At 42.8% G+C, this 72,089-nt stretch overlaps 1 protein-coding gene across 1 annotated transcript; it reads right to left on the minus strand.

Moving 5' to 3' along the window:
* Positions 1-5,973: 5,973 nt before the first annotated feature.
* Positions 5,974-53,937, minus strand: GRK7 (G protein-coupled receptor kinase 7). Its single transcript, XM_073672995.1, has 4 exons — positions 53,332-53,937; positions 47,292-47,729; positions 14,867-15,141; positions 5,974-6,438 (listed from the first exon to the last, which is right to left on the minus strand). Exons 1-4 carry the CDS (start codon positions 53,935-53,937, stop codon positions 6,096-6,098), a joined length of 1,662 nt encoding a protein of 553 aa, XP_073529096.1. The 3' UTR covers positions 5,974-6,095.
* Positions 53,938-72,089: the final 18,152 nt, after the last annotated feature.

Raw genomic sequence — 72,089 nt, forward strand, 5'->3', positions numbered from 1 at the left:
ATCTTAATTTCTATCCTTTCAACTATAAATTTGTATCTCAAGTACTTGATTTAGAAATAGTTATTCTATCTGGTGTCCATCAGTGCATTGACATGAAAGACCTTTAATATTAATGTCCCTGTGTTGTTTTTTGTATTATATGATCTGAGCTAAATTTTGCATGGACCTTCTTCATAGCAATTTTAACTTAGAATTGATTTATAAAAATAATAAGAAAAAATAAATAAAATGTTTGGGTAGCTATAATAGCAGTAACATGATGGTTTGAATTGTGAACTTAGGTGCACAGAATTACCCATACATCCCAACAAAAGCCGAAAAGACCATAAAAGTATCCTAAATCAGGTACTGACACTTTGTAGTTCACAATTAATAGCTAATAATATATTTTATTTCATTAAAAAAATAAAAATATGCAACCCAAAAAGTACATGAAAAATACATGTTTTAACTTTTATCCTATGCAATGTGCAAATGAAAGTATAGGCATAAACTGTAAAATTATCATGTCCAGGTAATAAAAATGAATTAATCATAGCATTAATTCTGCTAATATATGTCATACAGTACAAATACCCCATTATTTGACGTTATTATGTTCATCATCATTTTTTTGAAGACTTTTAGTGATTTTTTTTAAAGTTTCCATTAGATTTTCAGTATTAACATTAATATATTAAAAAGTCTTGCAATTTACCATAATAGACGCTATTTGTAGAGATCACTTTTCAGCAGTCATCACCTTATTATCATGGACAGAACTACAATGAAGGGTAACATTTATACATAGCAGAAAAGACCCCATTCACAATAGGAGATGGTCATAGCTCACCTTCTCCCCTTCCTACACAGTGCCCTCTGCACAGGTCACAGAGCATGTAAAGTACAGTGCATTGTGAAAGTATTTGGCCCCCTTGAACTTTTCTACTTTCTGCCACATTTCTGGCTTCAAACATAAAGATATAAAATTCTAATTTTTGGGGGAAGATTTAACAACAAGTGGGATACAATCATGAAGTGGAACAAAATTTATTAGATATTTTAAACTTTTAAAAAAAAATAAAAACTGAAAAGTGGGGCGTGCAATATTATTCGGCCCCTTTACTTTCAGTGTTGCAAACTCACTCCAGAAGTTCAGTGAGGATCTCTGAATGATTCAATGTTGTCCTAAATGACTGGTAATAATAAATAGAATCCACTTGTGTGTAATCAAGTCTACGTATAAATGCACCTGCTCTGTGATAGTCTCAGGGTTCTGTTTCAAGTGCAGAGAGCATCATGAAGACCAAGGAACACACCAGGCAGGTCCGAGATACTGTTGTGGCGAAGTATAAAGCCGGATTTGGATCCAAAAAGATTTCCCAAGTTTTAAACATCTCAAGGAGCAGTGTGCAAGCGATCATATTGAAATGGAAGGAGTACCAGACCACTGCAAATCTACCAAGACCCGGCCGTCCCTCTAAACTTTCATCTCGAACAAGGAGAAGACTGATCAGAGATGCAGCCAAAAGGCCCATGATCACTCTGGATGAACTGCAGAGATCTACAGCTGAGGTGGGAGAGTCTGTCCATAGGACAACAATCAGTCGTACACTGCACAAATCTGGCCTTTATGGAGGAGTGGTAAGAAGAAAGCTATTTCTCAAAGATATCCATAAAAAGTCTCGTTTGAAGTTGCCACAAGCCACCTGGGAGACACACCAAACATGTGGAATTAGGTGCTCTGGTCAGATGAAACCAAAATCGAACTTTTTGGCCACAATGCAAAATGATATGTTTGGCGTAAAAGCAACACAGCTCATCACCCTCAAAACACCATCCCCACTGTCAAGTATGGTGGTGGCAGCATCATAGTTTGGGCCTGCTTTTCTTAAGCAGGGACAGGGAAGATGGTTAAAATTGATGGGAAGATGGACGGAGCTAAATACACGACCATTCTGGAAGAAAACCTGTTGGAGTCTGCAAAAGACCTGAGACTGGGACGGAGATTTATCTTCCAACAAGACAATGATCCCAAACATAAAGCAAAATCTACAATGGAATGGTTCAAAAATAAACGTATCCAGGTGTTAGAATGGCCAAGTCAAAGTCCAGACCTGAATCCAATCGAGAATCTGTGGAAGGAGCTGAAAACTGCTGTTCACAAACGCCCTCCATCCAACCTCAATGAGCTCGAGCTGTTTTGCAAGGAAGAATGGGCAAGAATTTTAGCCTCTCGATGTGCAAAACTGATAGAGACATACCCCAAGCGACTTGCAGCTGTTATTGCAGCAAAAGGTGACACTACAAAGTATTAACTCAAGGGGGCCGAATAATATTGCACGCCCCACTTTTCAGTTTTTAATTTGTTAAAAAAGTTTAAAATATCCAATAAATTTCGTTCCACTTCACGATTGTGTCCCACTTGTTGTTGATTCTTCCCCAAAAAATTAGAATTTTATATCTTTATGTTTGAAGCCAGAAATGTGGCTAAAGGTAGAAAAGTTCAAGGGGGCTTTCACAATGGGGGCTTTCACAATGCACTGTATATCTCCGAATGCTGTTAATAATAATATCTTAGGCAAAAAGGCCTCCCCATAATCATGTACATAAAATAGAATAAAATAAATCTACAATTAGAAAAAAAACATATTAAAAAAAATGAATATGTATCAGTATCTGGTTTTAATTGGTAAATGTACATTCATAAAAAATAAATTAGAAACATTTTTTCTTTAGCTCATATCATTTTTTGGCAGATAGTGTAAAATTTTCTCTTAATGACTGAAAGATGTTACTTTGCCTCCTTCCTCGATGGCAATACTGAAATTCTTCAAATTATATGCCCAGAGGTTCACAAGTAGGTTCATGACCTTTAAGAAGCACTAACCTTAGAAAGGAAATTCGGAGCCCCACAAGGAATTGGTCTGAGAAGCCTGAGAAGGTCAAAACATCACTTGGTTTCTCAAACCAAGTGATGATGTAGCAACAAAGCAGTCATCAGGTGACTCCCAGCTACAAGCTTCGGTAGGATTATATTGTGAAGCACATCTTTGAATAACCAGGTCTATTGACAATATTTGGTCCCATTTATATGTATACTATATATATTTAATACATAGCTGGCAACCTCAGCCATTTGGTGTTCCCAATGCCTGCAACATCATGAAGTCTAGTAACTAGGACTCATGCGAAGTCATGATATTGCCAACTGCAAAAGTCGTGACTTCCAAGATCTGGCTGCCATGGAAGAGCCTAAAGCTTATATGTTTGTGCTTTGTGAAGATAAAACTAATACCCTAATAAGATGGAGAGAAAAAATAGTAAAAGAGAGTTGACTGAGGACAGTTTGTGTGTGGTGCCTGTGCATGGATAAGCTTGCGAACTGTAAGGCAACGCAACTTGTTCATCATGAAACATTGGTGGGGTGGAGAATGGAGCAGACTCCTCACAGGAGAATTTCGTCAGGTTGGAGGCCAGAGTAATTTGTTCATTAGGGGGTCATCATTAGACTGGAGGCCAGAGATACTTGTTCATCAAGGGGGCATCATCAGGCTGGAGGCCAGAGTGGCTTCTTCATTAGGAAGTGTTGGCAAGCTCTAGGCCAGAGTGGCTTATTCATTCGGAAATGTCGCCAGGCTGAAGGCCAGAGTGGCTTGTTAATTAGGGGGTCATCATCAGGCTGGAGGCCAGAGTGGTTTCTTCATCAGAAAGTGTTGGCAAGCTGGAGGCCAGAGTGACTTGTTCATTATGAAGTGTTGCCAGGCTAGAGGCCAGAGTGGCTTGTTCATTAGGTGGACATCATCAGGTTGAAGGCCAGAGTGGCTTGTTTATTATGGGGGCATTGTCAGGCTGGAGGCCAGAGTGGTTTGTTCATTAGGAAGTGTTGCAAAGCTGGAGGCCAAAGTGGCTTGTTCATTAGGAAGTGTCGCCAGGCTGGAGGCCAGAGTCTCTTGTTCATTAAGGGGCACTGTCAGGCTGGTGGCCACAATGGCTTGTTCATACTGAGAAAAAGATGATTGACTGGAGGCCAGATTAATTGACATGAGTTCCTGTGGACACACTGCATAGTGGGATATAGTGCACTTTCAGGAGCCCCACAGATGAGAGGTGCTGGTTTAGTATAACATGTCAGGGCTTAGAGAATGTCACTAGGAAGCCAACGAGTAATCCTCAATCATGATCTTACAATCTGAACATACAATATGGTGGCAGTTTTATGAATACCGTTTTAAAGAAAATCTAACTTTGTTGCTGATATCTAGTGATAGTACAGCTTTCACTTTACAAGAACCGTACACAACATAAACTATAGTGTTATTAAATGTTATGGATACAAACACATTTTCAATTAGACCGTATCATAAATTTCCCCCACTACGTATATGCTTTATATAATGGTATGATTACTCAAACAATATTTAAATACTTAAAGGGGTTGTCCATTTTATCCATATTTTAACAAATGTATTTGAGACATAATTTTGTGACACCTACTAATATATAAGTATTACATGTTTACTAGAAAAAAAACAAAAGGAGCATGTACCCTGTAGTATGTAAATAGTAATAGTACATGTAAATAACTTAGGGTACATAGTTAACACTATTTTGATAAAAAAAAGCGTAAAAGCCATGCTACATTGACAAGGGGTACCCAATCGGGAAGGTCCTATCCTGTCTCTAGTATTAAAATCTTATTTTGTCTCAGCTGACCTCAATGTAGTTAAGGGCAGAGCAGGAGACAGGTCTGACTGTTCAGACACCTGCCCATGGAAAGCTATATAGATGAAATGCCTAGCTCAAAAGGGGGGACCATGCCCCTGTTAGTATAAAGTACAAGAAACTACAGCAAAACCAAAGAAATGAGCCGGAGCATAAGTTGGCATACAATCAATGTATAAGAGCATGTTCACACTGTGGCCATTTCACAGAAAAAACACAAGAAAAAAAATGACCATATACCCTGTAGCAAGTAAATAAGTAATTATATATGTAAACAATATAGGGTACTTAGTTAACAATATTTTAATCAAAAAAGCATAAAAGCAATCCAGCCGTGACAAGGTGCACCCAATTGGGACCATCCTATTCTGTCTCCAGTATTAAAACCTTACCTTGTGTCAGCCGACCTCGTTTGGGTACACCTTGTCGCAGTGGGATGACTTATATGCTTTTTTGATCAAAATAGTGTTAACTAAATATCGTATGTTATTTAGATGTACTATTATGATTTACTTATTTACTCACTACAAAGTATATGCTCATTTTGTTTTGTTTTCTTGGGTTTTGTCTGTGAAATGGCCACAGTGTGAACGTGTTCTTACACATTGCATGTATACCAACTTATGCTTCGGCTCATTTCTTTGGTTTCACCTTCATCACCGTCTACACAGCTCTTCTGTTCTCAAAATGGCCGCAGATGGAGGGACAAGTGACCAGACCTGTCCATCAGCTTCCTCCACTTAAAAACAGCTTTCTCATGCACACTATGGCAAAGGAGATTAATAATTGTCAAAAAATGATGTCCCCAACACATTTTTTAAAATATAGATATAGTGGACAAACCCTATAAATTTAATTGATAAAACAACATTTTATTACACTTCAGAATGTAAGATGAGCCCATTCTGAGGACCACAGTATGTTCCTTTCTGGGAAACAATCTAGTAGAAACTTTGTATGATTTATTTTTGACAAGACAAATAATACACGACAGTCAGAAATCAATATCACATTATACATAATGTACTTAGACAATAAAAGCAATAAAAACACCACAAATACCCTTTGTCCTGAAGCTTCCTTCTTTTAATTAAAAAAAGACAAACAAACTTTTGTGAAGAGTTTATAAATGTGGGGACTGTTGTGTAACAAGTCACAATGAAGCAACACACTGAGACTTAAGAGATCTTTTGGAAAAGATTGCCACAACATACAGAGTCAAGATGATGGTTGATCTTGAAGCTACCTGTGTCAAATGAGCTCATATTTTGTCCAATTTTGAGGGCTTGGATGAAATGTACAGTGGGTTGTTTTAAGCATCAAATGCTCAGTTGTAGGAACCTGCTTAGAGAATATGTCCCATTTTCCTACTAATATACAGTGAGGGCCAACTAGATTAGAGTGCATACTCCTGACTTTCCCTCGCTGCCACTTATGTATCTCCCAGAGCTTTCCCTGTTGGGGTCATTAAGCTCATCAAATAGTCCAGTGTCAATTATCTCCTGCTGCCAGCTAATTGGTATTGCGCCAGTAGAAAATCTCTTGAAGAATTTGGCATCTTTCTCATCAAATTCAATCCCTCTGATCTCAGAGAAATCAGCTATATCTGCAATATCCTTGGCATAGACCACAGATGGGTCTGGTACAAATGGCGGGTCCACCATTCCTGCCTCCAGCCTCTGGAAGTTTATCGATTTAAAGAAGGTATGCTTTCTTGGGTCGTCATCTTTGCTTCTGCAAGAGATTACATAACACATCAGTGTAAAAGAGAGGTTTCAATGGCAGGAAAGCTTGGGAAAAAAATTAGGTCTATGGCATAATCACCCTGTTTGTACAGTATACTCATTCTCCATGAATGTGAATGTTAACCTCGATGTAGGTTAGATTGATATAGATGGTGCTACAGTACAGTTCTCGGAGTTTCCAAATTTCCTTCTATATTACACATATGATACAATGCTATGTTATAGGGGTCTTATGGCTTTTTGAGTATTGACCACAGGTTCTCATTGGGATTGACATCTAGAGAATTTCCTGGCCATTGACCCAAAATTCCAATGTTTCGATCGCTGAGCCACTTAGTTTTCACTTTTTCCTTGTTAATGTTCCTCCATTATGCTGGAAAAGTATTGTTCATCACCAAACTTCTCCCAGATCGTTGGGACAATTTGTTCTTGGAGGATATCTAGATCCCATTCTTTATTCATGACAATGTTCTTAGGCAAAATTGTGAGTGAGCCCACTTCCTAGGATGAAAAGCATGGGAGCCCTCGTCTTTTCTTTCCCAGACAATCATTCTTCTAGAAGGGCAGGCTTACAAGCAAGAAGTACAGGTATTGGACTATGAAGAACTGCAGTAAAGTTATTATCTCTAATGAAGCCGTCTTCATACAGTTTGGGACATCCAGAAGAATGATTGTCCAGAGAAGAAAAGGTCAACGCTATCATATGTTCTGTGTCATGTCAACAGTAAAGTATCTTGAGACTATTCATGAGTGAGGTTGCTATTCATACAAGGTAGTGGACTCACTATTTTTTCTAAAAACAATATTATGACTAAAGATGGTATCTAAACATCCTCCGAAGCAACTTCTGCCAACGATCCAGGAGCAATTTAGTGATGAACGATGCTCTTTTCAGCATTATGGAGACCATGTCACAAAAGGCAAAAGTGATAACTAAGTGGCTTGGTGAACAAAAAATTGATATTTTGGGCTCATGGCTAGGAAAATTCTGAAATCTCCATCATTGAGAACCTGTGGTTAATCTTTAAAAAGTGGTGGGCAAACAAAAACACAGAAATAGTGATAAACTCTAAGCCCTTATTATCAATCAGTACTTGGCCCAGAAGCTGATATCCAGATGCCAGGGCAACTTGCAGAAGTCTTGAAAAACAAGGTTCAACACATGAAATATTGAGTCTTTCCATAAACTTGATGTATTTCTCAGTAAAAGTATAAAAAACATGTGAAATGCTAATAATTGTACTTCAGTAATCATAGAAGCATTGGAGTGAAAGGTGTAAAAACACTGAAGCAACAAACCAAAATTTGTGTCAGTTTCAAAACTTTTGGCCATGACTGTAGCATTGCAGCTTAGACCCATTCAGTACAATTGAGCAGTGCTGCCATACTAGACATAATCTATTTTTTCCAATTCAGAACAAACTCTTTAAAAAAAAAAAAAGCGAACTGACCTTACTTTAGCGTAAATTCTCAAGCTAGCGTTGACATCTCGAATGTTAGCTACAAATTTATTTTCATTTTTCCTGAAAATGTAATATTTTGAATATAACCAAAAACTATACTCACAGCTTTTCCAGCATAAAGGAGAGGCTGCCGGAAGACATTTTACCACTTAAATAGGATCCTATAAATTATGTCTAAAGACTTGTTCACATGGATGCATTCTGGGCATTAGTCCACATTTTGGACTATTGAGCTGCGTCCAGGTGGGTTTGAAATGCTTATTCTCATTACAGCAGCATATACGGATGTTTGGAAAGATTACACTGTTAACTAGACTCATGGTAAGGAGATAAGACTGAAGCAATAAGTCCATTCTGAGCGGAACTTTACTTACAAAGCCATTCAACTAAGACTCTGTTCACACTTGCATTGTGGCATCTCCTTATAATGTAGAACCTGTCTTCTGACAGACGCAAACAACACCAGACAGACCCCGTTGACTTTAAATGGAACCTGTGAGCAGATGTTTAGACCTCAGATTAACCTCATCTATATAAATTCCCTGTAATATTTATTACATCCATACCTTTATTTTATAAGGCCATGCCTCCGTTTACTAGAAGCCCATCATCAAATTCTTATGCAAAGGAGCCGCAAGTGCAGGTTCTTGGCCGTACACTTGCAGCTCTCCGGCCTCTCTCCCTCTTTCTCCACCTATTGCCGGCCTCCTGCCAGTGATTGACAGGTCTCTCTTTTCTGTGACCTACAGCCCCGCCTGAGATCTCAGGTAAGCGCCAACGTTCCTGGTGGCAAGTACAGTAAGGTCCTGATGACATTTGAGAGTTAGAATGTCGATCTGTGTATGCGGCGTCTGGTAATGACAGCGCTTGCGCAAGATCTTGTGCCAGGGAGCAAGTCACCGATAGGAGGAGTCACTGAAAAGAGATTACAGCTGGTGGAAAAAGACGGAGCAAGGCCGGAGAGCTGTAAGTGTAGGAAAAAGCCCCCTATATGTGTGCCTCATTTGCATAAAAATTTGATGATGGATTTCTATTAAACAGAGATTGGATTTATAAAGCAAAGGTATGGATGTTATCAACATTACAGGGAATTTACATAGATGATGTTTGTTTACTGTCTAAAAACCTGCTGACAGGTTCCCTTTAAGGGGTGGTCAAAAACAATCAGTTTCGCAATTTACCTCTTATTAAGATTTCTGACCGTTTTCAAGAAGAGAATGGTTAGGATTATTAATTTCATTCTTTACTGCTTCATTGCCTAGATTACCAGCCACCTCTGCAGTCTATCTGAGGTCCTCTGTCTCCTAGGAAAGGAGTGCAGCACTTGCAAGCTCTTTGCTATACGGCTTGTCAGTGCTGCTCTGAAGCTGGGCTGATTGCTGAATCTGACCATCCTCAGTGCCGCTGTGCTCCAGTAATGTTGCAGAGGAAGAGCTGCCTCTGCTTGCAGCATAGGAGAGCGCACAGGTCCGAATTATCAATCATCCGGAACACACTGCCCACTGGAAAGCCGAAGGTTAGGAGGCTGGGGAGCGGTGCGCTCCCGAAGATAGAACATTCAACAACCTCTTTAAAAGTGTAACCCGGGGTGTCTATCATTTTGATGGGATAAATTGTGCAGCATCGCAGATGTGAAGGTAGATGCAGATAGATTTGATTGGAAGCTGGAGAGTCTGATGGCATTGTCAGCTATGACAGTCCTGCACAGAATATTATTCTCTCAATGAAAAAATATATTTGATGTAAGGCTCTAGTTGAAACAGGATTGATGCATTTTGGGTATAAATAAGTTTGCAGATAAAGTAACTATAAATCAATATTAAAAAGAGCCCATCACTTCTTCAGACTTGTCTGTATTAAATACTTCCATTCCCGGTAAAATAACAATTCTGGATCTTCTTTTCTCAGAACTCTGCATTTAGCTGTTCCTCTGTTATTCCTGGTAGAGATGTAGGAATTAAATCAACATAAGAAAATTATAATTTCTTTTGTTAATGAAATGTGTCCCTAAAGGTAAGGGCTGACAGTGGGGCATCATGTATAATTACAGACTACCAACCCAGTTGTCAATTTATTCATACGTTTCCAGGAGAAATAATATACCAGCCCCACAACGCAGTGTTCTGACAAAAGATGCCCCAGTATTGTTAATTTATAGAGCACAGAGATGTCACTAAAGGTTATGGGTCCGCCTTAAAATTTATTGCTTTGGAGTCCTTGCAGTACTTTAACAAAGATAATACCCAAGACAGCCATAGGAAATATGCCATTTTAGACACTTTTTGGCAAACGCGATCCACCTGAGGGTGTTAACTAGTTAATGCCACTGTCAATCTCTGACAGCAGCATTTAACTCGCGCTTCTGGGAAGCGCGTCACTGGTCACACCCATCGGCGACCCCGTCACATGATCGCGGGTCGCTGATGGGTTGGCATGATAACCTGGGGTCTGCGGCGGCACCCAGCAGTCGGTGCTCATAGCAAGTGAGCAAATCTGCTACACACAGGCGATCTGATCATTGCCTGTGTGTAGTACAGGAGATCAGACAAGTGCTGCATCCAGTCTCCCATGGAGACTATTGAAGCATGCAAAAAGTAAAAAAAATGTTTTTAAAAATATTAAAAAAAATATAAAAGTTTAAATCACCCCCCTTTCGCCCCATTCAAAATAGAACATTAAAAAAAAAACATACATACACATATTTGGTATCGCCGCGTTCAGAATCGCCCGATCTATCAATATAAAAAAATAATTAATCCGATCGGTAAACGGCGTAACGAGAAAAAATTCTAAACGCCAGAATTACGTTTTTTTGGTCGCCGCAACATTGCAATAAAATGCAATAACGGGCGATCAAAACATCGGATCTACCCCAAAATGGTATCAATAAAAACGTCTGCTCGGCACGCAAAAAATAATCCCTCACCCCTCCCTGAACGCGGCGATACCAAATATGTGTATGTGGGTTTTTTTTTTATAGATTTTATTTTGAATGGGGCGAAAGGGGGGTGATTTAAACTTTTATATATATTTTTTTTTTTTTTTATATTTTTAAAAACTTTTTTTTTTTACTTTTTGCATGCTTCTATAATCTCCATAGGAGACTAGAAGCAGCAACTATCCGATCGCCTCTGCTACATACAGGGGACGAGCAGGTCCCCTGCATGCAGCAGAAATGGTCCTGTGCTATGAGCGCCGACCACTAGGTGGCGCTCATAGCGACAAGATCATGACAACCACAGGCGTCTGCTGCAGACCCTGGGTTGTCATGCACGCCCATCGACGACCCGCGATCACGTGACGGGGTCGCCGGTGGGCGGGGCTTATGACGCGCTACCCGGAAGCGCGCGTTAAATGCTGCTGTCGGAGATTGACAGCGGCATTTAACATGTTAACAGCCGCGGGTGGATCGCGATTCCACCCGCGGCTGTTGCGGGCACATGTCAGCTGTAAGAATCAGCTGACATGTGCTCCGTTCAGTGAGGGCTCAGCGCAGCAGCCCTCACTGAACCCGGGGCACGCAAATATGCGTACTAATACGTCCCCGGTAAGTAAGGAGTTAAATAGCATATTTTCCATCTCATTTAGGATCACATTCTTGGCTGCATGGTGCATGGACTTGAAAAGTAACAACCAAATTTTTGAGCCAGATATTCGATCAACCAGTTCTCACTAAACCCACTCTACGACCCACTTGACTGGTCATTATAAGTGTATTACATGAATTTCCACAAAACAAAGGAATTATGTAAAATTTGTAAAATATTTAGATTTGAGAGTCCTCAGTGGTTGATACCTTTTAACTGAAAAGATGGTAACAAACTGCAAGCTTTTGAGACTACTCAAGTCTCTTCATCAGGCATAGTATACCTGATGAAGAGACCTGAGTAGTCTCGAAAGCTTGCAATTTTTTACCATCTTTTCAGTTAAAAGGTATCAACCACTGAGGACTCTCAAATCTAAATATTTTTCTATCTACTGGCTAACACGGTACAAAGAATATATTTTTCCTGTAGTAAAATTTGTAGTGAATTATAATGGGAATAAAATTAATAATTTAAAAACGTATTTAACTTTTTAAAATTTCTAATCATTTCATTTAGAAATGTAGAATAAATTGTACATACAATCCAATTAAGGCTGCGTATTTGAGTTCACAGATCCTCTCTGTCTGATACCTACAGCACCCTCTACTGGGGAAAAATGTAGATTTGGTATACAGGCTGAAAAACAAATTCAAGCAATTAACTTGTGCCATTGACAAATAAAACCTATTTGCCACCAGCTATCCTTCTTGATATGCTCTTCTTTGGGAAAATGTAGGTATGTGTCTAGCATATATACAGCACTGTTCCAAAGTTTTAGGCAGGTGTGGAAAAAATGCTCAAAGTAAGAATGCTTCAAAAATAGATGTGTTAATAGATTATTTTTTAGCAATTAGCAAAATGTGAAGTGAATAATCAAAAGAGAAATCTAAATGAAATCAGTATTTGGTGTCACCACCTTTTAAAACAGCATCAATTCTTCTAGGTACACTTACACACGGTTTTTGAAGGAATTCAGCAGTGAGATTGTTCCATATATCTTGAAGGACTAACCACAGATCTTCTGCGAATGTAGACTTGTGCAAATCCTTCTGTCTCTTCATGTAATCCCACACAGACCCGATGATGTTGAGATCAGGGCTCTGTGGGGACCATATTGTCACTTCCAGGACTCCTTGTTCTTCTTTCCTCTGAAGATAGATCTTAAGAACATTGGCTGTATATTTGGGGTCGTTGTCCTGTTGCAGAATAAATCTGGAGCCAATCAGATGCCTCCCTCATGATATTACATGATGAATGAGTATCTGCCTGTATTTCTCAACAATGAGGAATCCATTAATCCTGACCAAAATCTCAACTCTGCATCCCCAAACTTGCAAGGAACCTCCACCATGCTTCATTTTTGACTGCAGACACTCTCTATTACTGTACTGCTCTCCAGCCCTTGGCAAACAAACTGCTTTCTGTTAGCGAAATATTACACATTTTGACTCATCAGTCCAGAGCACCCGTTACCATTTTTCCTATGCTTCTATGTTTACATGCATAGTTGAGTCCCTTGTTTTCATGTCAAAGGTATGTTTTTTTGGCAGTCCCTCTTCCATGAAGAACACTTCTGGGCAGACGTTTATGAACAGTAGATAAGTGTATCCTGGTTCCATCATTTGATTTTGAAGAGAAGTAAACATAATATGTCTTTCATCTGCAGCACTAAGTTTCCTTAGCCGATTGCAGTATCTACAATCCTCAACATTGCCCATTTCTTGGTGCTTCATAAGAGCTTGGACAGCACATGATGAAACTTCAGTCTGCTTTGAAATCTTTGCCCTAGCTGATGAAATATTGTGTCTTGTTGCTTTGCTCAGTGTCACCATGGTGTATAACCTGTAACATGAAGCTATCTTCCACAACCTCACCTTTACCCAGTTTTAAACCTCACACACAGCTATTTCTGTTTCAGTTAATGATTGTGTTTCAACTTACAAATGAAAATGATGATCATTATCACCTGTTTGGTATAATTGGTTACTCATTCACTTTGACTATAATCCTACATTTTGCAAGTGTACAGTATCTAGAACTGATGCAGTTTTGAAGTCAAAGTGCGGTCACATCAAATATTGATTTGATTTAGATTTCTCTCTTGGTAATTTACTTTGCATTTTGTTAATTGATACAAATAAAATATTAACATTTATATTTTTGAGAGCATTTTTATTTGGCAGCATTTTTTCCCTGCCTGCCTGAAACATTTGCACAGTACTGTATGTGACACATAAGTGTGCAGATAAAAATCCATCCTGTCTGATCTGAGGTCAGTCTGTCCCCACAGACATGGGATTTTCAGCACCTTTTGTCAGAGTTGGAGAGATCCTCATGCTTACTGCCAGGGTCAGACAAGCGCATGAAAAAATTGTCCAATTTTCATCCAGAACACTTGGATGATTTTTATCCATTCTGTCACCCGTTTTCCATCCATGTGTCCGTATTTTGCATCCATGTGGCATTCGTATTTATACATCAACTTTTTAAGCTGTACAGTTTATTAGGTTAATAATGTCAATGTATCCGTAAAACTCGAATACAAAATCGATGTTCCTCATGGGATCTGATTATTTTTGTGCACCCATAGTCTTGTATAGTCGAGTCTCAACCTAGATACAGAAGAGAATAGTGGATGGTGCAATGTTTTTAACATGGACACTCTGTTAGTGTGCTGTCTAATTTTTACTGGAACATCAATTGTTCTTAGGATAAATTTGTTTGAACGAGCTCTAAATCTGATATCTACAAAAGTGAATCTGGCTATACTGTAGAAATCACACAGTACGGCTGAATTCTTACATCCAAAATTCTCGGTCTGAGTTCAGACTGAAACGTACAAACCGGTCTTTGAGGTTGTTGAGTTTGGGTCAGGAAACCTGCGGCCAGTCCATGTATCACGGTCCATACTTGGACCATGAATGTTGGATATGTGAAGCCAGTCTGAAAGTCTTTCTTATTACGATGTGTCATTTCAAAGCAATTTTCAAATATGAGATCTGTGTTTGTGGTGGAAGAATTAGGTTGAGTCTGTAAATGAATGGTCAAATATGGTGCTATCCGAGAACAATAACCACTTCATGATAAGGATTGGTGGGTATCATGGATGTGCGCCCCTCCATCACTGACCGCTTATACTAGCAATAAGCTATCAATATCTTTACTGAGATTCTTTTCGGAGTATACACAGATTTGGGAGCAATTCTAAATGGCACATAAGGGTTAGCTTTTCGGTTCTTTAGTTGGCCTTATCAGAATGCAACATCTCCATATTACAGGAACCTTTGTTGCTCCTGTACAGACCCAAAAGTAACATATTGTAACCTGTTTTATAACTCATATAGTGGTCGTGTATGGTGAATCTCACCTGCTTCCCAGCCGATGCTCAGGCTTCTTGGCGAGCAATAGTCTACATATATCCTTTGATTCATTGGTAAAATTTGCATGGGTGAATATAACATCTTCCTCCAATGTCCTGCGTTTCAGCTCATCCTTAGTTTTATCTTTCTCCTTTGGATCTCTAAATGGAGTGTGGCCTGCGACCATTTCAAATACAGTGCAGCCCACTGAAAACCAGTCAACTGGATATAGATAGCTCTCATCCTTTAGCATCTCAGGTGCCATGTAACCGTTAGTGCCAGCCTACAACACACACAGAGAAAGCACAAGTAAGAACGGATATGCAGCATATGTCATATTACAAAATACACAACTAGATCATACATACATACCATGACATGAATTATGTTATAAATATATTGAGCAAGCCTCAATTCTAGAACTACTTTAGCAGAGGTCAAATTCTCACTATGCCCATCTATTAGTCCAGAGAGGACAAAAAGCAGCAAAAAAAGACATCTCTCACATCAATGGGCACCATGCATTGCTTCATTTTCCACAAAGTAGTGTTGTGACGATGATCTCAGCAGTGGGAATTCTATAAATCAGTTAATTGTCTGGCATACTGTTCTAAAAAAAAGATGGTATCCAAAATGGACAACCTATTTAATAATAAATTGCTAAAAACAAGGGTGTACATTCTTTGAGTTACACCAGTGGTACTCTGTAAAGCCATACAGTCTGAAATTCAAGAAATATTGCTCAAATTGTTAAAACCATTTGATTCCCCCACAGTCTCCACACTGTACTGGAGATGATGAGAACTTCCTGTGCATCTTCTGGTCCTGCTCCCTACTGAAACATCTTCTTAATACTTTTAAGGTATGTTTGCAGGCACGTGGTAAATCCTCAACTCCACCAACTCACAATGACTTGCTAGAGCCATGTTACTCACCTGTCCCAGCTCCAGCACCAGGTCCTGCTCCATATGGCTGGTTCCCTTTGTGCTAGTCCACGCCGGGTTACTGTATTATCCCCGGCAAATACCATTGATGTCATTATCCAAGGCCGGCTCACGCACCCATGTGACCCAAGCATTTAGAAGGCATAGTTTTAACTTCCACTTGTTTGTTAGGAGTTTGTTTTTCCTTCTTTTTGACTATGTGCCAGCCATTATGTCTAATAATCTTTTCTGCTCCCTCAGTGTTTTTTTCAAGCTAAGTCCACACTTATCATTCTGCCATGAAAATTCCAGATTACCAACTTCTTACAAATGTTTACACTTCATTTTCTGCGATCATGGTAACAAATTTCTGTAAGCAAGTTACCAGTTCGCTAAAACATTTCTTTTATTTATGTGTGAACCGCATCTCTACAAGCAAGTTTGCCACTACTTGACTGCTATCATGTGGTTAACCATTTCCGTGTTACAAGTTCCTAAATGCATACATCCCCGCTAAAGGTTTGAGTATCCACACACCTGACCCTGCTGTCCTGCTCCTTGCTGATCCAGTGCCTTTCATCAATACCTGCTCTGCTGCCCCATCACCTCTTTTCTGTGCTGCTCACCCTGACCTGTGGCTTAGAGAATCTACCTCACCAGGTGAGTCCCATAGTAGGCCAATAATACTGTCATGGATATAATAATGGAATACTTGACCTCCTACAAAAAACCTTCCTCTATTGTTGGTAAAACTTAGCTTTACTTTCTACAGTTCACCTACTCAGCCAACCTGCCTTATTGTTGCCCAGGTCTGACCGCTCAGATGCTTCTATTGATAGGTATGCCTTATACCAGAGCCCCTGACTTTTTTCTATTCTCTTATTCCAATATTCTTTCTCTTTCTTTGGTCCTCCCAGCTATGAATGTAGGATTAGGTCCAATACCTTGTGAAGACATAATGAATGCAGTAAGGAAATAATTCAACAACACCTTTTTACACTCTAAGGCTATGTTCCCACGTGTTGTGTTTTTTTATGTCAGAAATCTGCAGCAAAACTGATCTCTGGCAGGAAATCAGCTGCGTCAAAAACGCAGGTTTTGCTGCATTTCTTTATGAGTTTTTTCAGCGTTTTTTTCACTGTCCTTCTGTCTCTATTTAGGCATGTACATAAAGTTCTGTGAAAAAAAAAAGAACCCCATTCTATTTTGCCATCAAAAACGCTGAAAAAACTCTGAAAAAATTTACCTGCATATTTTGGTGGGTTTTTTCAGCGTTTCAGCTGAAAAGAGTGACTTGCTCTATTTTACAAAAACCCAACCAGGGCACAAAATACGCAGCAAAAAAAACCCAGATGTGTGAACAGAGAATTCTGGTTTCTCATAGACTTTGCTGGTTCTGCAAAACGCAGCTGAAAATTTGCATAAAAATCTACAGCAAAATACGCTGAAAAACCCAACGTGTGTGAACATAGCCTAACAGTTGTGCACTACTGTTCTTTATGGACAGTGACAACTTCACTGTAGAGAAAAGGAATGCTTCAAATAGAATCTGATTCAGTCGACAGGGTAGGGGTACTTGGATACCAGGATGGATGGGCTACTTCGGTGGGGATCACGGTTGTTCGGTTCCCGATTCCGTGCCCTGGACCCTCAATGAAGTGATGGGGGTTAGGATGATGGGAGTACTGTGTCGTGACACCTCCTGTGGTAACTGGTAAAATCGGTTACCTGCGCTGTGAATGGTCGCTGAGGTGATCGGCATACGGCTTGTCCGAACGCTATAGGCAATAATCACAAAGTAGGCACACACATTAAGTCTTTGTTTCAGTACCTTTTTTTGTTTTACTGATGTAACAAGTACAGTTCAGGAGGGTAACCAGGTTTTCGGTGCAGGTAGAGTTATTCACCTTGGGGATTTGTGAGGCCTCCTCTAACAATGTGTGCGTTGTTTGGGATCAGTCCTGCCTTAAGCTGAACCTGCCACCTTTTACTTTCTTTGGGGTCCTTCTCCACAACTGACAATGAGGACCTTTCCTTGGGGCTACCAATTCTCTTTTTGAGCCCCTGGTTCTATATTTATTCAAGTTTGGCGACTCTTTCCCTTCTTCTTCAGGCGGAATAGATCCTCCTGATCTGTCCGGGTTTTCTATGCTATTCCTGAATTAATAGCAATCTCAGACTCCGGTGTCCGGGTGAGCTAAAGGGATAATCGTTTTATCTCTTTCTCCTTCTAGCCTCCGTCCCTCTCTCTAGGGTGCTTTCACAACACAGACCGGTTTCCTAGTTCAGGACTTAACTGGTCCCCGGCCAACAGCTCTCTGACTCTCCTCCTTCACCCGTCTCAAGACTAACTGCCCCTTTGCTGTCTCCCTGGAAACTGACTCCTCCCCTCAGACCTGGGGTGGAAGGTGTTGTGTGTGCCCAAGCGTACATCTCCCCCTGTACCTATGGATCCTGTGGTAATTCCCCGCAGGGGTGCCACAAATTTATTGACAGTATGTCATAATCATTGGTTACACCGTGGTAAGTACAATATTACACAACGTTTCAGGTGAAAAATCCTTGATCAGACATATAGGCTATGTTCACTGCATATGGCTCAAGGGGATCCAAGGTGCGAGGTGGGGTTCCCCCAAACAAGGACAACCAGGGTCCAACTATATCAAGGCATATGCCACATGCCTTGATATACAGGTGCTTCTCACAAAATTAGAATATAATCAAAAAGTTAATTTATTTCATTTCTTCAATACAAAAAGTGAAACTCATATATTATATAGAGTCATTACAAACAGAGTGATCTATTTCAAGTGTTTATTTCTGTTAATATTGATGATTATGGCTTACAGCAAATGAAAACACAAAAGTCATTATCTCAGTAAATTAGAATAACTAACAGAAAACACCTGCAAAGGATTCCTACGCGTTTAAAAAGGTCACTTAGTCTGTTTCAGTAGGCTCCACAATCATGGGGAAGACTGCTGACTTGACAGATGTCCAGAAGGCAGTCATTGACACACTCCACAAGGAGGGTAAGCCACAAAAGGTCATTGTTAAAGAAGCTGGCTGTTCATAGTGCTGTATCCAAACATATTAATGGGAAGTTGAGTGGAAGGAAAAAGTGTGGTAGAAAAAGGTGCACAAGCACCGGGATAACCGCAGCCTTAAAAGGATTGTTAAGAAAAGGCCATTCAAAAATTTGGGGGAGATTCACAAGGAGTGGTCTGCTGCTGGAGTTATTGCTTGAAGAGCCACCACACACAGACGTATCCAGGACATGGGCTACAAGTGTCGCATTCCTTGTGTCAAGCCACTCATGACCAATAGACAATGCCAGAAGCGTCTTACCTGGGCCAAGGAGAAAAAGACCTGGACTGTTGCTCAGTGATCCAAGGTGTTGTGTGAAGTTTCCACAATCAGTGATGGTTTGGGGAGCCATGTCATCTGCTGGTGTAGGTCCACTGTGTTTAATCAAAACCAAAGTCAGCGCAGCCGTCTACCAGGAAATTTTAGAACACTTCATGCTTCCCTCTGCCGACAAGCTTTTTGGACCATTCTCCAGCAGGACTTGGCACCTGTCTACACTGCCAACAGTACCAATACCTGGTTTAAAAACAACAGTATCACTGTGCTTGATTGGCCAGCAAACTCGCCTGACCTTAACCCCATAGAAAATCTATGGGGTATTGTCAAGAGGAAGATGAGAGACAAAAGACCCAACAATCCAGACGCGCTGAAGGCTGCTATCAAAGCAACCTGGGCTTCCATAACACCTCAGCAGTGCCATAGGCTGATCGCCTCCATGCCACACCACATTGATGCAGTAATTTATGCAAAAGGAGCCCCGACCAAGTATTGAGTGCATTTACTGAACATACATTTCAGTAGGCTAACATATCGGATTTTAAAATCATTTTTCAAGCTGGTGTTATAAAGTATTCTAATTTACTGAGATAATAACTTTTGTGTTTTCATAGGCTGTAAGCCATAATCATCAACATTAACAGAAATAAACACTTGAAATAGATCACTCTGTTTGTAATGACTCTATATAATATGAGTTTCACTTTTTGCATTGAAGAACTGAAATAAATTAACTTTTTGATGATATTCTAATTTTCTGAGAAGCACCTGTAGTTGGATCCTGGTTGTCCTACCCGTTTGATTACTGTAGAGAAAAGGAAGGGACAACTGTGCAAAAGGTTGTGACTGTTACCCAAAAAGGACTAGTACTGCAGTCTATAAACTGTCCATGTTTATCGTAGTTAGATGCATAGGCGGATTAGAATGAGGGCAATCTGAGCTAGCGCCCGGGGTCCAGCCCTCCAGGGGGCCCATGGCCAGAGTGCCCTCATTATAATATATGCGCCGGCGCCTATGTTATTTTATTTTTTGTCATGTCGTTTTTGTTTGTTTTTTTCTCAAGGAGGATGTATTTTTCGCAGTGTATTTTTTTAGTTCACATGTGTGCCTTGGCTTTTTTCTTTGTCACTGTTGTACCAATACTGCCCTATGGGAGCCCTCTCTTTATCTAGTGGTCATTACTATAACATTACTCTCTGTTCTGCTCTAGCGCATGCGCATTATCTATCTATTTGGCTTTGCCCTTTCACCAGCTACATCTAGTTGGTACAGCGCACGCACATTATCTAACTGTATGGCTTCATAGTATCCGCCTTGTCTCATATGTTTGGCTTCTGCCATGGTGCTTGCGCATTGCATTTTTATTTGGCATCAGCCTTTTGATTGTCTGGCCTTGTTGCGCCGGCGCACTAATACCTTTAGAGCTGCCGGACCTCACGTATAAACGCCGTTTTCATATTTCTGTGTTACGCCATACTTGATTGGTTCCTCTTTACTTAGCAAGCGCCGACCGCGCTCTTTAAGCGCTGTTTGATAGGCTGTTTTTGCGGCGTAGGTGTACTGACATTCTTTGTGATCATCTCCTGGCACGCCGTCCCTTAGCTTCATCTCAGCATGTGTGGTAAATCTTGCCTTAATTATCCTTACATATAAATGATGAACTGTGTAGCTCTTTCTTGTGCTTCCTTCCCCTGATGAAGCCACACTAGAGGTGGCGATACGCGTGGGGTTTCCAACTCCTCCATACGTATTGACCTCATTCATCTTCAGGTACTCTTCCTGGCCACATTTTGTCTATGTTTCCACCATGTTCATGTGACCTGGTTTATGGCTAGCTAAATGAATTTTTTCCTTTATTTATATTATGGGTAGTTTTTACTCTATTTAACTTGCCTTTATTATACCCTGAGGTTTATCATCTTCACTTTATGGTCTGTGGTATTTGGAGGAGGGGTGTTTTTTCCTATTATGGATTCACCTGTTGGATTGAAATCAAGATAGCATGTGTTGCTTTTTAAATGTTTTTAATTGTTTTTCTTCATCTTTCTCTGTTTAATAAAATTATTTGACTGTATTTTGTGGTGATCCCAGCTTCTTTTGCACACCGCTTTGTCTTCCATTGTTCAGTAAACTTTTTTGGTGTGCTTCTGGATGATCCCCATTTATATTTGGGTAGTGCCCTCGGTTTCATTCACATTCGGCGCCAATGTGGCACACACCCGAAGGCAGAGGCGGGAGGGGCCCCCGGACCGCTTCCCCAGCAGCTGCGCAGGGCTGCTTCTTCTTCTTCCCTGTTAACTTCCCTGTGTGCTGACCCGGCCGCGTCACACCTAGGAGACACGGCCCTGTGCACGGCAGTGTCTGCTAGTGTGACGTCATGCAGTGTGCGCCCGGCCTGCACTGCTGCACCGGAGAGGAGCTGGACGACTGGAGCCGAGCCGGGTGATGGTGAGTTAGTGTGTGTGTCACGGTGTGTCTGTGTGTGCAGATATCATTGTGTATGTATTTTTGTGTTTCAAATGTGTTTATGCGTGTATGTATATACAGGAACATGTCTGTATATGTTTGTGTGTGTGCGTGACTGCGTGCGGCCTCCTCCTGCTGTATCTGGGAGGCGCCGTGCGGTCTCCTCCTGCTGTATCTGGGGGGCGCTGTGCGGCCTCCTCCCACCATATCTGGGTGGCGCCGTGCTGCCTCCTCCCGCTGTGTATAGATGGCTATGTGCGGCCTCCCGCTGTGAATAGATGGCTACGTGCGGCCTCCTGCTGTGTATAGATGGCTACGTGCGGCCTCCTGCTGTGCATAGATGGCTACGTGCGGCCTCCTGCTGCGCATAGATGGCTACGTGCAGCCTCCTGCTGTGTATAGGAGGATTATGTGGCAGGTCATATTTTATGTAGGGTCTCATACTGTATCTAGGGGATGTCAGCATACTTAATTGTGCTCAATATTAAGTCATACAATTAATGTAAAAAAATGATTATAATATATTAATATTGTGCCAAATTAATTTCACGTGAAATATCCCATGATCTATCACGTGATACATCAGGTGTGTGTGTGTGGGGGGGGCCCACACCTTTTAAACTGCCTGGGTCCCTTGCTACTCTTAATCCACCCCCGGTTAGATGTAACTGCTTTTGTTCTTATGTCACATTCTCATTACGAAACATAAGCCCTCAATATTGGATTCTCCCTTTTTTGTTAAGTCCTTAACCACTTGATTTTGAATTTGTACCATTTAACAAAATAAGCAGGAATTATATGTATGATGGATCAAAAATACTGTAATTATTGTTGTGCAGTCATTTGGAGCACTAAAACATTCTCATTTTTTACGGTTCCACTTATTTTTAAATTTGATTGATGACTGAATTGTATATTAATCTACCAAACTCTACATCTACAGCATATACAGTATATGGAAAAATATACTCTTAAGATGTGACCAATCCTTCCCCCTCTACAAATATGACAGTATTACTTGCATTGATTCATGTGACATCCATAACTAATTGTGTTGGCAACTGCAAATTAATCAAATCTATGTTGGTTGTGACTGAAGGACATGAATCACCATGCCAGTATGCCAGCTGTGTGTTTCCATGCATAAACCAGATTGTATTCATTTCTCTATGAATTCTTTATTGTGTGGATATGAGCAGGTGCTATGTACTGAGATATGACAGAAATGTACTAGAGCATGGTCAAAAGCATCGATAATAAAATTACATTAGGCGAAACCTATCTGCCTAAATAATGTGAACTATATGTTACAGGACAAATCTTCTCCAACTTCTAACATAGCTTGTCAGGGACTTTCCTTAGGATAGGTCATCAATATATGATTGGTGGAGGTGCGACACCCGGCGCCCCTGCCGATCAGCTCTGTCCTGTGCTGACTGCGCCGGCTGTGCTCAGTTGCGGAATGCAACTGCATACAGTGGTGGCCAAAAGTATTGGCACCCCTGCAATTCTGTCAGATAATACTCAGTTTCTTCCTGAAAATGATTGCAATCACAAATTCTTTGGTATTATTATCTTCATTTAATTTGTCTTCAATGAAAAAACACAAAAAGAATTGTCCTAAAGCCAAATTGGATACAATTCCACACCAAACCTAAAAAAGGGGGTGGACAAAAGTATTGGCACTGTTTGAAAAATCATGTGATGCTTCTCTAATTCGTGTAATTAACAGCACTTGTAACTTACCTGTGGCACCTAACAGGTGTTGGCAATAACTAAATCACACTTGCAGCCAGTTAACATGGATTAAAGTTGACTCAAACTCTGTCCTGTGTCCTTGTGTGTACCACATTGAGCATGGAGAAAAGAAAGAAGACCGAAGAACTGTCTGAGGACTTGAGAAACCAAATTGTGAGGAAGCATGAGCAATCTCAAGGCTACAAGTCCATCTCCAAAGACCTGAATGTTCCTGTGTCTTCCGTGCGCAGTGTCATCAAGACGTTTAAAGCCCATGGCACTGTGGCTAACCTCCCTAGATGTGGACGGAAAAGAAAAATTGACGAGAGATTTCAACGCAAGATTGTGCGGATGGTGGATAAAGAACCTCGACTAACATCCAAACAAGTTCAAGCTGCCCTGCAGTCCGAGGGTACAACAGTGTCAACCCGTACTATCCGTCTGTGTCTGAATGAAAAGGGACTGTATGGTAGGATACCCAGGAAGACCCCACTTCTTAACCCGAGACATAAAAAAGCCAGGCTGGAGTTTGCCAAAACTTACCTAAGAAAGCCTAAAATGTTTTGGAAGAATGTTCTCTGGTCAGATGAGCTAAAAGTAGAGCTTTTTGGGAAAAAGCATCAACATCGAGTGTACAGGAAAAAAAAAGAGGCATTCAAAGAAAAGAACACGGTCCCTACAGTCAAACATGGCGGAGGTTCCCTGATGTTTTGGGGTTGCTTTGCTGCCTCTGGCACTGGACTGCTTGACCGTGTGCATGGCATTATGAAGTCTGAAGACTACCAACAAAGTTTGCAGCATAATGTAGGGCCCAGTGTGAGAAAGCTGGGTCTCCCTCAGACGTCATGGGTCTTCCAGCAGGACAATGACCCAAAACACACTTCCAAAAGCACTATAAAATGGTTTGAGAGAAAGCACTGGAGACTTCTAAGGTGGCCAGCAATGAGTCCAGACCTGAATCCCATAGAACACCTGTGGAGAGATCTCAAAATGGCAGTTTGAAGAAGGCACCATTCAAATATCAGGGACCTGGAGCAGTTTGCCAAAGAAGAATGGTCTACAATTCCAGCAGAGCTTTGTAAGAAACTCATTGATGGTTACCGGAAGCGGTTGATCGCAGTTATTTTGGCTAAAGGTTGTGCAACCAAGTATTAGGCTGAGGGTGACAATACTTTTGTCTGGCCCATTTTTGGAGTTTTGTGTGAAATGATCAATGATTTGATTTTTGCTTCATTCTCTTTTGTGTTTTTTCCTTGCAAGCAAATTAAATGAAGATAATACCAAAGAATTTGTGATTGCAATCATTTTCAGGAAGAAACTGAGTATTATCTGACAGAATTGCAGGGGTGCCAATACTTTTGGCCACCACTGTAGCTCCTTCAACTGCATAGTGGCCGTGGATGGGTACTGCACATCCGTCCCCTATTGATTCAAATAGGGGGCAGATGTGAAGAACCCGGCCGTGGCTACTATACAGTTCAAGGAATTGTGAAGCTCCTCAACTGTGCACATCCGTTCTCCACCAGCACTGAGAGCAGCTGATCAATGGGGCAGCTGGGTGTCGCACCCTCACTAATCAGATGTCAATGACCTACCTTAAGGATAGTCCATCAGCATAAAAGTCCTGGACAACCCTTTTAGTACATGGATACAATCATCGCTCATATACAAACACAGTCTTCAGGTAGAGGATTCTTTTTTTTCCAGGATATGCCATAGATGAGAGTTCCACCTTTGGGTCCATTACCTACAAGGAGACTTGGGGTCCCCTGACATAATCTTGGCTGTAGCTTTCTCTGTTCGAGTGTATAGGATTTACAGCTGGGGGCGCTCTCACCTGGTGTCATGGGTGTGTCAGAGGTGACAGACAGTTGCCCTGCAGTGGGTTGCATGAGATCTCTACGTTTGGCATTGCAGACAGCTTCTTAGATAAGAGGCTGTCTTTAGGACCGAGCAGCTACCTCTCTCTTACTAATTAGCTCTCTGGCCTGGGTGTATATATACATGGTGTGTCTAAGAGGGAGTCGCTGGCTATATCCATTTCTACTTGTGAAGCTTAGCAGGAGCAGTACTTCATCCCCTCAGGAGCTTGATGCTGTGTGCTTATTTGGAGTTCATCTAAAGCTAAGCCATTTCCCCTGTTTTGTCCACCCCTGTTGTCTATAGAGTTTAGTGGAGGATGACTAGTGCTCATCTCCTTCCATCCCTAGCCGTAGCCATACGCCAGGGAGAGTAGGGCGAGGCATGTGTGCGGCGATTGCTCAGGAGGCAATATAGGGACAGTAGTTGAGACAGGGTGCAGCTAGACCAGACTAGGAGGTCTCTACTTTCCCCCTTTCCCTAGTGTCTGGGCTCCCTTTCCCTTTTCCCTCTGTGTTGCACTAAGTCTTTCCCACACCTGGCGTAACATTATGCACGTTTTGAAAAGGAAAAAAAAGGAACCTGACATTTTTTTTTTTTTCTTTCTGTGTTTTTGGGCGTGCACCTTTTTTTTTTTGCCTTTCTCCCTTGGGTATGGATTCAGTTGCAGAGCGGCTGCACAGGCTGTCTCTGGAGGTGAATGACCTCGGTGGGGAGGTACAGCAGCAGCATCAACGGTTACAGGTTGCCAAAATGGGGGACTCTGCACCTAGGCCTGTCCAGCCTGAAACCAACGTTGCCCTTCCGGACAGGTTTTCAGGAGGTAGGGACAAGTTTTTTGTATTTAAGGAGGCAATCAAATTGTATTTTAAACTTCGTCCTACTCCTCTTGTAATGAGGAGCAACGCGTTGCTATTGTGATCTCTCTACTGCAGGGTGATCCTCAGTCGTGGGCGTTTTCTTTACCGCAGGACTCAGTTTGTCTCCAGTCTGTTGAGGGGTTTTTCGGGGCTCTGGCCCTCATCTATGACCGAATCGCCTTGACTGAGTCTAGGCTACGTCGCCTTCAGCAGGGGAATCGGTCAGTGGAGATATACAGTTTGGAATTCCGTAGATGGGCAACAGATTCCAAATAGAATGACTCCGCCCTTAAAAGTCAATTTTGTGAGGGCCTTACTGAAAGGTTGAAGGATGCCTTGGCTGTATATGAAACTCCTCAGTCCTTGGAGGCTGCCATGTCTTTGGCCATACGTCTTGATAGACGCCTTCGGGGTAGACGTGTGCGACCACCTTCTCCGGGGCCTTCTTGCCGGGGTTGTGTACCTGTGCCAGGGGAGCGGTCTGGGGGTGAACCAGTACTGGGGGAGGTGGAGGAACCCATGCAGTTAGGGGGTGTCTCTACATCATACATCTCCCCGGAGATTCGCAAGAAAAAAGGCGTATGTTTTTTTTTGTGGGAAAAAGGGACACTTTGTTGGAACCTGTCCTTCAATTAACTCTCGGTAGTCTAGAGTTGGATAAACAAGAGGTGCATTTGTGGCCAAACTGCAGTTCCCGCTTTGTCCTGACAGCAGAGGTGGTGCAAGAGAGCAAAACCAAAAAAAATAAATCCTGTGTTTATTAACAGTGGAGCCGGAGTCAGCATGGTTCATGCTGAGTTTGTGAAAACTCATGGTCTTGCTTGCTGTGCTTTAGCTGAACTTATTCCCATCTTTGCCATTGACTCGGCGCCACTTGCACAGAAAGAATTTACTCAGATTGTACATATTATAAAACTGAGGGTGGGGTCAGTTCATTGTGAAATCATCCCTTGCTATGTTCTGGACAATCTTCCTACTCCGATTGTCTTGGGTATACCTTGGCTTGTTAAACATAATCCATTGGTGGATTGGCAAGCGGGGGAGATTATTGAATGGGGAGATTACTGCCATGAGAACGGTTTAGATATTTCCATTGCTACTGTCTCTACGGAAATATTACCTGCTATTCTGTTTGGTTTTGAGAACGTTTTTTCTGAGAAGGGGTGTCAGGATTTGCCTCCTCATCGTGCTTATTACTGTCCTATTAACCTGACCCCCGGAGCTAAACTACCGAAGTCCAGACTGTATAATCTTTCTGGCCCTGAGAGACAAGCTATGAAGGATTTCATTGTGGAAAGTCTGGAGAAGGGATATGTAGCGCCCCGAGGGTTCGGTTGCTACAGGGGTATTGCACCTCAACCAGAGGTGTGATATTCCACTCCCAGGTAAGGATGGAGTGTGGACCAGGGCTCAGAAAGCTGCACATACACATACACTCCTCATTTCCGGGGGACAGCTCGACGGTGCTCCCATTTTATTGCAGGCACAACTGACCATGTCCCTGGCTGGAGTGGGGAGGGGGGAGAGAACCCAGTGGTGTAGGAGCAGAAGGGGACGGTTTCTGGAGCATAGGAAGGAGCTCATTGGGTGCAGGTCACCTGAGCTCAGGGACAGAGAAGTAGATAAAAGGTGGGAGCCATCTTAAGTTAGAGAGTAGAGAGAGAGAAGTGGTTCAGCCAGAGAGAGCTGACAGGGAGCTGCGGCTCAGCCTTAGCTCAGCTCCACGAGGCAGGCCAAGAGAGAAGGCCGGGGCCAGAGAGGAGAAGAGGAGAAGGAGAAGGAAAGAAGGAGAAGAGACAGAGGAGTGGAAGGGCTCCAGAAACAAGAAGGCAGAAGGGACCCTAAGAGAGCAGAACGGACAGCAACCGTTGCAAACCCGCGTCATATCGGGTGAAGGGTCAGGCCGTGGCAGGGTACCGGATTCCCAAGTTGGTGGAGGTAAATCATCCCTCAGCCAAGAACCGGAGGTCGTGATCATTTATTGGTGCGACCCCCCACCAAACCTGCTAGGAAGGCTCCATATAGGATAGCAGGAAGCGGAGGCCAACGCTTGCCCGACACGGTCCGCGGTAGCTGGACAGAAGTTTGGTCACTGGTGGGGCACGAGAGGCCAGAGAAAGGACAGAAGGGGTCCTGTGCCATACTCCTGAATTGCCTGGGGGTTGCCCGAGCCCCTCACCTGGTGGACGCAGCACGGCTTGGGCAGTCATTATTGACAAAAGTGACTTGGATATCAACTGTGAGTAAAAGACCCTGGACTGCACCATTGGACTCTGTGTGATTTATGCTGCGCCTGCACCATCACCCCCAGCATCCACTTACATTGCCCTGAGGCTACACTCTTCCCGTGCGGAGTTATCCTACCCCTGTGCTGCACACTAACACCAGCCTCAGCGGTCTGCCTTGCAGCGGCGGTTATCTCTGACCGCAATTCACGGGTGGCGTAGTCGGACATTCAAAACACTGATAAATAGACTGCCACAATTTGGTCTGACCACCCTGAGCCACGGGATCGGGTTGCCACTACTACCCCCATCAGCTCTGTACACAAGAAGGCCCGGTTCCGGGTACCCCATGGCCCAGGGGGCGAGTCAGCTTCTTGGCGTAGTCGGCAGGATTGTGACCAACCCGACACAAATGGGTATTGCGTGCCTGAAAAGAGACTGTTTCACAGTATTGAAAATAGCGCCCGCCCAAGAAGAACAGGCGCCATAATGTGCGCGCCAAAAGATAACAGGAAGCCACCTCCCATCGTGGGCCAGGTCCCAGAATGGCGCCAAAGAAGGAGCCCACCACCAACAGCCATGAGTGCGGCTGTGGAGATGTCCATCAACGTGGGGGGGCTGCCCCTGAGAGTGATTGTCAGCAGGTTGCCCCGGGACCACCCCCAACAGGGGCGGAAAGAGAAGAAAACCGAGGGGCAGGGTGTGGTTTGGATCAGTCTCACCAGACCACACCCGGAGATGGAGAGGAGCGTCAACTCCAGCACCCTGGCAAGCGGCCTGCTGCAGGCCGAGGCGTCCCCGTACAGCCTCACGGAGCTGATGGCTCAGCTCCCCGCAGAAGACCCTGAATTCCTGCGGACAGCGCTGGAGGAGCGCAGAGGGAAGTTATCGATGGATGGAGGGAGGAGATGGCCCGGCGGGGCGCGACCCGGCAGCAAGAGACGCTGCCAGCACCCGGCAGAGCGCCTGCCCCCGAAGACAGAGAGAGGAGACCGGAGGCCGAGAACAGCGCTGCCGCGGAGGCAGGTAAGGCGGGCACCCCTGCCCCGGGTCCTGACGCCGTAGCCTTACCCCTGGATCCTGCCGCGGAGCCAGAAGTCCCGAGAGCCGCTGCAGCTTCCACGCTCCCGCCGCATACACCTGGGCCTCAAACCGCGAGCACCGCCGCTGAACCACGCCACCCGTCGTGCCCCCTGACCTCGGGTGCGGTAGGAAGCGGCCCGCTCCAGGCCCGGTCGCAAGGCCTGACTACCCCAGGCGCCTCCCAACCGCGTGCGCCCCCGGTCCCGAAACTACCACCCCTTGGGACTGACCTGTACAGCCAGCTCGCCGGACTCGATGGAGAGCCGGTCCCCGTACCAGAGGGATGGGTTCACCCCAGTCAGCGGAAAAACCTGTCCGCGGAGGCCGAGGCCCCGCTCGCTCCGCTCTTGCCCCTACCACAGCCAGTCACCATTTCTCAGCTCCCGGAGGAAGAGGTCCAGGTAGCATGGGACCAAACCGGGGAGGATGTGATGGAGTTTGCACAGGAGACGCGGACGGCCGCAGTCCGCAGGCGAGAGATCTGTGAGCAGCTTGCGAAGAAGGAGCGGGCACAGCGCCGGAAGAGGGAGCAGCTGCAGGCCCGGAGCGCGGAGGAGAAGACACGAACCCGCCGAAACCCCCATGCAGCACGCGGTCTTAAAACAGCTGGGACCGTGGTGAAGTTCCACCAGGAGAAAGGGTGAGGGTTTATTCGGGACTCTGCCACCGCCACAGACCTCTATGTCGACAGGAGGGATGTGGAGGGCCACCCGCCAGCGGGTCACCCGAAGCGTTAGTTGTTCCCGGGAGATCGGGTAATATATACCCGACATCGAGGCCTAAAAGAGTGGTCCGCCCTTAACATCCAGAGGGTGGAGGAGGAACAGTACAAGGAGTATTGTTGCCCAGATGACCCGGACGGGTCTGGAGAGTATGATGAGGAGGAAGAAGGTGCGCAAGGAGGACACCGCTACTGAGGAGCGGCAGCGTACCAATGTGTATAGTTACCCGTCAGGGTGAAGAAACTGTTGCATAGAGTTACCCGGTATCGGGTCAGTTAAAACCGGCTGAGGACTGGGAGCAGCCAACTTATTGAACTATCCGGCCGAGGACTGGGAGCGGTCAATCTTGTACATAATTGCACTTTTTAAAGTGCCCCCTACTGGTTTTATAAGAGACTACCACAACAACTGACCTCAGAACAAAAACCCGTTAGAGGTGGCAGAAGACGAGGTCCAGCAGCTGGATCAGCTACGCCCTGCAGCCACCCCAGGGCCTTCATTGAGGGTTTACGAACGGGTCCCTCGTGTTCGTGTTCGTGCGTTTGCACTTAATAGAAAGATGGACACCTGGTTGCAAAGTGCACTGTAACCAGTTAACCAAAGTTTTACATGAAGAATGTTTACAAGAAAAATGTTTTATATGTGACAGATGTGGTTATAAAAGTGAAAAGAGTTTTATAATGTTTTATATATGTGAAGAAAGTCTTATAATAATTGCTGAAAGAGAAAATGTGCCAGTAACGTTAAAAGAGAAAAATTGCCTCCCATAAAGGGATGAGTTATAATGGTTTATAATCTTATATGTGAATGCAGTCTAAAAACTTGCATGTTTTTGAATAGTCTTTTGCTTTGTTCCAGCCCGAGGACGTGCTGTGGTTTACCAGGGGGGAATGTAGCGCCCCGAGGGTTCGGTTGCTACAGGGGTATTGCACCTCAACCAGAGGTGTGATATTCCACTCCCAGGTAAGGATGGAGTGTGGACCAGAGCTCAGTTAGCTGCACATTACACATACACTCCTCATTTCCGGGGGACAGCTCGATGGTGCTCCCATTTTATTGCAGGCACAACTGACCATGTCCCTGGCTGGAGTGGGGAAGGGGGAGAGAACCCAGTGGTGTAGGAGCAGAAGGGGACGGTTCCTGGAGCATAGGAAGGAGCTCATTGGGTGCAGGTCACCTGAGCTCAGGGACAGAGAAGTAGATAAAAGGTGGGAGCCATCTTAAGTTAGAGAGTAGAGCGAGAGAAGTAGTTCAGCCAGAGAGAGCTGACAGGGAGCTGCGGCTCAGCCTGAGCTCAGCTCCACGAGGCAGGCCTAGAGAGAAGGCCGGGGCCAGAGAAGAGGAGAAGGAGAAGGAAAGAAGGATAAGAGACAGAGGAGTGGAAGGGCTCCAGAAACAAGAAGGCAGAAGGGACCCTAAGAGAGCAGAACGGACAGCAACCGTTGCAAACCCGCGTCATATTGGGTGAAGGGTCAGGCCGTGGAAGGGTACCGGATTCCCAAGTTGGTGGAGGTAAATCATCCCTCAGCCAAGAACCGGAGGTTGTGATCATTTATTGGTGCGACCCCCCGCCAAACCTGCTAGGAAGGCTCCATATAGGATAGCAGGAAGCGGAGGTCAACGCTTGCCTGACACGGTCCGCGGTAGCTGGACAGAAGTTTGGTCACTGGTGGGGCACGAGAGGCCAGAGAAAGGACAGAAGGGGGTCCTGTGCCATACTCCTGAATTGCCTGGGGGTTGACCGAGCCCCTCACCTGGTGGACGCAGCACGGCTTGGGCAGTCATTCCTGACAAAAGTGACTTGGATATCAACTGTGAGTAAAAGACCCTGGACTGCACCATTGGACTCTGAGTGATTTATGCTGCGCCTGCAACATCACCCCTAGCATCCACTTACATTGCCCTGAGGCTACACTCTTCCCGTGGGGAGTTATCCTACCCCTGTGCTGCACACTAACACCAGCCTCAGCGGTCTGCCTTGCAGCGGCGGTTATCTCTGACCGCAATCCACGGGTGGCGTAGTCGGACATTCAAAACACTGATAAATAGACTGCCACAATTTGGTCTGACCACCCTGAGCCACGGGATCGGGTTGCCACTACTACCCCCATCAGCTCTGTACACAAGAAGGCCCGGTTCCGGGTACCCCACGGCCCAGGGGGCGAGTCAGATATATCAGACCCTCATCTTCGTCCGTGGCGGCAGGGTTCTTCTTTGTGAAGAAAAAAGATGGCGGTCTACGTCCCTGTTTAGATTTCCGGGAATTAAATCAAATTACCATCCGTGATCCATACCCTCTTCCTCTGATTCCTGATTTGTTCAGCCAGGTTGTGGGAGCTAAGGTATTCTCCAAGTTGGATGTAAGGGGAGCCTACAATCTGGTTAGAATCAGAGAAGGGGATGAATGGAAGACAGCGTTCAATACCCCGGAAGGACATTTCGAGAGTCTGGTTATGCCTTTTGGTTTGACCAATGCACCTGCGGTATTCCAGCATTTCCTAAATGATATTTTCCATCATTTGCTGGGGAGGTTTGTGGTGGTCTATCTGGACGATATTTTGGTTTATTCACTTGATTTTGAGACTCATGGGGGCATGTTAAGCAGGTGCTCCAGATATTAAGGGAAAACAAACTTTAGGCCAAACTAGAAAAATGTGTTTTCACTGTTCAGGAGGTACTGGTTGTCATCTTCAGGTTTTCGGATCCGTTCAGTTCTTGACTGGGAAAGTCCCGAGATCCTGAAGGCTCTACAACGTTTTCTGGGCATCCAGGTGGTAAGGCAACCATGGACCTCCTCTCTCGTCATTTTTGGTGGCCGGGGTTGCATCGGGATGTAATTGAACATGTAGCTGCTTGTAGTATTTGCATGCATTCTAAGGTTTCGCATACCTGTCCGTCTGGGACTCTTCCGCTACCTATCCCTAGTAGGCAGTAGTCCATGGACACATTTGTCCATGGATTTTATTACTGACCTACCAGTTTTTGCAGGCAAAACGGTGGTTTTGGTCTTAGTAGATAGGTTCAGTAAAATGGTTAACTCGTGCATTATCTGCACTTCCCAATGCCAAGACACTTGCTCAGGTGTTCATAAATGAGATTGTGAAGCTTCACGGGGTTCCCTCCGATGTGGTGTCTTATCGGGGGACCCAGTTTGTTTCCAAGTTCTGAAAGGCATTCTGTTCTTGACTGGGGGTGCAGTTGTCCTTTTCCTCTGCCTTCCACCCTCAGTCGAATGGTCAGACCGAGCGTGTCAATCACAACTAGGAGACATACCTCAGGTGTTTTGTCTCCGAAAATCAGGAGGATTGGGCATCCTACTTACCGCTGGCAGAATTTGCCATCAATAATCATCGTCAAGAATCCACTGGCAGGTCACCATTCTTCGGTGCATACGGTTATCATCCACAGTTTGGTACCTTCAGTGGGGGAGGAGCTTCAGGAGTTCCGGAGGAGGAACGGTTTGCTTCGTCTCTCTTCTCGGTACATCAGGGTGTTCTGTGTATTTTAAAGACCATGGGAGACAGGTGTAAACGTATGGCTGACAGAAAATGCTTGTCAGGTCCAGACCTGAATGTGAATAACTGTCTGGTTGACTACCAGGAATATAAGATTGAAAGTTCCTTCTTGAAAGCTGGGACCTAGGTTTATTGGTCCCTATAAAATAACCGCCGTCATTAACCCAGCAGCGTTTCGTCTTGAACTTCCTCTGGTCCTTAAGGTCCACAATGTGTTCCACAGGACCTTACTCAAAAGGTATGTGGAACCTCTTGAGCCCTCACCTCTACCACCGCCCCAAATAACGTTTGATGGTAATCTGGAGTTCCAGATTTTGAGAATTGTAGATTCTCGTCTCCAACGTCATTCTCTACAATACTTGGTGCACTGGAAAGGCTACGGTCCAGAGGAGAGGATATGGGTTGCAGCATCAGAGGTGAACACTCCCAGATCGGTTCGCTCATTCCACACCTCTTTCCTGAGAAACCCGGTCCTGAGTGTCCGGAGGCCACTCGTAGAGGGGGGCGGGGTACTGTCACGAATGTGTCACAGGTGACAGACAATTGCCCTGCAGTGGGTTGCAGGAGATCTCTACGTTTGGCATTGCTGACAGCTTCTTAGATAAGAGGCTGTCTTTAGGACCGAGCGGCTACCTCTCTCTTGCTAATTAGCTCTCTGGCCTGGGTGTATATATACCTAGTGTGTCTGAGAGGGAGTCGCCGGCTATATCCATTTTTACTTGTGAAGCTTAGCAGGAGTAGTACTTCGTCCCCTCTGGAGCTTGAGGCCGTGTGCTTTTTTGGAGTTCATCTAAAGCTAAGCCATTTCCCCTGTTTTGTCCACCCTTGTTGTCTATAGAGTCTAGTGGAGGTTGACTAGTGCTCATCTCCTTCCATCCCTAGCCGTAGCCAGGGAGAGTAGGGCGAGGCAAGCGTGCGGCGATTGTTGAGGAGGCAATATAGGGACGGTAGTTGAGACAGGGTGACGCTAGACCAGACTAGGAGGTCTCCACTTACCCCCTTTCCCTAGTGTCTGGGCTCCCTTTCCCTTTTCCCTCTGTGTTGCACGAAGTCTTTCCCACACCTGGTGTGACACCTGGTTGCCCTGGAAAATTCTATTCTTAGAATATTCCCCCCAAAAAAATATTTTTGTGGGGAAATCTTAGGCATGGTCTCCATAAATCCTTTTGTGTTGCCTTAAAATTTGGGACCAATATGCTTTACAGCAGGGAAGTGTACACAAACTCCCCCAACGTAAGACTCACAATGCATAACATGAATCACTTTACAGTTCGGATTGTGCATTGCGGCGTTCATCATAGGGTGGAACTGATCTTCATGGACGAGTGCCAGCTAACCAGTTGACCTATAACAATTCAATGAGGGCTGGGTAAGGAGTCAAAATTCCTTAAGGCCATTCATGACTTCTCTATAAGAGGCACGATGTTCCAGGCTACCCTTGGGGTTCTGCATAGTCAGTATGCAGAGCACATTAGGGTGATGATTGCAACTTTTCATTGCACTTGGTTTTAATACAAAGGAGCTGCATTGAGGGCACAGATATGAACCAACTCTGCAGCAAATAAGTGCCTTATAGACTTATTAATACTTGGCATTGTAAAACTTTGATGCTGCTCCGCACTAAGAGGATTGTATTTTTTTTTTTGCCAAGAATAATAGAGTCAGACCAATTAGCAAACATTTTGGAGAGAAGAAGAACTAGGCTGTTACTGGAAAAAGAACACTGGGGTATTGAGTACTCCGCATCGAGTTGAAATGAGGGTGAAATCAATTTATATCATTCACAGAAGCACACACCCCCTATAATATCTGTAGGGGACTCAAATATACCTATAAGATAAAAAATGCTGGCTTTATGAATCATAACTAAAAAAAAAAAATCTTGCCTTTCAAGGCATCTTACATAAGATCAATGGTGGATTGCAGCTTCAGGCACATGCTACTAACTATATCACCCATAGACTAAATTCACAATTTGTTGGCAATAAGGTTCTAAGGGGTAAAGTTTCTCATTAAGAGAGTGGTAAACTGGCATAAGGAGATTTATAGGCTATGCAATGTTCCCCTGGGAAGGAATATATGCAAATAAACTCTTTACCAAAGAAGAAAACAAGGTCTCTGGTGCCACCTATTGGAGTTCGCAATCCTACGAGTTAACATTGACCTTCGGAAGAACCTTGCCACATGACTTAGAATATAAAGCCAAATCAGAATATTTGCTAAAACGATCTCCAATTGCAGAGAAATTTGTCAGGGTTCTTGCTGCATTTAGCTCCTTGCAATGTAAGAGACTGGTTGGATGTGTAAGAGGTTTTTAAAGGAGAGTTTTGGGCATGTTCACACTTAGCGTTTTGTTTTGGGTTTTGTTTTCTGAGAAAATGCAGTGTTTTACAGTAACAGCAAAATGAATGAGATTTCCAACTCTCATTCACACGATGCAGTGTTTTTCCTTGAGTTTGTTTTAATATGTAGCAGTCAATTCTTTCAGTTTGTTCACTGCAGTTTTTCCCTAATTAATTAGATCAAAATGGCTTACTATCAAAAAGCATAAAAAATGCACCAAAAACACATATAATTTTTATTGTCATTTTCTTTTTAAAGAGAGCGCCAAACTGGTGAATGAAGAATAACTTTTTCAGGAGGGCATTGTATAGCTTTTAAGTCTCTCTACAGTTTGGTACTTTTCTAAAATTGACCCTTAGGGTGTGTTCACACTGAGTCTTCTTGCTAAGTTTTTGGAGCAAAAACTTAGCAGAATCTCTCCAAAATTCTTGTCAAAAACTCAAAACTCCTCATAAATTTGGATTTTTTCATATCCAAAAACTCAGCAAAAAGACTCAGTGTGAACACACCCTAAGGGGTAGTTTTTACATGAGAAAAGTACAAAACTGGAGTAGAGAGACTTATAGGCCACACAATGCTCTTCTGAAAAAGTTTTTCACCACCAGCCAACCATTCTCCTATATTTTACTGACAAAACACAAGAACCCCGAAACAGCTGTCTGAAACTAGAGTTCTTTTCTTGGAGAAAATTCTGGTTTAGTTTTAGATTCTAAGTTATGTAACAAGGCTCTTTAACCCCTTTACAGCCTGTGCGGAATTTGTACGCACAAGGTTGTAACCCCCGGTTCAGTGAGGGCTCCGGCGCTGAGCCCGCACTGAACCAGGCACATGTCAGCTGATCTATATAGCTGACATGTGCCCGCAACAGCCGCGGGTGGAATCGCGATCCACCCGCGGCTGTTAACATGTTAAATGCTGCTGTCAATCTCTGACAGCGGCATTTAACAGCGCCGTGCCGGAAGCGCATCACTTACCCCGCCCATCGGTGACCCCGTCACGTGATCGCGGGTCACTGATGGGTGGGCATGACAACCCTGGGTCTGCAGCAGACTCCAGTGGTTGTCATGAGATGATCGCTATGAGCGCCACCTAGTGGCCGGCACTCATAGCACAGGACTATTTCTGCTCCACAGAGGTGATCTGCTGATCACCTCTATGTAGCAGAGGCGATCAGACAAGTGCTGCTTCTAGTCTCCTATGGAGACTATAGAAGCAAGCAAAAAGTGAAAAAAAAAAAACGTTTTTAAAAATATTAAAAAAATATAAAAGTTTAAATCACCCCCCTTTCGCCCCATTCAAAATAAAATAATAAAAATAAACCCCACATACACATATTTGGTATCGCCGTGTTCAGAATCGCCCGATCTATCAATATAAAAAAAGAATTAATCTGATTGGTAAACGGCGTAACGAGAAAAAAATTCTAAACGCCAGAATTACGTTTTTTTGGTCGCCGCAACATTGCAATAAAATGCAATAACGGGTGATCAAAACATCGGATCTACCCCAAAATGGTATCAATAAAAACTTCAGCTCGGTGTGCAAAAAATAAACCCTCACCCGGCCCCATGTAATGGAGACGCTACTGTTCTTGGAAAATGGCGCCATTTTTTTTTTTAGCAAACTTTGGAATTTTTTCTTTTCACCACTTAAATAAAAAATAACCTATACATGTTTGGTGTCCATGAACTCGTAATGATCTGGAGAATAAGAATGGCAGGTCAGTTTTAGCATTCAGTGAACGTGGTAAAAAAAAAAACAAAAACATCTGTGGTATTGCACTTTTTTGCAATTTCACCGCATTTGGAATTTTTTTCCCGTTTTCCTCTATGAAGAGGCTGTCTGATTTGAATGACATAAAACAGCAGACTATACAATAAGTCAAAACAACTATACTAACTCTAAACTCTAAAAGGGGCAAGTGAGAATACTGGCAATTACATGAAAGCTGTGTGCCATTTACCGCCACTGCTATCGGATCCTGCCATAGGTAAATATTAATTATGTATGCTCTCAATGCATTGCAAGTGCTTTAATTAAAAACATATACCATAGAAAAAGATATAAAAAATAGCATTATTATCTTACCCAAACAGGGAATTATAAGGTGTCTGTGTGCCTGCAGAGGTAATTAGGTGGCTAATATAGTCCTGTGATCACAGTAGCCTCTGCACTCATGCCAGCAGTTTTTCCAGTGCAAGAGAAAGGTGGAAGCATACAAATATAAAGTGAGCTAAATGACATAAAAATTGTGACTTTTGACCGTGCTGCAGCTTTACTGTATCTTTAACACGGCAGAATTAGGAAGAAAGAGAGGTCTGTATAACAAAACATACGCTTTGAAAGGAAAAACTCCACAAAAACACTGCACACAAAACAATTAAGAAGTCTGTGAAAGTTTAATCATATTCATTCAAGATATGTTTTAATTGTCCTGAAGAACTTCATCTTCAAGGGAATTCTATGCATTCTTCAACCCAACGGTATTTTATAAAATTTTGCCTTGAAAATCATTTAAAACTTTATTCCCAGAATTGCAAGGTTGTACCCTCTCCATATAGTAGGGGATAAGTTATTGGTTGCTAGAGGGCTGACTGCTGGGACCTCAAATGTCCCTAAGAACAAGGGATTGGGGTTCTGCAGAAAAGAATAAAAGAGCACATTCTTGACTTCTGCTCCATTCATCGTCTATGGAAATGCTAGAGAAAGCCAAGTACAGCTCTGGGTATTTTCCTATGGATAGGGGATAATTTGCAATTCTAGGAATAACCCTTTAAATTGAAAATACCTTGAAGTATTTCTTCTACTTGTCTACTTGTCGTTAATCCTCAAAAAAAACTTTAGTAATGTTTACAAATTAAATCAACACCCAAGTGCATCCATTTCAGGACTACTGTATATCAGTGATGTTCGGTCTGTTTAAAAAGAACCTGTCACATTGTATATGCATCGATCCATGGCCATAGAGGAGAGAAGCTGAGCACAATCATATATAGGCTTGTGGGAAAAGATTCAGCATACATTGCATTTTATTCATTGAAATCCCTGGCGTTTGCATGTGTATGAGTCCAGTGGGTTGTTTTCAATGATTGACAGCTATCTCTGCCTGCAGACATACTGGGAAGACTGTCAATCACTGAGTAGGACCGCCCACTGGACTCATATGCCTACAAGCACCAGGGATTTCAATGAACAGAATTAAAGTTTTATTGAAACTTTTCCCACAAAAATGCTCAGCAATCTGATCAGCTCCTCCTGCTCTATAACGTCCTGCCTACAGATCATATACCATTTTCAACATGATTGGTTCCCTTTAAAGTACCTGGTATACTTAATGAGTAATTATCACCTGCTTAGGACTGCTCATTTTATTTAAGAAAACAGTGGGCAGCGTAGACTGATGATTTTACTAACTAACATTAATTAGAAAAAAATGTCCAGGAGTGCCACTAAATCCAATCTAAAGGACACGGTACACGATTTTCTAGCAAAAGTTGGATACAAACTTCCGGGTTGTGAGCTCCCAGCATGCAGAGCTGTAACTGCTGAGCACAAAATGCAGCAGTGCTGATTTAGTTAAAAGCACAATAATTCACGATAACAAAAGAGAACTGGCGCTTTGCCATATAGGGGGCTGCGGAGGGGTTGTGGGATTCTGCTCTCCATGCTCGGATCTCACAACTTGGAAGTTCAGACCTGATATTGCTAGACAGTTCAGACATACATTTTGCTAGAAAGTTGGATACTTTTTGGTGGCATTAGAAACACCTCTGGACAATTTTTCTAATTAATGTTATTTAAAGTGAACCTGACATGTAAAATAACGCTATTAACCTGCAGATATGGGGCTAATCTGTAGCTTAATAGCATTCTGATACCTTGTGACCGCTGCACTGAGAGCCCCGCTGCCGAGAGGAAATGAACTTTATACCCCCTGTAGCCTCGCTGTTTCAATCACGGGGGTGGCGCCGGCATGGTTTCAGTCTGTACATAGTGAGCGGCGGCTGTATCTGCGCCTCCAGCACTGACTGACAGCCAGCTCAGAGCGGTGACTGAAATCAGGCTGACATCACCCCTATAACTGGAAGAGCGAAGCTGCCGAGGGTACAAAGTTAATTTCCTCCTGGCAGCAGGGCTCTCAGTGCAGCAGCCGCACGGTGTCAGAACACTATTAACCCCATATCTGCAGCTTAATAATATTATTTTACATGACAGGTTCCCTTTAAATAACATTAATTAGAAAAATTGTCCAGAAGTGTTTCTGATGCCACCAAAAAGTACCCAACTTTCTAGCAAATTCCATGTCCGAACTTTCAAGCAATATCAGGTCGGAACATCCGAATTGTGAGATCCTTGCATGTAGAATTGGATCCCAGAAACCTCAACAGCGCCTCTCACCTGCCTGCGGCTGCCTACTGTTTTTGTTAATTAAAAGGGACAATCCCAGACAGGTGATGTGGTTTACTTTCAAATGGTTTGCGTCTAAAAACCCTAAGGCTATGTTCCCATGGTGAGCTTTCGGTACGTTTTTTTTTATGCTTCGTATTTTCAAAAAAATGCAAATATCCTATTTTGCTTAATGGGTGCAGAAACGGTGCCGAAAATCTGCAACATTAAAAACTCACAGAAAGTTTACTGTGGGAACATAGCCTAAAACGATCTGGGCTCTGACATTCCCTTACTTCCTTCTCATAATTGACAAAATCCTCCTGATTGACAGATTATTAATTTATCCAATTCACTGGTAAACACACGGAAATTGTCTCAGGGAATATTATAATACTGCACAATGGTGCAAGTAAAGGAAAAAAGGAATTTCTCCTCCATTTGACTCATAGCAAATGAGATGGAGATATAGGAAGCACTTTTATGGTATTTTTCAGGAAATCGCATTAACAAGCGGCAGGGAAAATCCGCAGCATAAATTGACTAAAACTGCAAATTTTTAATCTTTATTTTGTCAATTTATGCCACGAATGCCATCTGCAGAAGAGCAACTGCTTATCCTCAATGAAATGTGCAGTGGTTTTTGCCACTGAGGATTTTCCACTGCAAGGAGGTCCGCAGCAGGTACGTACCCTGAAAGCAGGAATCACGTGAATGTAGTCTATTAGAAATGTATATTGTATTAACAAGTCTATGGCTGAGTGACGGCCCTTCACATCAAACAAGTCTTAAAAAATTGTTCCAGAGAATCTGATGATCATTTCCATCTAAAAAATCCTTGTAGCAATGCTTTTCTAAACTCTGATGGGACACATATGCCTAAATAAGTACTAGTATGGATTTTAGGGTTATATACTGTAAGTATGTGTAATGAGATCTTTAATAGTAGAAATCAGCAAAATCTTCAAAAATCTAGAAACCAATTTTACAAAAAGGAAACTGGATTTAAAGAACTAAACTGGTTAGTCTCCCTTAGATGAAATGATTTAAAGGGACCCAAATTCAATTAGCCTGCAGATTTAAGGTTTATCTTCAAGTTAATGGCGTTCCAATGCTGTTTGGCTGACTTACTAAAAGTGCGGCCATCAGGAGAAAATTAACTTTATTCCTTCTGCCGGCTTTCAGTCAATACAGTCCTCATCAGTCTTCACTCAGTAGACAGTGATCGGCGGCTGTAAGCACTCCCCCAATACTTTGATTGACAGCTCACGGAGTTCATCTGTGCAGAGTATGCTGTCAATCAAAGTGCTGGGGTGTGCTTACAGCCGCCACTCACAATGCTGTGAGCAGTGACTGTAGCCGCGTCGGCTGCACTTCTATGACTGAAAGCCAGCAGCTCCCAGGAGGAATAAAGTTCATTTTCTCCTGTTGGACGCACTTTCAGCATGGTGGCCGGACAACACTGTAATGTTATTAACCTGCAGATTAATCCTATATGTGCAGGTTAATAGTGTATGGGGACATGACAGGTTCCCTTTAAAAAGTTACTAGCAAATAAATCCTTGCCATACACAAATCATATTGATATCTGCCTGTTCTGAAATGAGGGAAATGTTGGAAGCCAAACAGATGAGATGATTGATGATAGGTATAAGTGGAGGCCTAATGGACTTCAGTAATGACCAGCGAGCTAATGAATAATGACAAAGCATATGCACCCTCAGAAGGATACATATTCATGGAAATATCTTCTAGAAATGTATTGTAAAGCACATTTCAGTGGAAATACTCTGTAAAAACTGATATTTAAAACTGAATTGAAGCAAGACAAAGATTTGTCATATTTGTGGACACATCCAGTTCATTAACAATCTTGATAATAAAATACAGGATGACGAGATACAACAAACAGTATTTTCTGATCCCTTTCTTCCCTTTTTTGTGATTTTGGTGGTGGTTTTGGGAGGAGTATTCTCTGTGTACACATAACCTGGTTTAAAGCAGATCCAAATTTCTCAATATAAAATGTATATTGTAGATAATGGTCGCGTAGTCGATGGGAGGTATGTGTCACAAAGATGGCTGGTTTCTGTGATGTAACCCGGAGTGTTTTCTCTAGTGCACATAAGCACTAAGAGGATTGTTTGTTGCACCTAAACTATGCCCCAAGCTATCCTGAAGCGATTCCACTGAGAAACTCCTCTGCAAAGAGTATAGCTCGCGAGTTGGTCCATGTTTTTTCCCAAACAGGCTTACCAAAGGAGATCCTGACCGACCAGGGAACTCCCTTTATGAGTAAGGTGATGAGGGAGATATGCAAAGTCCTGCAAATCTCCCAACTGAGGACTTCAGTATACCATCCACAGACAGATGGCCTTGTCGAAAGGTTTAATAAAACTCTGAAGAGTACGCTGAGGAAGGCCATAGAAAAGGATGGTAGAGACTGGGACTGTCTCATACCGTATCTGTTGTTCTCCATCCGAGAACACCACAGGCCTCTACAGGGTTTTTGCCATTCGAACTCCTGTATGGCTGACATCCGCGGGGTCTCCTGGATGTCGCAAAGGAAACCTGGGAAGCCGAGGTCACGCCCCACAGGAGCATCATCGAGCACGTTGGTCTTATGCAGGAGAGGATTGCAAAGGTGATGCCCATTGTAAGAACATCTCCTCCAAGCACAAGAAGCTCAGGCCAGGGTCTACAACCGGTCAGCCAGAGTGAGGCAATTCAATCCGGGAGACCAAGTTCTCGTGCTAATTCCTACGGTGGAGAGTAAGTTCTTGGCCAAATGGCAAGAGCCGTATGAGGTGGTAGAAAAAGTGGGTGACGTGAACTACAAGGTTCATCAACCGGGACGACGTAAACTGTACCAGATATACCATGTCAACCTCATCAAGCTGTGGCAAGACAGAGAGGCTGTGGAAGCTCCATGCTTGCTGGGCAAGCCAGAAGGTAATGTTGGAGGAGTTGCAATAGCGGAAACACTAACGAAGGCCCAGAAGCAGTAGTGCCGGGAGTTGCTGCAGAAGAAACGGGATCTTTTCTCGGAATTGCCGGGCTGCACAAGGCTCTGACGGAGCCACATGTGCGGGTGAACTTGAAGCCCTATCGGATACCTGAGGCCCAACAAGAGTTGATCTCCAAAGAGGTGGCTCGTATGCTGAAACTCGGTGTCATTGAAGAATCCTAGAGCAGTTGGTCGAGCCCGATCGTCTTGGTCCCAAAAGCCCGATGGTGAGTGGAGATTCAGCAATGACTATCGGAAGTTGAATGAGTTCAATGAGGTCTCCAAATTTGACGCATACCCCATGCCACGCATCAAGAGCCTTGGGCCAGCAAGGTACATAACCACCTTTGACAAAGGGATATTCGCAGATACCCATGGCACAGGGAGTCAAAGAGCCGTGAAACGGATGCTTCCAGTATTTCCAGATGCCGTTTGGACTGCAGGGGGCTCCTGCAACCTTCCAGAAAGCCATGGATCGCATCTTTGCATCCCATAAGAAATATGCCACAGCATACCTGGACGATAATGTTATCTTCAGACCAGACTGGGAGAGTCATCTGGAAAAGGTCCAAGCAGTGTTTGATGCTCTGAGGAAGGCGGGGTTTTCAATAAACTCAAAGAAATGGGGAAAGAAGAAGCCAAATACATCGGATATGTAGGGGAAGAGGCAAGAACAAACCCCAAATTACTAAAGTGAAAGCAATCCAACCTTGGCCGAGACAGTTGTCGAAAAAGCAAGTTAGAGTCTTCCTGGGAATCGTGGGATACCACAGGAGCTTCATCCCAAACTTTGACATGATGGTTGCACCCCTGACTGACCTCCTTAGGGGGACACAATCAGCCAATCAGTGGACTGCAGAGGCTGAGAAAGCCTTTCAAGAGATGAAAGTGGCTCTGTGTAGGCAACTGGTCCTGGTTGCCCCTGACTTCAAGAAAAAGTTTATACTCCAGACAGATGCCTCAGATGTTGGTTTAGGAGCAGTCCTTTCCCAGGACATACACGGGGAGGAGCACCCTGCTCTCTACCTGAATAGAAAGCTGTCCTCCTGCGAGAAAAATGATTAGGTCATAGAGAAGGAGTGCTTGGCCATAAAGTGGGTGGCGGACACATTATGGTACCATCTGTTAGGTCGAAAATTTAGATTAGTATCCGACCATGCCCCACTCAGATGGATGAGGGAAACAAAGGGAAAAAATGCCAGGGTCACCTGCTGGTTTTTATCACTACAGGACTTCAACTTCCATGTAGAACATAGAGCAGGGAAACTACAAGGTAATGCCGATGCCCTCTCGGGAATCCCCTGTCTGGTAGTAGAAGGTGCCAAGCCCCACGGCTTTAGGCAGAGGGGGGAGGTATGTAAGGTGGCTAATGGTCGCATAGTCGATGGGAGATATGTATCACAGAGATGGCTGGTCTCTGTGATCTAACCCAGAGTGTTTTCTCTAGTGCACATAAGCACTAAGAGGATCGTTTGTTGCACCTGGGACCGGGTTAAGGGTAGCTGTGAAGAGTTGGGCAGGTATAGCTACCCACATACCTCACCTCTGGGTGTGGTTAACAGCCTATTTAATGGAGGCTGTTGTTTGGCACATGGTCTCTGTGTCTCAAGGGAGAAGGCCTCCTGCGTGTGGTTGTCTCCAGACTCGGCCATGTACTGGATGCCTACCACTCTGTGTGACCACAGCGCTGGCTAACCAGAGACATTGCTAAAAGGACTGTTTTCTTTGTTTTTGCTTGCACCTAAGGCTGTTTGTTTGCATTTTGCTTTTGACCGGTTTATGAAGAAAAAAAAAACGTTCTGGACATTTAAAGGAACATGCCTCCTGTTTGCCTCCCACCGCACCTAAGTGAGTACAATCCCTACTATATATTAGTAAATTGATCTATTTGACCTGATGAGGATGGTGTACTTACTTTGATAATCAATATCATAATATAATCCTTTGTTAAAAATTTGAACTCAATCTCCTCCCACCCAGCTGGATTGACAGCTCCTCAGTATTCCCCCTCTCTGCTTCCACTAAATCTCCACCCATCTAGCCTGATCGACAGCTCCTCAGCGTCCCTCCTCCCTGCTGCTGCTGAGATCTCACACTGCTCAGAACAAGCTGAAGTTGTCAATCAGGCTCGGTGTTAGAGACAGTATTGCTTGCTCTTTGCCTAGACTCAGTATCATCAGTATCAGTATTATAAAATTATTCTGACATCAATCTTGAAAGTAAGTACATCAACCTCATCAGGTCTACGACACCTATTTAATAATGTATGCAGCTTGTTTTGTGAAACTTGATGAAATAGCCGCTTTAAGACTATGATCCCGATTCATCAGAGTTGCGTATTTTGTTTCTGGCGAATGTAGCATAACAAACCTCCTGCATTGTCATCAGATGACAAAAAAAGTCAGCAGCACTCCAGATTTATGTCTGATAGTAGGAATTAAAGGGGTATTCCCATTTCCAAGAACCTATCCCAAAATGTAGTAGGTGTAATAATAATAATAATCTAAGCAAATAGCTCCAATTAGAAAACTAGTATAGTTCTTCTGATTTACTATGTCTCTTTACACATGTGCAGGCATTGCAGGACCTTAGGTATTTATGGTTACGACCACTAGCAACTAGCTGTCACTTTATTAGTGGTCGTTACCATGGATGCCTAAGGTCCTGCAATGCCTGCACATGAGGAAAGAGACATAGCGAATCAGAAAAACTATACTACATTTCTAAATGGAAGTATTTGCTAATATTATTATTACTATTACACCTACTACATATTGGGATAAGATCTTGAAGATTGGGAATACCCCTTTAACTCCTACTATCAGACATAAATCTGGAGTGCTGCTGACTTTTTTTGTCATCCGATGACAATGCAGGAGGTTTGTGTGTGAGACTTATTTTTCAGGTGTCATGCTAGTTGCTTCCATTTTTTTAACTCACCAGTTTTTTTTTTCACCGAAGCAGGTAGACTCACTGAACTTTTTTATCCATTGACTCTTTTAATTTATCAGTTAAAAAAGGATGAAACTCGAATGGACCTCTGAAGTTTAGATTCAGTCTTCAGTGTGTCATCCGTTTTACCCAAATTCCAGTAGACTTTAATGACCAAGTCTGATCAGCAAAACGAGTGAGAATAGAACCATCTCAGAGTCTTATGAAACGGAGACATGGATCAGTTTTTTAAAACTGATATGTTTATGGCTCAATGAAACTGTGAGACGGTGTGATGTCTGAGAAAAAAATGGACAGTACTAGAACGTGTCACACATATGTGTGGGTGCAGTCCGTCTATTACGAGGGATTTTTTGCATTTCTTCGTTATCGGTTCACTAGAGCGTTGGTCAAAGCTTGACAAATATATTACTCACAGGGATACTGACCACACTGGGAATCCCATTTTTCCTATACAAAAGGAGTAATATGTAGTCCTCACACAATTTCTTTTTGACATGTTGGACAAAATCCCCGTGTCACACTATAATCACCCTATTATCTCCCTATGGAATCACACTGATAAACTTACGCAAGTATCAACAGCTAGGCCATCGGAGGCCAAACTTCTCATGGAAGCTGATTAAGGAAGCTAATTATGGAGATTGACAAGGCTACCATTCCCCGCCATCACCGATATACCAATGATCCTGGATCTCAAGCGTGTCACATGGCACAAAAGCATGTGAAGCTCAAAGTACTACCACCGGGGACATGTAGACCTCAGTACCTCATATATTATGTAAACTGTCAGCTAAGTAGTTCTCAAATAGTTAATTGGCAAAATCTGCTTACCATCTGCCTTTAAAATTAAATAGCCACATAAGGTCCTTAGCGGAGGCCAAATCCCAAGGAATTAAGACTTGCTCTTATAATACAAGGTAAAATAGCTCAGTCACCTCTTCTCCCTTGCCATGGGATGTCAGTAGTCTTTTAACAATGTGCTACTTACCCTGTTTGTGATGGATTTTCCTTCCTTTACTTTGACCGCAAGTCCCAAATCAGAGAGCCGGCAGTTGCCATTGTCGTCCAGAAGAACGTTTTCTGGCTTCATGTCCCTGTAGATGATCTGAAGAGAATGAAGGTGCAAAAGCCCACAGCAGATCTGAGCTGAGTAAAATATTACTCTTTTCATCTCCAGACCTTTTTCTCCAATGTTATAGATGTGAAACTTGAGGTCTCCTCCATTCATAATGGTCATCACTAGGCACAGGTGGCTTTTAGTTTCATAAGCATAGGCCAGAGAGACAATGAAGGGGCTGTGAACTTTTTCTAAGATCTCTTTTTCCAACAAAGCCATCTTCTCTCCATTTTTTTTCTTAAGACGCTTCTTGTCCAGTTTTTTGCATGCATACATCTGTCCGGTGTTCTTTACTTGGATGGCACATACCTGCAGCCAATAACAATGTGTTATAATACTTGCAGCCATATATATATATATTTTTACTTTGTCAGAGATTTATGTATATGTTATGTACCCCTAAATGACGTCTGTGAGGCTTACTATTGTAGAGAAGGACATGAACCTGTAAGTCTTACCCCGTTGGTACTCAATGAGGTGACAAACTCAGCATTAAGGTAGCACAAAAGCCACGTTAAAGTGACCATATGAGTAGCATATCCCCAATATAGTGAGAAGCAGAAGTGGAAAAGAGGTCAGCCAGTGTCTACATGGTAGATAAATGGGTAACACGAAGACCTACATAAAATTCAAAATGGCTGTCTATGGCTGCAACTTCCTGTCCCCAGGTAAAGTGGTAAGACTAACTGTGGAAAATAAACCTCTGCTGTAACAAGTAGAATACTATATGGACTACCAAAAACGTGTAATATATAAAACAGTATTATTTGGGAGGATCAGTCCTTTTATATTAGAATTAATATATATTAGTATTCTTTGTGGGTAAAGTTTCAGGACATTTTTTTTTTTCACGCTTTGTACAATGTCACATTTTGATTGCATTCCAGATCTATAAATTAAGTCTAAGTATTGAATACTTCTTGGGTTAGCAGTCCACTTAGGGGCAAATTTATTAAAACTGTCTTACACTAAAATTCTCTTTGTTGCCCATAGCAATCAATCACAGTGAAGCTTTCATTTTTCCACAGCAGCTTAAGAAAAGGAAGCTGCACTGTGATTGGTTGTTCTAGGCAACAAAGACATATTTAGTTAGTCAGTTTTGATAAATAGAACTCAACAGTAATAGTTGTGTTCCTAAAAAATAGGATCAGAAAATTCTTGATCATGTCAAAAAGTATTAGTATTCCTACAAACATGTCCTATAATTGAGATTCTTCGATTGCAGTCGACGATTGATGTTCTGTGTTCAAAACTTTGGAAACAAATCACAAAGGATAACATGAGATTAATATAATTACATTTCAATTAAATTGGCCCAGGAATATAATGTGTTTAGGGTGAGCATGATGGATTTCAATATGTCCAATCCTTTGTTTCACCAGAAGATAAGCCAGAGATGTCTATTCACCTCCATTCGTTGAGATAAACATACAAGTTCTCCCAGTTCCATCATATATATTTATCATGGAAGCATCTCAGCAACTTTAAAGCCCGCCATACACATTAGATAGTTGTCGGCCAGATGATGGTTTGGTCGATCCTCTGGCTGTCTCCACCATATGCATGAGCGCTTGCTTGATTGAGCGATCTTGTATTCTCTATGAGAGAGTTGCTACCAGCTATGTTTGGCGGCTGCTTATTTCGGGGAGAAAAGGATCAGCAGCCCAAAATTGAACATGTCGAAGCCTTATTTTCCGACAATCAATTGTCTGGAGCCCCATACACATTAGACTGTCGGCCAAACTCATCGGTATTGGCAGGTTTGGCTGACATTAGTCAAATGTGTCAGGGGGCTTAACACATGTACACATTTTCCTCAGAACATTCAATATCCATTCATAAATGAAGCATTGGAGAAGGCTTCTCATGGTCCTAACCAAAGGCGTAACTTGAAGCTCATGGGCCCCAATGCAAAAACTCCAACGAGGTCCCCATTTATTTCAAGTCTTTAATAGTATTGGTCTTTTCATAAAGACCAAAAGAAACTTTATAGACCCCCTAGACTCCAGGGCCCAAGTGTGACCCTATTTAGTTGCGGCCATGGTCCTAACATACCTGCATTCGACCCTTACAACCAAAAAACTGTTTCCAGTCACTGCCATAGTGGGGCGAATACTGACAAGTAGCCTTTATTGGCCACAAAAATAACTAGAGCAAAACATCTATGTACTGTATATGTAGAGATTTAGGAAAAAGGTTCTCTTATTAGACGAGTCCACATATCACTCTTACACCTTTGTGTCTACAACCAACTTAAGAATGACCTCACAAATTTATTTGTGTCCTCAAATCTTGTTTTTGTCAGGCACCCCATCTATAACTGTGGCTGAATTTGGACATGGTCACCTCTTCACCCCGGTAATTACCAGAAGAAATGCTTCTTTTCACAGTAGGAAGTCTTCACGGTATGCAGCGGATTACAGGGAATTACTGAGGGTAGAGGGGATGTCAGGTTTCCAGTCTCTCCTAATTGCATTGATGTATTGTAGAGTAATTCCAAGGAGAAATCATTCACCTTGGGCCGTGACACTTGTCCATCAAACCGATAGTTTTACAGCAGGACCATAAACAGGGTCATTATTACTACAGGTTTCCTCCTGAATGGAGCTGTCATTAAACTAATGATCAAATAAATCGGAGAAGCCTAAAACCTTAGGGCTTCTTACTACAAAATACTAAAATAAAGATGAAGAGCAATGTGGACAACTAGGTCTCTCACTGGTTTGCATTGGTTACATACCTTCATGGGGTTTATATCTACTCCTCTTATTTGCTTAGGTTTCTTCTATTGTGTCCATTGTCCTACCACAATCCAAAACCAGACTATTAGATTACTAAACTTGGAAGGGAAACTTGCCCTGGTGTGTGACTGAAATTAGACAGTAAGCCCCATTGGGAAAAGGAATGCCATGGTTATATTTCTGCTGAATATCATGGTCCTATAAAAGCATAATAGAAAAGAAATATGGCTCCCAATATAAATGACTAAGCTTTATATATGAGACTATATAGGCTCGTATTTCGAAGGAACCATACAATCATCTCCTGCTGAGACAGACTGAAGTGGATCATTAACTGAGGAAGATTTATCCCGACATCCTTGGGAATGAGTAGCCGAAGCTAGTCACATATCAACTAGACATCAAAGTCTTAAGAGGCATATACACAACCTTCATCATCCAGCAAATAAAAAAATAACTCAATTTCTACATCTTTTGAGTATATTAAAGCTCATGTAATACATTGGTGCAACGTATTTACCATGGCTTCCTCCAGAACTTGTAGCTGTCATTGTTTCAGCTTTAAATTAACGTGTTGGAGCCCAGGTTATACAGGGGCATATGGGACTTACTTGTGGGATGAGACCTGAGTATGATTATTATCGTTTACAATATTGCATGGTTATCAAGCAGCCACAATTCCATTAGTGCCAATAGCTCATATTGTCCAGATATTGATTAAGTCAAAGCTCAGTGCTTCACCCAGGGATTCATCAGGCTATGGCGCTTGATTTCTATGATGCTGAAGTGTTATTAACAGAGAATGGTGGAAGCAGAACTATCTCTGCTGTACTGATGAGCATCTCATAGGCATAAGTGCCGAGAAAGCAAGCTATAACGACTTACCCAATCAATATATTTCACAATCTAGACTAAGATGAAGCATCTGTCCAAGCTCCATGCCTGGCATTATCAGGAATGACCTGATAGAGGTAATGCCTTGTATATATTCATAGGCAATATTTGTCATTTGTGTGAAGTTTTCTTATAAATAGATTATATTTTTTTTAGTATTGTACATATGTTGCATCAATAATTGTTCAAATAGTTTACTCACATCAGCCCCTGTTGCCAATGAGGCTTAAAATCTAATTTAATTATCCAAGTAAATACCTTCAATAATTGTTGGCAAAATGCACATTATCCAACACCATACACATGCACACTCAGTTTGACTGAGCATATGTTTTTAATAAAGAGAGAGGAATAAGTTACTGATAGACACCTATGGTGACAGCTTATCCCCCTGAAAGTTTAACCTGCTGATCCGTACATCATCTGTCTGGGGAGAGTCAGGAGGTCCTCATACATGAGATAGTCATCTGGTCCTGCCAAAAATGATTAGGTTGTGTAACATTTCTCTACTTTATCTCCCAGAGAAAATCATGCAAAGACAGAACATACAAACCTGATGCTGATTTTTTTCTGGTCATTATAGGGGAACAGTAGCACTCACTAAGCGCACAAACTGCCTGGAACACAGCATTGTTAGGGATATATAAAAAGAAGGAGCAAATGGGTTGTTCTGCGCTGCCATGAAAGAATGGAGAATGCCAATCCAGTATTAAGTGGTTTATTCATCAACGCGTTTCAAAGCATACAGCTTTGTCATCAGGACAACCACAAACTGGTCATACAGCATCTTCATCAGGACAACCACAAACTGGTCATATAGCTTCTTCATCAGGACAACCACGAACTGGTCATACAGCTTCTTCATCAGGACAACCACGAACTGGTCATACAGCTTCTTCATCAGGACAACCACAAACTGGTCGTACAGCTTCTTCATCAGGACAACCACGAACTGGTCATACAGCTTCTTCTCAGGACAACCACAAACTGGTCATACAGCTTCTTCATCAGGACAACCACGAACTGGTCATACAGCTTCTTCATCAGGACAACCATGAACTGGTTGTTATAATGAAGACGCTGTATGCTTTGAAACGCGTTGACAAATAAACCACTTAATACTGGATTGGCATCCTCCATTCTTTCACGCTACCCAGATAAGACCTTATTTGCGCTTTTTCTCCTTCCAGCTTTCTTCCTTCTCACATCTTTGTTAGGAATATGTCATTCATACTACTTGTATTTAAATGGAAAGTTCACCTTTAAACATCTTCTGGCATGTCACAGAGACAAATGTAATTAGAAAGGATCTGTGCTCTGTAACACTCATCAATCATTCTGAGCCCAATGCCCCTTCATTTTCTGGATCTCCAATTTACTGCAATGGGAGATCTTTCTAATCAAGAAATAAAGGGAGCACTATGCTTGCAGTGTCAACGACATATCAGAAAATGGTTCACCTTCCCTTTAAAGAAATTAGTTTTAGTATCTTCATAATAATTGCTTGGCCCATACTGTATAGTAATATTCCCTACTTTCTTTCTTTCATCCAGATAGATCTATTTTTCCACCCGCCATACATACGGACATACACTGTGATACAATGGCGGACTTCTCTCTTTTGAAGGTGTTTGATGAATATTAAAGGACTGGACCATGAAAATGATATGAAGCCTCTTATTAGCTTATTGTAACATTTCACTTACAATAGCTAGTCAATATCCGTTGCCATCTCAATCTTTGGTGATGGACATCCTAACCTCAAGTTATTAAGTAAAAGAAAAAAGCCTGATAGAACATATATTGTAAACTTGTTATTATTGGAACATTTACCATTTAAAGGACCTGATGGGATTTAATAACTATGGGTAAAAGTCACCCTTCAATAAGTGCATTGTAAATCAGATCTGAGTGCTAATCTTGAGAACGATTGACGCAGAAAGTGTCAAGGTTAACATGTAGATATGATAAGTATGTCCTATCGACAAATTCGACATGTAATATTCATTGTAGGGATGACGAAAGGGCAACTCAACAACACTTGTCCATACTACCATTGCTCCCAAAATCACATACAGATCTGAACTTTTAATCAGAGGAAGTTAGAGCACTATGCAAAAAAAAAAAGACCTATTAACCCATAAAAAAATTGACATTTTGATTACCATGAACACCATCAGTCACCTGAACCGGAGTATTTCTGCAATTATGGCCAGATATAGTATTTCTAATACAATGGTGCTTGAAAGTGCAATACTTCTGTAAAGTGCTCATACCTCTCCAAAGCCACCTTTTCCCAGAACTCTAAATTCATAAAAGTATTTGTGAGTGATCGGTTGCTTCTCAAAGGCTTTCCACTGGAGGAATCGATCATAGAAGACGCTGTTCTGGTAGTCCTGGAAAGGGGCCTCCTTCAGGAAATTATTTACCTCCTCCTTGGCAAGCTGAATCAATGGTGGCTGATCACTGGCCTGTGCCTGCTGGACTTTTTTACAAAGATCCGCACTCATGAAAGGCAATTTACCCTCAGCGTCATCTTTGAACCTTTTGCTAACTAAGTTCTGTAATAATTTATCCTTGGCCAAGTCCTCCTCCAGTTCCCAGTCAGTAATTTCGTCCAGAAACGTTTGCGCCTCCAAATACTCAGGCACTGTGGCTAGATAGTCTCTGAATAGTTTCCGGCCAATTGGTTGGTCTACACAGATACTTTGAAAGTCCAGAGGGATAGAGTCTTTTACTTCATTGCGACTTGTGTCTTTAGAAGGTAGCGACAAACTTTTACGCCTCTTTTGCATTTCTTTCAAATCTCCCTCGCTGGATTTTCTAGCCTGCAAGTAGGCTGTGTTAGCGATCAGATTATCGAGGCCTCCCATGTCACACATGGCTGCTTCGGAGAGTTAGCTATACGCCACCCGCAGGGAAAGGGGTCACAGGACCAATGACTTCTCCTCTCTGCGCTCTTGTGGTCCCTTTCCTCTCTCCACAGGAAATGTGACAGAGGGTCCAGCTGACGGAGTTAGCATTAAATACCACTAAGGGATTTTCATTAAGACCCTTTGCTTGTACCATTTGTGGAAAGTGACTGGTAAGAGGTTTCTCTGCCGTAAGGAGCTTTCGGTATGCTATGTATAGCTGCTGATTACATACAGCAAGGAGTGTCACAATAGGCAGAGGGACATTAGCACATGGACGAGGAAAGAGGAAAGAAGTTGTGAAATGAAGCAGAAGAAATTACATAATCTTTTACACCTTATACACTCATCACTTCTTGTAATTTTTTCCATTACTTTTTTATATCTAATTACTACTGATGAGCGAGTATGTTCTGTTAACCCTTTCGGCGACCATGCTTGGGTGTTATGTTTCAGTCACTTCGTGCTCATGATTTGCAACTGTTTGACAGCTTTAATACATGTGAGGAATGCCTAAGAAACATGCATTCCTCACATGTATTAAAACTGTCTTTTGCCGGCTCCTCCTCCTCTCTCCTTCCCCTTACTGTCGGGGTTCCTCAAGGATCAGTCCTAGGCCCCCTTCTTTTCTCCTTATACACCGCTCCTATTGGACAAACAATCAGCAGATTCAGTTTTCAGTACCATCTCTATGCTGATGACACCCAATTATACACCTCAGCTCCGGACATCACCCCTGCATTACTACAAAAGACCAGTGATTGTCTTTCTGCTGTGTCTAACATTATGTCCTCCCTCTGCCTAAAACTGAATCTGTCAAAAACTGAACTACTCGTATTTCCTCCCTCCACTAACCTACCTGTGCCCGATATTGCCATTTCCGTTTGTGGCTCAACCATTACTCCCCAGCAACAAGCCCGCTGTCTTGGGGTCGTTTTTGATTCAGATCTTTACTTCACTCCTCACATCAAATCACTTGCTCATTCATGTCATCTACACCTCAAAAACATCTCAAGAATCAGGACATTTCTCACCTTTGACTCGGCAAAAACTCTTACCGTAGCTCTTGTTCATTCTCGTCTCGACTATTGCAACTCTCTACTAATCGGTCTCCCTCTTACTAAACTCTCCCCTCTCCAATTCGTCCTTAACGCAGCAGCATATTCCTCGCCAAACGCTACACCGATGCCTCTTCCCTGTGCCAGTCATTGCATTGGTTACCCATCCAGTATAGAGTTCAATTTAAACTTATCACGCTTACCCACAGTGCGCTCCATGCTTCAGTACCCCCTTACATCTCCTCCCTTGTCTCAGTCTACAACCCTACACGTGCTCTCCGTTTTGCCAATGACTTAAAACTAAAATCCTCCATAATCCGAACTTCCCACTCCCGTCTCCAAGATTTCTCGCGTGCTGCGCCAATTCTTCGGAATGCACTACCTAGGACAGTTCGATTAATTCCCAATACCCACAGTTTCAAGCGGACGCTAAAAACCCATTTCTTTAGACTGGCGTATCGCCTAAACACACTATCTGTCCGTCCCAGTTTTCCCCCATATTAAAATTTTCTTCAATTTCAGGTTCATACCATCCATGTACTTAATAGCCTCTGTCAGGACTGTACACATACTGGCTGACGACCAGTCCATGTATTATTATTTATCCTATTCAGTATATCAAGGCTGCATTATACAATATATGTACATTCTACCTTTTGTGTCTCCCCCATTTCCTCATAGACTGTAAGCTTGCCAGCAGGGCCCTCACTCCTTTTGATATGAGATATGCTTATCCTGTATTGTCTGTATAAGTCCCCCCTAAAATTGTAAAGTGCTGCGGAATATGTTGGTGCTATAAAAATAAAAAATATTATTATTATAAGCTGTCAAACAGTCGCAAATCATGAGCACAGAGTGACTGAAACATAACACCCGAGCACGCTGAAGATACTCGGAAAACCCCGAGCATGCTCATAAATCTCGAGTAACGAGCATGCTCGCTCATCACTACGAATTACATAATTGGATCAAAATTATAAAAGCAGTAGGAGGAATGACAGATTTTTTTCATATTTATAGCAACAAAGCAAAATTAGAGAAAGCAGAAAATCCAAGATCGTTCCTTAATTTTAGATGATTTGCGAATTAAACACAGACCATAAAATGTCTAATAACTTTTTCATATAGAAACAAACTTAAAGGGGTTGTCCCACAAACAAGGTATATTTTAATTAATAGGTCTTAAAATTAAATATTGGAATAATATAATATGTTATATAAGAGCAGTAAAAAGCATACAGCCCAATGGCCTAATTTAAATATGTAATATTAAATATGTAATAACAAAGGACAAAAATGTTATGATCTGCAACATGTACTAAGGAAAGATAGGGGAAATCTGTCCCTACAGTAAGACTAAGCTGAATCCCTACGATGTAGCGGGCTGCCTGTTCCTAGCGAACAGACCCGCCTTAGTCCTCTGCTAGTCTGAACGAAGACCTATAGCATTAAGGAAGGGGTCCCTAAAAGAACTAAAGACTGGGACAAAAATGGGACACCTCCTAAACAGAGAGGTTGTTGCAGAACACAAAAAGACAAACTGACAAAAAGGTACTAGAGGTCCCAGAAGAACCAAGCGAACTGACAGAGAAAGGCACCGAAGCACCAGGCTAGAGAAACAGTCAAACACTGAAGTCCAGCACAGCCAGAAGGGCGGAGCTGGAATATAAAGGCAGATGGTCATGTGACCGCAAAACACAAGATGGAAAACACAAACAGGAGGGTTCTAACAGTACCCCCTCTTTTATGAGGATCCTCCGGATCCTCCAGGCCCAGGCCTATCCGGAAACCTCTTGTGGAAAGCTTTAATAAGCCTAGGAGCAAAGACATCATCCATCCTTACCCAGGAGTTGTCTTAGGGACCGAAACCCTTCCAGGAGACAAGATACTGTAATCTCCCTCTATGCCATCTAGAATTCAAGATACGAGAAATTTCATATTCGCTGTCTTCCACCACAGGAGGAACTGTGACAGCGGCGTCCCTATCAGATACATCAGCCTTTTTCAACAAGGAAACATGAAACACAGGATTAATCTTCCAGGAAGTAGGAACATCCAACCTAACCGCAGACGGGTTAACGACCTGAAGCACGTTAAATGGACCCACAAACTTAGAACCCAGTTTTTTAGAGGGAATCCTCAACCACAGGTTCTCTCCAAACCACCGGAAAAATTCTCCTCCTCCGGCACCGCCGACCCCAATTTGGAGAACGAACCAAAAGATGGATGTCTCCCAGTACAACAAAAAAAAGGAGAACATCCAGCAGAGGAGGATGTATGATTGTTAAGAGCAAATTCTACGAGAGGCAGAAACTCAGACCACACCTCTTGATTGTCCCCCACAAAACAATGCAAAAACTGTTCAACATCCTGGTTCTTTCTTTCAGTCTGTCTATTAGACTCAGGATGATAACCAGACGAAAATGACAAATGGACTCCCAACCTGTCACAAAAAGCACGCCAAAAATGAGCCACAAACTGAGGTCCTCTATCAGAAACAATATCCGTGGGAACGCCATAGAGCTTGACAATCTCCTTAACAAACGCCTTAGCGAGTGTCTTGGCGCAGGGCAACTTAATGAATGGAACCAAATGACACATCTTACTAAAATGGTCCACGACCACCCAGATGACAGTAAAACCCTCGGACACAGGAAGATCAGTAATAAAATCCATTGTGAGATGCGTCCAAGGCGCACTAGGAACCTCCAGAGGGCAAAGCAACCCGCAGCAGGAGTATGTGAAGCCTTTGACCTGGCACACAGAGTACATTGACGCACCCACTTGATGACTTCCTTCTGCCATCCAGGCCACCAAAAACTGCGACTGATAAGTCTCTTAGTCTCCGAAATTCCTGGATGACCTGCCAACCGAGACTCATGACACTCCACAAACAAATCTCTCCTAAATGCTCTATGCACGAACAACCTCCCATGGGGAGTGTTAGATGGAGCATCATCTTGAGCTTTCAGAATCCCATTCTCCAAAACGGAGTCCAATGCCGCCACCACAACTCCTTTCTGTAAAATGCTCTCCTCCTCCTCGGCACCGACCGTAGGAGAGAAGCTGCGAGATAAAGCATCGGCTTTAACATTCTTAGTACCAGGGATATAGGTAACAGAAAAATGAAAGCGATAAAAAATAAGTGCCCACCTAGCTTGACGGGCATTCAAGCGCTTGGCAGCATCCAGATAGATCAAATTCTTATGATCTGTGAACACCTGAATAGGAAATCTAGTGCCTTCCAAAAAATGACACCAATGTTCAAAAGCGAGTTTAATAGCCAGCAACTCCCAATTTCCAACATCATAATTCAGTTCGGTTTCCGAAAAATTTTTCGAAAAGAAGGCACAAGGATGTACTCCATCCTTGTTCTCCTGAGACAAAACTGCTCCGACCCCCACCGATGAAGCATCGACCTCGACCAAAAAAGGCTTGGTCTCATCAGGCTGCATAAGGATAGGAGCAGAACTGAACCTCTCTTTGAGATACTCAAACGCTTCAATGACCTCAGTAGTCCACTGGGCCGTATTCGCACCTTTCCTGGTAAGATCGGTCAGCGGCTTAACAATTATAGAAAAATTCTTAATGAATTTCCTGTAATAATTGGCAAAATCCAAAAATCTCTGTATAGATTTCAAACCAATAAGCCTAAGCCATTCCTGCACAGCCTGAACCTTCACCGGGTCCATCTCAAAGCCCTCGCTGGAGACAATGTAGCCCAAAAAACTGATTTTCTGCACAGCAAACTCACATTTCTCCAGCTTAGCAAAGAGTGAATTATCACTCAATAACTGCAAAACTTCAAGTACACTCTGCCAATGGGACTCTATAAATCAAAATGTCATCCAAATACACAACCACATTCTTACCAATCAAAGGTCTCAGAATGTCATTAATAAGGTTCTGAAAAAATGCAGGTGCATTGGTAAGATCAAAAGGCATCACCAGATTTTCAAAATTTTAGAGAACCACTTGGCCCCCACCAACTGGTTAAACAAATCAGGAATTAACAGCAATGGGTAGGAATTGCGTATGGTAATCTTATTCATTTCATGAAAATCCAGACATGGACGTAAACCCCCGTCCTTTTTTTTAACAAAGAAAAATCCAACTGCCACAGGCGACTTAGAAGGTCTAATGTTACCAACAGCCAAGAAAGTCTGTATGTACTCCTCCAAGGCCTTTCTTTCAGGAATAGTCAGATTAAACAAGCGACTCTTGGGAAGAGTAGCTCCAGTAACAAACTCAATAGCGCAATCATAATCCCTATGAGAAGGTAAAACTTGCGACTCCTCCTCTGAAAAAAACCTCCAAAAATCTTGAATAGGTACAGGTAATTCCCTTTTTTCCACAGCCGCAATGCGACCATTACAAGATTGATCATAGCACTTCGGACTCCAAGACTTAATCACATTAGTAGACCAGTCCAGTAAAGGATTGTGCAGTTTTAACCAAGGCAAACCTAATAGTGAGGGGAAATGCAGCAACCTTGTGAGTAATACATTTCAAGGGAGTGTTATCAGTTGCAATCACAGAAATAGGTGATGACAAAGGTTTGGATTTCAATTTAAGGTTTTCCAAAAACCTTTTATCAATCACATTAAGTGTTGAACCACAATCCACAAATGCCTGAAATTCAATCAAATTTTCCTGCAAAGTAGTACTCCCTGAAAGAAATACTCCTGCAGAGCGTAAACAAGCTATACGGGCGTACCTGACCTTTTTTTTTTTCTTTACTTAAACGAAGCTCAAAATACTTAATCAAATGGTCAGCTTTACCACAATAAAGACACAATTCCTCGGCGAACCTCCGGTCTCTTTCCTGAGAGGAGAGCGACTTCGCCCCCACCTCCATCGGTTCTCCGCCGTCAGAGCAGATTTTCTGGGGACTAGGACCTGACATTACAGAAGTCTTTACCTCATTCACCCTGTACCTCAGTCTCCTGTCCACACGAACAGCTAACTGCATGGCATCCTGCAGAGTCTCAGGTGCGGGGAATGCAATTAGCAAATCCTTAACCCTTTCACTCAGACCAGCAAGAAATAAACATTTCAGCGCAGGATCATTCCATAAGACTTCAGAAGCCCATCTCCTGAAGTGTGTGCAATAATTTTCAACATCACCTGACCCCTGATTCAAACGCCTGAGTTCTGCCTCAGCAGATGAGATTCTATCAGGATCGTTCAATAATAGCCCCATAGCAGAAAAAAAAAATTCTACAGACCTTAAACACGGATCATTAGGTTGGAGAGAAAAGGCCCACCCCTGTGGTTCATTGCGCAAAAGTCACATAATAAAACCAATGCGCTGTGATTCATTCCCAGAGGACCTTGGTCTCAAACGAAAATATAACAAACAAGCATTTTTAACGGAAAAAAACATCAGGCAGTCCTACCTTGGCTTCAACAAAATGCGCTCCAGAACAGCTACTCACGTGTTGCTGAAGCTCGGCCACCTCCAGAGACAATCCCTGCAGGTGTTGAGCCAAATCCTGGACGGAAACCATACTGATCCCCGAATTTCTTTCCTTTTAGTTTTTTGGGCTGGACTTACTGTTATGATCTGCAACATGAACTAAGGAAAGAAAGGGGAAAGCTGTCCCTACAGTAAGACTAAGCTGAATCCCTACGATGTAGCGGGCTGCCTGTTCCTAGCGAACAGACCCGCCTTAGTCCTCGGCTAGTCTGAACGAAGACCTATAGCATAAGGGGAGGGGTCCCTAAGGCTGCGTGCCCACTATGCGTTTTTCAAGCGTTTTTGCCGCGGAATTTCCGCAGCGAAAACGCTTAAAAGACGCTTGGTAATACGTGCCCCATGGTCCCCAATGATAATCCGCATGTGCTGTGCACATGCTGCGGAAATTTCCACTGCGGATTATAATTGCGGAAAAATACACAGCATGTCCATTAATTTTGCGGACATGCAGCGTAATTGCCGCCATTGACTTGCATTGAAATGCTTCATATCCGCATCACTACATGTGCACACGTGGATATTAAACGATTCAATGTGCGGATGGTACCCAGGCCTGGAGAAGAGGAGACTCTCATCCAGACCTGGGTACCATAGAAACTGTAAAAAAAAGAATTTAAAATAAAAAATAAAGATTATACTTACCTTCTGATGGCTCCCGGCCTCCTCAACGATGCGTGCGGTGTGTTTGGCGGCGCGCGGTGGTGTGAGGACCTGACATGATGTCATTGAGTCATGTGACAGGTCACGCGACCGCTGACGTCATGTCAGGTCCTTCACACCACCGCGAGACACCGGGGAGACCGAACGGAGCAGAGAAGGAGACCGGAAGGTAAGAATAATCTTTATTTTTTACCATTCTTATTCTTTTTTTTTAACTATTACTTGGTCACACTATATAAATCCATGCCGGTTGCATGGATTTATATAGTGTGACCAAGTTGTCAAGCACTTTTCCACATGATGCTAAAATCGCTTGGAAAAGCGCTTAATAACCCGCATGCAGAAATGCATGCAAAAATGCTTCACAAACGCTTCTACCTGGCGGCAAAAACGCATGTAAAATCCGCATGCGTTTTTCCTGCCAGGGAGAAGCGTAAAAAATATGCAGCATTTCTGCATCGTGGGCACATAGCCTAAAAGAACTAAGGACTGGGACAAAAATGGGACACCTCCTAAACAGAGAAGTTGTTGCAGAACACAAAAAGACAAACTGACTAGAGGTCCCAGACGGACCAAGCGAACTGACAGAGAAAGGCACCGAAGCACCAGGCTAGAGAAACAGTCAAACACTGAAGTCCAGCACAGCCAGAAGGGTGGAGCTGGAATATAAAGGCAGATGGTCACATGACCGCAAAACACAAGAAGGAAAAAACAAACAGGAGGGTTCTAACAAAAAAGCCTTGAATAATACAGATAATAAAGTATGATGCCAACAAAAGTGCCCCCCAAACACAGTACGATTCCTCCACAGTGAATTCCTGCACAGTAGCCTCCACACGCACAGTATGATGACCCTACTGTAACCCCCCTACCTCAATCCCCCTGACAAAGAATGGTGACCCCATCACAGTATGATTCTCCAACTGTAATCTTTACACAGCCCTCCACACAGTATGATGGCCACAAAAAGTGCTCCATACAGTAAAATGGGCTCCACATAGTCCTCCATACAGTATAATGGGCCCCACACAATCCTCCATACAGTATAATGAGGCCGTGCATTGCCTTCCATTCAGTATAATGGCCCCACATAGTCCTCCATACAATATAATGGCCACAAAAAGTGCTCCATACAATATAATGGCCCCACATAGTGCTCCATACAGTATAATGACCCACATAATACTCCATACAGTATAATAGGCCCCATATAGTTCTCCATACAGTATAATGACCCCACATGGTGCTCCATACAGTATAATGGGCCCACATAGTGCTCCATACAGTATAATGGGCCCCACATAATCCTCCATACAGTATAATGGCCACAAAATGTGCTCCATACAATATAAAGGCCCCACATAGTGCTCCATATAGTATAATGACCCACATAATACTCCATACAGTATACTGCCAACATGGTGCTCCATACGGTATAATATGCCCCACATTAAAAAAATAAATACTCACCTCTGCCTGTTCCCCCGCTGCTCGGTCTCTTCATGGTGTCTTTAGATCCTATGTACAATTGTAAAAAAACAAAAAAGTATATATATGTTTTTATTTTTGCAGCTATTGTTTTAGGGTTTCCATTATACAGTACAAATGACCTGGCAATATGATTCTCTAGGTCAGAATGATTACAGCGATACCGAATTTGAATAACTTTTTACATTTTAGTTAAAGCACCACTCCAGTGTTTTTTTCATCTAAGGACCCTCCCCCTACTCTCATACTTTCCCGCCGCCGTCTTCATCAGCTATCTGCGCCGTTCCGCACGGTCTTCAGCAGGTTGTCACCTGATGGACTGCTCCGGTGTTTGCTGGATGGGCCGGAGGTCACTTTTCAATTCCAGACTATGAGAGACTCGTTCTGGCTCTCATAGACTTACACTTAGACCTTGTGACAGTTACCTCTGACTTCCGGTCAGTCTGAAGTTGTGATTGCAATATGGCGCTGCAGGACCTAAGCGGCGCAGATAAAAGATGAAGACGGTGGCAGGTAAGTATAAGACTAGGGGACGGGACCATAGATTTGTAGCACCACTCCAGTGCTGAAATAAAAAAAACCCGCTGGAGTGGTGCTTTAAATAAGTTCAGAATTTTGAAAAAAAACTACAACATTCTAGAGACCCATATTTTTTTTTTCTGTCGATGGAGCTGTGTGAGGGCTTTTTTTGCGATCTGATATTTAGTTTTTTTATTTCTGCAATTCTTAAGAAAATGCAGTGACTGAAATCCTAAATTATGGTCCTTTGATATTTTGGTTTTCTTTTCCACCTCTTCGGTTGAAATAATTTTATATTTTGAAATACTAAAATACATTATTTTCTAGTCCCTTTAGTGGTTTCGAACCAATGCTCATTTGATCGCCTAGACTAGATGCTGCAATACAAAATTAAATTAACAAACAGCAGTGATCAGAGCTAGCTATAGTTACTGTGTAACACAGCCGGCATCTGTCCTCATGAAGGAGCTCAGCTCTTGAGCCCGTTCCATATGTGCACCTTGTCACACACAGGGTGCACAAAGTCTCAAACCTATTCAATATTTGGCGCCATTTAAAATGCAGTTTCGCATCAGTATTTCTCATTCCTTTTTTTTAACCCCTTCATGCCACAGTCTGTTTTCACCTTCCTGATCAGGCCAAATTTTACAATTCTGACCAGTCAGCAGGTAATAACTCTGGAATGTTTCAACACATCCCAGTGATTCTGAGACTGTTTTATCGTGACACATTGTACTTCATGATAATAGTGAATTTAGGTTGATGTGATTAGCGGATTTTTATGAAAATATAGAAAATTTGACAAAAATGTCGAAGAATTCGCAATTTTTGTACTATGAATTTTTTATGCCCTCAAAAACAAAGTCATAGCGCACAAAATAATTAATAAATAACATTTACCACATCTACTTCATGTCAGCCCCATTTTTGAAACATATTTTTTTTCTATTACAAAGTTAGGTAAAAAGAGAAAGTTAGGGAAATTAGGGAAATAGGTAATAAAGGCCCCATCATTTATTACACAATTTCTCCTGAATGTGGCAATACCCCATATGTGGCTGTACAATACTGTTTGGCCAGCACAGCAGGGCTCGGGAGGGAAGGAGTACTATTTGACTTTTGTGACAGATTTTTCTAGAATAGTCTACAGACTCCATTTGCAGAGCCTCTAAGTGCCAGGACAGCAGAAACACCCTCAAGTGACCCCTTTTTGGAATTTACACCCCTCTGGGAATTCAGCTTTGGGTGTAGTGACGATTTTGACTTTATGGGTGTTTTCCAGACACGAACATGCAGTGGAAGTTGCAGATTGAAAATGCAAATATGGTATTGTAGTGCCCCGTACATTGTAATGCCCAGTACATTGTGCCCAGCTTGTACTTCTGGAGTAACGTACCTGTAAATTAGGTGGCCACCCTCATTACATTATTGCAAACATGTGGACACTAACTGGGGTTTAGGCACATTGTGGGCTCAGAGGGGAGGGGAGCATTTGGAAGCGCAGATATCATAGGATTTTCTTCTGGTGGGAGCCATGTTGCTTTTCCAGAGCCTTTGTGTTACCAGTAACGTAGACAACCCCTATATTTCTGTTAACAGATGACGAACCTGGGTGGGGGCTTGTTTTTGTGGGTTGAGTTGCAGCTTTTATTGATGGCATTTTGGGGTACATAATACTTTGGATGAGTTCTCATTTATCCTCTGCTGTATGTTGAGCACTTACATTGAGGTTTCCATCTAAATCTCTGAAGTACATGATTCAGATTAAACCCCTGACGGATCAATTCATTACTCTGGACTCCGTCTGGCCTCTGTTCAGCGGTGTCCGTCTTTTCAGAGGTGCACAAAACTGTGACCGACTGCGCTTTTGTGCATGCCTAAAAATACAGCCACCCCCTGATCATAGGCCAGAAGGAGTCCAAAATGACTCCCGTCTGCCTCATTATCGAGAATTATAGGGATTTTGTGTGAATAACGTACAGTACAGACCAAAAGTTTGGACACACTTTCTCATTTAAAGATTTTTCTGGATTTTCATGACTATGAAAATTGTACATTCACACTGAAGGCATCAAAACTATGAATTGACATGTGGAATTATATACTTAACAAAAAAGTGTGAAACAACAGAAAATATGTCTTATATTCTAGGTTCTTCAAAGTAGCCACCTTTTGCTTTGATGACTGCTTTGCACACTCTTGGCACTCTCTTGATGAGCTTCAAGAGGTAGTCACCGGAAATGGTCTTCCAACAATCTTGAAGGAGTTCCCAGAGATGCTTAGCACTTGTTGGCCCTTTTGCCTTCACTCTGCGGTCCAGCTCACCCTAAACCATCTCGATTGGCTTCAGGTCTGGTGACTGTGGAGGCCAGGTCATCTGGCATAGCACCCCATCACTCTCTATCTTGGTCAAATAGCCCTTACACAGTCTGGAAGTGTGTTTGGGGTCATTGTCCTGTTGAAAAACAAATGATGGTCCAACTAAACGCAAACCGGATGGAATAGCATGCCGCTGCAAGATGCTGTGGTAGCCATGCTGGTTCAGTATGCCTTCAATTTTGAATAAATCCCCAACAGTGTCACCAGCAAAGCACCCCCACACCATCACACCTCCTCTTCTATGCTTCACGGTGGGAACCAGGCATGTAGAGTCCATCCGTTCACCTTTTCTGCATCGCACAAAGACACGGTGGTTGTAACCAAAGATATCAAATTTGGACTCATCAGACCAAAGCACAGATTTCCACTGGTCTAATGTCCATTCCTTGTGTTCTTTAGCCCAAACGAGTCTCTTCTGCTTGTTGCCTGTCCTTAGCAGTGGATTCCTAGCAGCTATTTTACCATGAATTCCTGCCGCACAAAGTCTCCTCTTAACAATTGTTGTAGAGATGTGTCTGCTGCTAGAACTCTGTGTAGCATTGACCTGGTCTCTAATCTGAGCTGCTGTTAACCTGAGATTTCTGAGGTTGGTGACTCGGATAAACTTATCCTCAGAAGCAGAGGTGACTCTTGGTCTTCCTTTCCTGGGGCGGTCCTCATGTGAGCCAGTTTCTTTGTAGCGCTTGATGGTTTTTGCAACTGCACTTTGGGACACTTTCAAAGTTTTCCCAATTTTTCTCACTGACTGACCTTCATTTCTTAAAGTAATGATGGCCACTCGTTTTTCTTTACTTAGCTGCTTTTTTCTTGCCATAATACAAATTCTAACAGTCTATTCAGTAGGACTATCAGCTGTGTATCCACCAGACTTCTGCACAACACAACTGATGGTCCCAATCCCATTTATAAGGCAAGAAATCCCACTTATTAAACCTGACAGGGCACACCTGTGAAGTGAAAACCATTTCCGGTGACTACCTCTTGAAGCTCATCAAGAGAATGCCAAGAGTGTGCAAAGCAGTCATCAAAGCAAAGGTGGCTACTTTGAAGAACCTAGAATATAAGACATATTTTCAGTTGTTTCACACTTTTTTGCTCCCCTTCTTCCCAGAGCCATAACTTTTTTATTTTTTGGTCAATATGGCCATGTGAGGGCTTAATTTTTGCAGGACAAGTTGTACTTTTGAAGGACATCATTGGTTTTACCATATCGTTTACTAGAAAACGGGGCAAAAAAATTCCAAGTGTGATGAAATTGCAAAAAAAGTGCAATTCCAGTTGTTTTTTGGTGCGTTTTTCTTTACAATGTTCACTAAATGCTAAACCTGACCTGCTATTATGATTCCCCAAGTCATTACGAGTTCTTGGATACAAAACATGTATAGGTTCATTTTTATTTAACTGGTGAAAAAAAATTCTAAAATTCTAAAATTCTGAGCTGACGTTTTTATTGACACCACTTTGGGGTAGATACAATATTTTGATTGCCCGTTATTGCATTTTATTGCAATATTGCAGCGACCAAAAAAACTTAATTCTGACGTTTTGATTATTTTTCTCATTACGCCATTTACCAATCGGATTAATCCTTTTTATATATTAATAGATCAGGCGATTCTGAACATGGCGATACCAAATATGTATATATTTGATTTTTTTTTGTTTTATTTTGAATGGTGCGAAAGGGGGGTGATTTAAACTTTTATATATTTTTTTAAATTTTGAAAAACATTTCTTTTTTTTTTACTTTACACTTGTTTCAATAGTCTGCGATTATCAGATCGCCTGTGTGTAGCAGAAATGCTCACTGGCTATGAGTGCCGACCGCTGGGCGGCGCTCATAGCCTCTCGGCAATGACAACCGCAGGGGTCTCCTGCAGACCTCGGGTTGTCATGCCAACCCACCAGTGATCCGCAGTCATATGTCACAGGCGCGAGACTAGTGACGTCCTTCCGGCGCGGCCATGTTAACCCCATTTTGACGTGGGGCGTAATAATACGTACCTGCGCCCTGGGCCTTATTGACCAGGTACGTATTATTACGCTCCGGCGATCGCCGCTGGGTGTCACCCGGTACTATGTGCCGGGAGCGGTCCCGCACCGCTCCCGGCACATTAACCCCGATATGCTGCGATCAGAGTTATAGCTCTTAATTTATTTTGCATCGCTTTATTCTATTTTTTTCTATAATATAGTTTTTACTGTGTAAAAGCGCCAAAACATAAAAAAAACGCTATAAATGTGGTACCACTGTAAACATACTGACCCGAAGAATAATGCTGCCTTATCAATTTTACCACACGTGAAACGGCATAAAAAAAAAATAATTCCCGAATTGTTGGTTTTTGTTTATTCTGTCTCCCAAAAATCAGAATAGAAAGCAATCAAAAAATGTCAAAAATGTCATGTGCCCGAAAATGGTACCAATAAAAACGTCAACTGGTCCTGCAAAAAACAAGCCGTCACATGATTCTGTTGGCTGAAATATAGAAAAATGATTGCAAAAACTAGTCTTTGCAACAAAAAAAAAGTATCTTTTAGTGTGTGACAGCTGCCAAACATAAAAACCTGATATGAATCTGGTATCGCTGTAATCGCACTGATCCGAAGAATAAAGTCGTCTAATCACTTAAACCACACAAGGAACGGCGTAAAAAATAAACTGTAGGGTTGGGGTCGGGATAGGGTTGTGTTGGGGTTGGGATTTTTTCAAAAGTAAAAAAAAAAAAAAAAAAAGACGATATGGTGACTAGAGTAGAGCGCAAGTGCTCGTTACTTGAGTTTGCATCAGGTACTCAGGTATGCACTGAGGATCGTGGGTGCTCGAGTGACATGCTCAAGTCCCCGCCCTGCATGTGTTGCGGCTGTTATACAGACCAAAAAAAACTTGCGGGGATTACCTGCCATGCACGAGCGATCCCCGCATTTTTTTTTTTTGGATGTCTAACAACTGTGAAACATGCGGGGTGGGGACTCGAGCATGTCACTCGAGCACCAGCGATACTTGGTGCATACCCAAGTACCCGATGCAAACTCAAGAAGCGAGCACTTGTGCTCAAGACTAATGACAACTTATTCAATATGGTGACGTAATGTTATCAAATTCTGTGTGATACCTCTGGGTTCAAAATGTTCACTATACCACTAGATAAAATCCTTGAGGGGGCTAGTTTCCAAAATGGGGTCACTGGGGTGGATTTCCACTGCTTAGGCACATCAGGGGCTCTCCAAACGCGACATGGCGTCCGCTCTGGATTCCAGCCAATTTTGCGTTCAAAAAGTCACAGAGTGCTCCTTCCCTTGTGAACCCTGCCGTGCGCCCAAACAGTGTATTTTCCCCACATATGGGGTATCAGCGTACTCAGGAGATATTGTACAACAATTTTTGGGATCTATTTTCTCCTCTTACTCTTGCGAAAATAAAAAATTTGGGGCTAAAACACTTTTGCGGAAAAAGTTTTATTTTCACGACTCTACGTTATAAACTACTGTGAAGCACCTGGGGGTTCACGGTGCTCAACACACATCTAGAGAAGTTCCTTGAGGGGTCTAGTTTCCATAATGGGGTCATTTGTGGGGGGTTTCCACTGTTTAGGTACATCAGGGGCTCTCCAAATGCAACATGGCGTCCGCTAATTATTCAAGCAAATTTTAAATGTAAAAAGTCAAATGGCGCTCCTTCCCATCCGAACCTTGCCGTGTGCCCAAACAGTGGTTTTCCCCCCACATATTGAGTATCAGCGTGCTCAGGAGAAATTGCACAACAAATTTTGTGGCCCATGTTTTCCTGTTACCCTTGCGAAAATAAAAAAAAATTTGGGTCTAAAGTAACATTTTTGTGAGAAAAATGTTAAATGTTAGTTGTTTTCTTCCACATTCCAAAAATTCCTATGAAGCACGTGAAGGGTTAATAAACTTCTTGAATATTGTTCTGAGCACCTTGAGGGGTGCAGTTTTTAGAATGGTGTCACTTTTGGGCATTTTCTGTCACAAATTTTCAAACTTTGAATTTTCATGCCCTTAAATCAGAGAGATATGTCACACAAAATAGTTGACAAATAACATTTCCCACATGTCTACTTTACATCAGCACAATTTTGGAACCATTTTTTTTTTAGTTAGGGAGCTATAAGGGTTAAAAGTTGACCAGCGATTTCTCATTTTTCCGACAAAATTTTCAAAACCATTTTTTTTAAGGACCACATCACATCTGAAGTCACTTTGAGGGGTCTTTATGAAAGAAAATACTCAAAAGTGACACCATTCTAAAAACTGCTGCTGCCTAGCTGTGCCCGCTACTAAAGGAAATGAATACTCCCTGCTCCCCACGCCCATGGGCGTGGAGAGCAATGAATATTCATTTCTCTTAAAAGCCGGCACAAGCGCGGCTCCTGCTGCCGCTCTGCGGTCAGTGTGTCCGCTATTAAAGCTCATGAATATTCGCTACAACCCACTCCCATGGGTTGTAGTTAATATCCATGGTCTTTAATAGCAGGCACACTGACCGCAGAGAGGCAGTAGGAGCCGCGCTGCGGTACAGTGTGCCGGCTATTGAACAGACTGAATGGTCACTGCTCCCCACGCACAGAGTCCCAGCGTGGGGAGCAGTGACTATTCCAGCACAGCGTCTCACACTATGTGAGGGCGCATGGCAGGGACGCCATGCGCCGCTCACACAGTGAGTGTGTCAGCAGCAGAGTGGGACAGCGCTGGAGGAGAGAGGAGGTGAGTATGATTGTTCATTTTTTTTTGTAGGCAGCGTGATGGGGGCTCAGAAGGTGCCATACGTACCATGATGAGGGCTCAGAGGGGTGCCATGCGTACCAGGATGGGGGCTCAGAGGGTGCCATGCGTACCAGGATGGGGGCTCAGAGGGTGCCATGCATACCAGGATGGGGGCTCAGAGGGGTGCCATGAATAGCAGGATGGGGGATAAAGTGGTGCCATGCATACCAGGATGGGGAATAAAGGGGTGCCATGCATACCAAGATGTGGTATAAAGGGGTGCCATGCATACCGGGATGGGATGGGATGGGGGCCACTTATACTAGGAAGGAGGATATTAACAGAATTGGAGGACATTACCCCAATACCAGTGTCAGCAGCAGACCCCCTCGCCCATAACAGGGCATCATGACCACATTTTTTGCTTAAATTTTTTTTCCTATTTTCCTCCTTTAACCACTTCGCACCAGAACTTGTTTTTGCCTTCGTGACCGGGCCAATTTTTTCAATTCTGACCACTGTCACTTTATGAAGTAATTACTCTGGAACGCTTCAACGGATCCCCCCGATTCTGAGATTGTTTTTTCGTGACATATTGTACTTCATGATAGTGGTAAAATTTCTTCGATATCACTTGCGTTTATTTGTGAAAAAATCGGAAATCTGGCGAAAATTTTTAACGTTTTGCAATTTTCAAACTTTGAATTTTCATGCCCTTAAATCAGAGAGATATGTCACACAAAATAGTTAATAAATAACATTTCCCACATGTCTACTTTACATCAGCACAATTTTGGAACCAAAATTTTTTTTTGTTAGGGAGCTATAAGAGTTAAAAGTTGACCAGCGATTTCTCATTTTTCCAACAAAATTTACAAAAACATTTTTTTAGGGACCACATCATATTTGAAGTCACTTTGAGGGGTCTTAATGACAGAAAATACCCAAAAGTGACACCATTCTAAAAACGGCACTCCTCAAGGTGCTCAAAACCACATTCAAGAACTTTATTAACCCTTCAGGTGCTTCACAGGAATTTTTGGAATGTGGAAGAAAAAAATTAACATTTAACTTTTTTCACAAAAATGTTACTTTAGACCCAATTTTTTTTATTTTCGCAGGGGTAACAGGAAAAAATGGACCCCAAAATTTTTTGTGCAATTTCTCTTGAGCACGCTGATACCCCATATGTGAGGGAAAACCACTGTTTGGGCGCACTGCAGGGTTCGGAAGGGAAGGAGCGCCATTAGACTTTTTGAATGTAAAATTTGAATAATTAGCAGTCGCCATGTTGCGTTTGGAGAGCTCCTGATGTTCCTAAACAGTGGAAACCCCCCACAAGTGACACCATTTTGGAAACTAGACCCCTTAGGGAACTTATCTAGATGTGTGGTGAGCACCTTGAACCCCAAGGTGCTTCACAGAAGTTTATAATATTGAGCTGTAAAAATACAATTTTCACATTTTTCCCACAAAAACGTTTTTCATCCCTTAATTTTGCATTATCATAAGGGTAATAGGATAAATTGCACCATGAAATTTGTTGTGCAATTTCTCCTGAACACGCTGATACCCCATATGTGGAGGCAAATTACTGTTTGGGCGCATGGCAAGGTTTGAAAGGGAAGGAGCGCCATTTGACTTTTTGAATGTAAAATTTGTTTGAAAAATTAGCAGATGCCATGTCGCATTTGGGGAGCCCCTAATGTGCCTAAACAGTGGAAACCCCCCACAAGTGCCACCATTTTGGAAACTAGACCCCTTAGGGAACTTATCTAGATGTGTGATGAGCACCTTGCACCCCCAGCTGCTTC

This window comes from Phyllobates terribilis, unplaced genomic scaffold (assembly GCF_046119375.1).
Source record: "Phyllobates terribilis strain yellow unplaced genomic scaffold, ASM4611937v1 Scaffold_3__8_contigs__length_932513732, whole genome shotgun sequence".
Taxonomy (NCBI): Eukaryota; Metazoa; Chordata; class Amphibia; order Anura; family Dendrobatidae; genus Phyllobates; species Phyllobates terribilis.

Bases quoted from the DNA above. Each gene is read 5' to 3' on its own strand.
- GRK7 (XM_073672995.1), bottom strand. From the start codon at position 53,937: ATGTGTGACATGGGAGGCCTCGATAATCTGATCGCTAACACAGCCTAC. The intron at 47,730-53,331 runs GTATGAGCACTT...TATTGGCTGCAG, and splicing joins GAAAAGGTGGCTTTGGAGAG to GTATGTGCCATCCAAGTAAA. The intron at 15,142-47,291 runs GTAAGTAGCACA...TGTGTGTTGTAG, and splicing joins GAAAATCCATCACAAACAGG to GCTGGCACTAACGGTTACAT.